Below are 63,819 nucleotides of genomic sequence, written 5' to 3'. Positions count from 1 at the left end.
TTTCCCCCACTCTTTGACTTTTGGCCTGCTTGTACATACAGTGACATAATACAGAAGGAATATGAACATAGAGTATGTGTGAACAAGCAAATAATAACAAGCACATTATGTAGGTATATCTTCCTTCCTCTTCATAACATGCTCTCCACTGATTATATTTTGACTGCTGTGTTTAAAATAAAATAATTTCAGTACAATCAAATGACATTGATTTGTAGTAATGCATGTGTGGCTTTAGGATGATTTAAATGGGTATGTAAAGCTATTCATCAAACATCTGTTCTTGAAGTAACATGCACATCTGGACTGTATAAAAAGTAAGTGGAATAATGATAAATTTAAAAAATGGAAATATTACAAAAAATAATTATTCATGTGTCTTACTTTGGCAGTTGATGGGAGTCTAACAGCCTCTTGTTTTGTAAATCTGCAATTTCTCTGCTTTGTCTCATTCTCCTCTTCGAATTCTCGAAGTGTCGAGCATTTTCCTTGTTCTCTCTGCATGGCCTTTTCTCTGAATGTGTCTGCTTAAGGTCCTGGGTCCTTCGGGGGTCTTTATGAATGCTTTTCCTAAACAAGAACAAAAATATTTAGAGCTTAAACATCTGCTTAAGTGAATTTAAAAGACAATGTTTTGAAAATATTAGGACAGTAGGAATCTCTCTAATGACTGTAAACTAGTGAAGATAAAATAGCTTCATAACATGATCAGTTTAAAGACACCTCAGTGCTGAATGCACTGGTGCAATTTTTGTAAGACATTCTCATTCAAAGCAACATAAAGAAACGTAGAAACTAAAGCCTTATAAAAATTCCTATATATGCTAATGAGAAGAGTCATCCATATCTAGACTGAAACAAATCACAACTTAAACAGGTATCTCCACAAATTATTGCTCCTTTAATTATTAAAAATCATTATTTTTCCATTATCTATAAAGTAACTCCTTTGGAGACACACAGTTTTGTTCCAAGTGTAGATCCTGGATCGGTGATTTAAATTCTATGTTTAAGTGGTGCAGAAGAACAAAGACAAATGGCAGTGAGTTAGAATTGAAATGTGAATGAAAACAATGAGGTGTAAATCTAGGTTTCACCTGAAAAGTTTAGTCTTTAGACCAAAGTGTAAGGAGCTAAGTGTATAAACATAAGTAAAGCTTCTACATTTATTTCACTGGCACAAACTTTAACACCTGATATAAATGTAGGTTTGCGAATAGTGAAGCACAAAGCAATTCAACAGAATTAAAGTGCTCTGCTCCATGTTGAAGGATAGGTTTTGACAGCCCGACTGGAGGTCTTTAGAAATAAGAGAACTCATAGTAGGAAGAGGTTGGGGGGTCACATTTCCACAGCAGCTCATTAGAGCCTTCTTTTTAAGTAAATGCTCAACATTTCAACTCCAGATATGTACAAGTCCAAGTATGTTTTGCCAATCTTGATAGTTTTCTTCATTATCAGGTAGAAATAATCCAAAGTCCCTTCATATTTGTATGTATTTCAGTGATAGAATTTGTTCTTTCATTGTAGAATTTCTTCTACAATAGATCTGACAGCTGCAAGAGGAAAAGTCATATTCTTCATGTGTTTAGACACTTGGGGTTGAGTACTCCAATGATCAGAGAAGCTGAGGGTGGATTACAGCAGTCACACAACATTTGACTTATACAGCAGCCCACATACACTAAAGTGCTCTATTCCACATCAAATTTAGAGGAAGGTTCTTACATTCAGTCTGTGGCTGACAGAGAAGAAAATATTAAAATATTAAATGTATATTACATCACAGTAAATAACTTTACAGGAGGATGACCCCCCCTCTTCAATATGTGTGTAGCATTTCTATTAATGCATATTCATGCAACTTCATGAAATGTTAACACAACTTTATTTCAAAATATGAAAAACTATAAAAACTGAGATACAAGTTCTTAGATAGATGTGTGTGTGTGTGTGTGTAGCTAGTTATTGTTTTCAAATAAAATTGTATCCATTTTTGCAATTTTGTTGAAATTATACCGCATTTTGCCATGAAATTCTTAAAGTGTTATACACAAAGCCAAGAAAAGGGGCTGCTGGGAGATGTATGCGCGAGAACTGTAAATAACGCACAGTACTCGCAGATTATAACGTTTCTAAATGAACTCCATTTAAAATTCCAACAAACTCGAGTCTTACCTTTTAGCAACAGCTGAAGGCTGTGTGTGCGTTCTGTAATTTTCCATCTCTTTAAAACAGAGTGTTGACGCCCCACTCCTGCTTTATTCTCTTGTCAAATTCTTGTAGTTCATGTATAGAGCCTCTTCACATTCAAACTCCCTCCCCTACCCCCCCTTCATCCTCCAGAGGAAGTGTGCCTTCAGAGGGAAAACCGCCCTCGACCAATCCGAGCCACGGATTTTAAAACACTCGGGCGTTTAAGTAAAATCTCTACAGGCTTCTGAAATGGAGCAAGGAAACATGTTCCAGCAGTGCCGCTATGTCTGATTTATTAGAGATTTACAGCTCGTTTTCTGTGGTGGGCAGATGGTGAATAGTTGGTGACAGACTATCCTTTAACACGAAAAAAAGATAATAAATTGAAATTATATCTAATTTTTAAAAAATCGTGTTTATTTTTCCACTACAGACATTTTTTTTTCATATGGCTCTTTTCAGGAAAAACAACTTAATAAACAGTCACACTGGTAATATACCACAGGTATTATATATATATATATATAATATTTTATACACAACTTGGCTAAGAATATGGACCAACATAGATGTAGCTAGTATAAAATATGATTATTTACCATTTCAGAAGACTCTTTGCATTTCCTTAATCCTTTAAAACTTTAGTTGGTTTAGATAATTGGCATGAAGTTTAAATAAAACTATTATACTAATTTAAGATGAAATCATTATCATATAGATTTCAATGTAGATAACTAGGCCAATAATCAACAAATGAGCAATAGTATTTAGGAGGGTGAAACGTAGTCCTTTGCTTGCTTAGGGCCCCAGAATAAGTTACTGCTGTAAAGAACATTGTTGCCAGGAATCAGTGAAGAATTTTACTGTTTTTTTACCCCCTTCTTTCTTCAGGATTGCAGACTGAAGAGGCCTCAGTGGTAACGTACTGTAACCAACAAGAAGGCCATTCTTTTCCCAACGGCCTTCAGGGGAAATACTCTCAGTATTTAAAAACAGTAGTGTCTTTATACAGGTTTTTAGCAATTATTAAATATTTTGACATATGGATATTAGATGATTTAGGAGATACAGATAAGGTGTTTTGTTACAAATACTACTGGATTCTAAGTGAACATATGAGTTCCGTCATGTCTGACAATAATGGTACACTGTGAAAACACAGTAGTAATTAGCTGAACAGAATAATGTCCTGAGCAGCCATTAAAGTTTTTTTCCTTTCCCCACAGTGGGAGGTAAGGCCAAAGAGACAGCACAAAAGAGTGGGTTGGTTCCTGAACAAGGGCATAACGACACAGGATGGTTGCCATTCGTATGCAGGAACATTTATCTTGCCAGTTTCTTGAATTAAATAAGAACACATTTGACCATCACAACAACAGAGCCTTGCAAGGGCAAAGAGTGACACCTTAATCAGTATATTAATTAGTAAATAATGTATATGCAGTGGGTAGCTATGGTTTTGAGAAATATTCAGGGTTGCAATGTCTTTTACAGGGAAAGACATTTTAAAAAATACATTTCTCTGGACAACAGTGCCTGCAGATGGCATAAATGTGAATTGAAGTTTATAAATCTATCTGATATCTGATATTCAAGGACTGAGGACATGTCCTTGAATTGTTTTCATATGTTGCAGCTGTAAGAAATTAATCTGGGCATAGTCATTGGCATGTAGATTCACATGGAAGGTTATTCTGCAGTGTATTTGGCTTTAGGACCACAACAAATACACAGCAAAATCGTTTTTAAATGCTGGAAAAACACACACAGTAAAAATTCTTTGGATAACTGATTTCCAGTAATCAGGATACTAGGTAAACATTCTCTTTAAATCATCCTAATTAATCAGAGCAAAATATTTTTTGGCTACATGAGATGTTTATCTTTATTTCAGCTGTTAATTGCTGTTCTTCCTCATATCCATGGCACCCAAATTAAAAACAAGTTATGACCAGCAGCTACTGTACCCACAACACAAAACAACTGCAGTATGTAGAGCTGGCCCACTTAATGTAAATAAAGCCACCCAGTGCGGTCCTTTCACAGCAGGCGGTGTATAGCAGATTGTGTGACCCCAGTCATTAGGTTTGGGTGATGGGTGTAAATGCGAATGAGCAGGGCTTTATATTCCCTCATTAACATTTTTTCACTTACAATATCTAAGAACATTTTTTAGGGAAAGAAATGTGGATGTACTATGGCATCGTTCCTAAGAACCCCTTTTGTGACATTTATTTCTGACAGTGTACAGACTTCTCTCACTAAAAGCCAACAGGTGAAAATAATTTTGCAAAGTTTGCAAGAGCTGTGCCTCACTCTGCAAGTATGTCATTAGAACCAGATGTATGGGGTACATTATGCATTGTATTTAGAGTTACTGGAGACACATTAGAAAGAATGAACTAGTTTAACACTTTATTGTACATTGCTTTTTCAACTTTCTTGGAATTACAGATCAATAAAAAAAAGATAATTAGGAAATAAAGTTTTAAGTGGGCGCTAGCCTAAGCTAGTGGCTGATGAGAGCTTCTCTGCTTTCCATACTAAACTCTCTGAGCGGTTTAAAGCATAGTGAACTGGTTTTGAACTTTCAGTCTTGCTTGAGGCATTCCTTCACTTAGCAGTTCCCTAGTTGGGGATTCAACATTACAGAACACACAGCTGAACTATATACACAGATCAGCCATAACATTAAACCTATCTTTTTGTTTTTAAACACTATAAACAGTGTCTTTACCTCCTATGACTATAGAGGTGCATTGTACAGTTCTGCAATTACAGAATGTAGTCCATCAGTTGCTCTGCATACTTTGTGACCCTGATGTGGTGGTGTGTTATGCAGTTGGGGCCCTGACAAATGAAGAACAGGGTGAAAGGGGGATTAAAAATGCATTCAGAGTCATAGATGGACAACAGTTTGTAATCATTTTGTTTCAATTAGTAAGAGGAAGCAATAGAAAACAAATGGAGCATTACTCTTAGATCTAGAATACGATTTAAATTTTGACTTGTTAAAACTGGGAGAATTATTAGTTTCTCTTTTATTTATCTACAATTTATTAGTTTTTATGCTCTATTAATTCCAGACTCATAATCACACTGTCCTGTCTGCCGTTCTTTCATACGTGTATTGCATGTTTAAAAGACCTTGTTAAACAACCATTTGTAGTTAAATATTTTCCTGTCAATTGAAAGTCACATTTCTTTGTACGTGTAAGTGGTTATTTTGATAGACATCTTACTTTAACAATATTCAGAGTAGAAATGTAATATGCAAACAAATACTAGAGTTACTTGTGTTAGTCTGAATCTGATCCATAATGTAGCATTCTGCAAGAATATACTTATATTTACTTATTTAATTAAACAGAGACTCAAACACAAGTTCTTTAAGTTCACACTTTAATTTCAGCACAAAGCACTGGCCAGTTTTTTAAGCCAGACCAATGGCAATAAGATATAGGAGGCAGCAAGAAGACACAAACAGATTCACACTATTCATTTAAATAAAAGGATTATCCAGGCCTCATAATGTAGTTTACACCTAGCACTCATCTTTTTACAATCACTTCTTTGAGTTTTATATTGGATAATATGTTATTGTACATATAGCTATTGTGGACACAAAATAACAGTTGCACAATTCCCAGAGATGCACCACAAATATCAATGCATTACAAACCATTGTATAACACTGTAAAATAGAATCATACATCATAATACTCTCAAAATAGGGACTGACTTGCTTCTTAATTTTCCATTAATTTTTCTACATTTAACAAAGGAGTTTTTAAATACTCCATTCAAATTCCCTTTTCAGCATTTTTTAAATAAAGCAACAAGTTTATTCTAGAAATCCTGATATTACTCTTATTACTTTGACACAATTTCTCTAACAGACACATTACACAATACATATTTGAACATATGTACATCTCATTCAAACAAATATATTACTTCTGTGCTACAATTGTGGCTGACAATGAAAAAAGAAAATGAAGATCAATTAACTTGAGCTCTTTTGCATAAATGTAGCTAACTAGTCAGAGTAGCTTGTTTGCAAAAATCACTATTCAAAATGGTTCTGGAGGCAGCGCTGCCTTCAAAGCAGAATTAATGTAATTGGTTACCACCCAACAAACAGGCGGGGATGAACATGATTGGTTAGCACATGCTGGCAGAGATTTTCAAATACCATCCCATAAACTGGTAAAGCACCCTCTGGTCCCCCGTGTTTGCCTGATCTAACGGACAGAAATGACTATGGAAGATATTTTGCTTGAATGAAGGATAGTGTAACTCGCTGCTACTAAGGCAGATTCAGAAGAAGTATTTTGCTGCACATTCGAGTTATGACTGTGTTTGTACCTTCCTCAGAGGCATCATTGTCAGAGGTTTCATTGTACTCTATTCAAACAAATTAAAATACTTTAATGTTTGCAATACTTCTAACAAAATATAAAACAAAACTAAGTCTAATAAGATACATTTATATTGCACAGAGATATTTCTGGCAGTCAACGCAGTATTTGAAAATCTCTGTTCAATATGTGCTAACCAATAACGCTCATCCCCACCTGTTAATAACCAATAACATTAATTCTGCGTTAAAGGCAGCACCCCCCCACCCCAGTATCATTTTGAGCAGTGATTTTGCGTGAGCGCCAGAGTAGCCTAACCCTACATTCAAATTAATATTCAATGAAACTATTTAACCACTGATATCCTGATAATTAGTGCATCAATTAGAACATCTATTAGCATAGGAACTAGTGTGCTAATTCCTTTGGTCTTAAATAAAAGACTAAATCAAAAAAACTTATACAACTGGCTAAAAGGGAGGGAGAATGATAATTTTTCTAATAAATATATTTCTGTAGAATGTTTAGTTTAATCAGTTGAAAATGCTTCTATAATCTACCAGTTTTCATTCATCGTTAGCCACATTAGCACATTTCAGCTATTTTTGCAATATATGATCCCACACCAAGGACAAAAAAATAAAATAAATAAATAAAATTAATACTGTAGTTGAGAATACATTTCTGACCTTAAACATTAAGCACCATAAAATAGCTAAGGTTATTCTTCCATTAGCTGCAGATGGAAGGATATAACAGGAGAGTAGCATGTGTCCTTCAGGTTGTATTGGTAGGTTGACAATATTAACAGGTGTAAATGACAGTTAGATACAGAATACTTCATATTATCTGTTGTGTAAACATAGAAACACTGCACAGCATTTTCAGTACATGTAACACTGCAGGTGACGTGACACAATGAGACAAGTTTAAATTGGGCATTCCACTGAGACACCTTAGCAAACTAAGTAGATTTGAGCACAGACAACAGAACTCCTCAGTTCTCCATATTCCCTGGCAACATCCCTCAGCAAGTCCTCTGGATTAAACCACCCAGCATTTTAAAATACATTTAACAAATTTTAGCAAAGAGCTGCCATATACAGCCAGCTGTGCAGCATCTAGGATCTTCCCACTATTTTTTCAGTCCACACTTCTATATCCTCTCTGTCAGAGGACAGGCAGTAGAGAGAGAGGGAATGGCAGAGAAGGAGAAGAAAAGAGGGACGTGGAGGGTCTAAGACTCAAACGAAGGATGAGGGCTTTCTCCGTGAGAAGGGCTCCCTTTACTCGGTCGGCTGACAAAAAAGAGAAGAAAATATAGAGCGAAAAAGGATACACCAGTGTTGGAAAAAAAGAAAGTATTTCACACTATACTGCCAAAAGTGTGTGGACACCTATCCTAATAGTTGAATTCAGGTGTTTAAGCTATACCCAACTATACTAACAGACTTATACAATCAAGCACAGATGCTTTTTGTTTTCCACAGTCATATCCAATTTAACACAGATAAACTTTAAAATCTTGTTAAAAGCCTTATCAGAACAGTGGAGGCTGTTATATGCTATGTAGGTGTGATCATTGTATCCACAAACTTTTGGAATAAGATATTTTTCATGTTATTTACTTTTACATTTCAAGTATTAAGATAATGTTTGCAAGTCAAAAGGTACATTGCCATTTTTCTTTTCATGTCAAAACATTGTTTCTGTATTATTTGTGTTTTTTAAAATACTTGTTTTTAAAATTTTAAATGTGCCAGCAATCAATTACACTGAATGAAACCTTCTCCATAGCAGGACCAACAGAAAAACAAATATTGTTAAATTGATTTCATTTAAAAGTATAGAAAACATTTCCTTCTCCTATGAACTGATAATTCTGGATGCCTTGTTCAGACAGCAACAATGTTTTTTTTTCTTCAAAATACCTAAACTACCCTAGTGTATATGCTAATGTGTTTACCATGCAATAGCAGTAAAAAACTAAAAGTCATTCCAAATAAATGATGCCAAAAAAACAATGCATAATTTCAGTGAAAGGCCATATTATTGCTCAAATATAAATGACAAACAAATATATCAGTGCAAAATTTCAAGTCGAGTAAACTACACAGGGTAGTTTATTTAAGTCTCTTTTCACGACAAGAGAGGTGCATATAGGGAGAACATAATTTTTTTAAGTTTGTAGCTGTTAGTAATCTTATTTTGGCAATTTCATGATCGAAGCAGTCATACTTTGGGTAAAAAAAAATCAAAAACAAAAAAGTAACAGAAGTGAACTAGAAATGGTTTAGCAATCCTCACATTAAAGAACTCATCAACCATCTGGCAATCACTTCCTTCTTCTAGAGTGATAATAACACAGACACTTAACATGAGGACAGTATATCAGAAGAGAGGTGATAAATGCCAGTGGTTATATGACTTCTATATGAGAACAGAAGTGAAGTAAAACCCAAGAAGCAGCAGTAAGGGAGTGAATTATTTGAATTTTTAATTTGGGATCTTTTGTTTGGTTCAAGCAGCATGCAGATCAGATTTAACAGAGAATGAATGAAAGCAGCAAGGGGCCAGAGGTCAATGAAGGCAAATATATTATATATATATATATATATATATATATATATATATATATATATATATATATATATATATATATATATATATATTACTGAAGTCCACTGAACTGCCAAGCCAAGGCTACTTTGCATATGTGTACATTTGTCGTAGTATAGATTACATAAAATAGGTTGAAATTCTAAAGTACTTTAAATATTGTATTTGTCCATTTGTCATTGTAAAAAAAAAACTTACCACACACAAAATAAAAGAAAAAAAAACACTAAATTTTCTTTTTCAAATATTTGGCTTTGTCCCAGACTCTCCTAAATTTAATAACAGTGTTAAAGTGTTCATCTTCTCAGGTAAGGATTACATCATTCTTGCCCATTCTTGCTACTGCATAGCTCAGTTCCTGTTTATTTACATTAAAATTACACATCCCGTTACACATTGAACATAAGGTTTAATGTCTGGAATTACTGCTGGTCAGTCAAAAAGCCCCTTTCTTTCACCATGTCTGTTGAACCATTCAAATTCAGTCATCTTACAGTGTTCATCCTGGAACATGGAAAAGTGAACCTGCATAAAATGAGTAGGCTAATATGGATCTCAAAAATTGGTGCAATTCTTACCTGCCTGCACTGGCACTGTCATTAGAGCAGTACCATTCTTATTATATAGTACTATTGAAGAAAATATGCATGCAACATATTTTTGCCCTGGGTGTTTATAAGGAGCTTGTGCTGGTAATGAATTAAATGGTTCCACTGCCTGAAATAGGTTTACATATATTGTCCTCTCCTTTATGTGGGATTGTTCAAAGGATAAATGTGCCTTCAAGTGAACATGTGCATCTAAAGAAGTTGCATCCTTGAGGCATGCAACCTGGGATGTGCTTGTGTGTGGTAGAGAGAGATAGATAGATGTAGAGAGAGATAGAAACAGTAGTTATCCTCTGACTGCAGATCCAGTGTTAGTGCTCTGTAATGGAATCTGTGGATCTGGTGGGTCTTGTTGGTGAGGCTGGTGCTCTTCGACTTCAGAGATGATGACAACAACAGACAAATGTAGAAAGACAGAAGGGACAAGACAGACAATCAAGACCAAAACAAACAGCTGGTAATGAACATACAGACACACTCAACACTGAAGATGAACATACTAATTAAACACAGCCATATCAAAAGACTAAATCTTAAAAACTTAAGCTAGAAAATCATGTCTTAATAGACGTTAAGTATCGTACATTAAATTAATAACCCACATACATTTCTGAGGAAAAATATATTGCAATTAATGTGTTACTTGTTAGGATAATTTAGGATGTTATTATACACAGTGAAATATATTCAAGGTTTAAAAACAACAACAACAAAACAGAAGTTTATGCATCTAATAAAATGATCACATCTTCAGTCAGAAACACATTCATAACCACATTTTGACAGATGAGAAAAAGTTTTGTTGATGATCGTAATGGCTTTGATTATTACAGTAATAAACTGAAAGCAGTTTAATTAATTGTCAAATTGTTTAAGTTATACTGTTTATATATATCTCAAAAGGAAACTCCCTACTACAGTACGCCCAAAACAATTCCAGACCATCTTCATTGACAAAATAAAAGAAAATATCCTGAAAAACCTCCACAGCTTAAACAGCTTTAAATAGCAATGGACAGGTAAGTCTGTAAGGGGTGGTTAAAGATGAAACCATGCACAAAATGATGATGGAACACGGGAACAATATGCATCAGACGTACCATTTGCAGACCTCCTCATTGGTCACTGATAGAAATTCTGAAAGAATAACCGGAGTCATTGTGGGAGGGATTTATTAGGACTGAGAGTGGGCAAGGCATGGGCAGAGTGGGTAAGGGCAGAATAATAAATATCAACAGTTTTCCTACTGTTTCTCAATTCAGTTTTCTTTTAGTCAGTCCCAGCATAGTGAACTATAAGAGCATGATCTCACAAATCTGAGGTGGGTATAAACAATATTATGTGACATGAGATGAACATCAAATACAATAAAGCCACAGAGGAGTGAAGCTACAGAGACTGTGTATGAATGATATAAAAGCAGGAAGAACTTTAGGCATATAACCAAACAATGCTAAAAATAGCTCATGGCTGATATGGAGTTAGTGTGGGATATCAAAGAAACTGCATGAACTCTACAGTGCCTATAATATTTTCCACCCCTTTGGATGTTTCCACCTTTGTTGCTTTTAGAAACAGAACTATAGTCAATATAATTTGGCCTTTAAAAAATTTCGCAAAAGTAATGTCAATGTGAAAAAGTTCTTCTACAAAGTAAAGTCTATTAATACTGTTAAAGTGGAAAACACTCAAATGGGTAAATCATTTTATAGCCACTGAACATAGAGGGAAAATACTGAATTATAAGGGAAAAATAGAAAAGAGGGAACGGGAAGGAAAGTGTTATTACCCCTTTTTTTACCAATGTGAAAGAATAGGTTCAGGGCAGGTGAGATCAAAGAGAAAGTGTACGGCGGAAGGTTTGTAGATCATCGCTCTCTTCAACAACAGCATTTTGTACATTTCTGACTTTTAAAACTTCAGCAAATTGCTATGAGCAGTTTATTAGTTTTCAGATCGCATCCTACTTTAATCTTAATAAGCACTAATACTGCACACACAGCACCTACAAAACAAATACACCTGTTACAAAAGTACACTATACACTAAAATACAAATACTTTAAATAAAAAAAAACTGTCGCTGTAAAGACAAGTTTGTATCTCCGTTTTTCATTTTTGGAAATATTTTTTAAAACAGAAGCTGCTGTTTATGTTTATCAGCATTTTATGATGAATGTATCAATAGATTGTCCACAACTGCATGCCAATGAACTCCAAGAATTCCATTCATTTCCAGAGTAAAGTGATTTCATTCTTCTGTAAAGTTGTCATTTTGTCCCCACAGCGACAATGTTGTAGTTCCAACTTGTAGTTGAATATTAACACTGTATGTAAACACAATACCAAACTGTACTTGTGAAACAGATAACTAAAACCCTGTAAACTATTTGACTTGATCATGAGCTTCCCTCTTTGACTTACCTGGGTACACCTGGAGGAGCACGGTTGGGGCGGGAGGGCACTTGGGGTGGGGGTCCGCTAAAGGGGTCTGGAGAGGCTCCAGGCCTGGAAGGGACAGGGGGAGCTCCAGCAGCTGGGGGTCCTGGAGCAGTACGACCACCAGGACGAGGGGGTCCAGGTGGGGCCCGACGCTGAGGAGTGGGGCTGGACATGGGGGACCTGATAACAATTAAGGAAATGCCATCACTTTAATGATGACTTACTTCCTTAAACTTTATAACAGACGTTGGCCTTCTTGCTTAGATTACATGAAGTCATATTTTAATCAACATAACTTTACTAGTGTTAAGAGCATTTTTTGTGCCTGAGTATTAATCCAATAAGGGTTTGCCAGTCTAATATTAAAAGTGGACAGTCAATACAACAAGGAGCTACAATGCCAGAGCTTTGGCATTATTCCTTCATGATATTTAACAGTGTCTTTCTCTACAGCTTTGTACTCGATGTATATATAAAACAAATGCATTTCATAGATAAAGCTGTAAGGCTTTAGTAAATAGCCAACCTGCGTCCAGAGGGTCCTCCCTGCACCTGCAGCCATGAGTCATCCACTGGAGGGGGCATAGCAGTGGACACAGTGGTGGTGCTGATGTCTCCAATGATGTTGAGAGCCTCTTTGAGGGCATGATACATCCGCAACATCTCCTCCCTGTGCTGTGCCTGCTCAGCCGACTCCTCCATCAGAGTATTCTGATCTCCACATGAGTACAGCTGAGCCAACAACTCTGCATGGATGAACTCTTTAGCCTGTCCCACATGGCAGTACAAGGAGGAGAGAGAGTGAGGAAGAATATTTACTGGAAAATCTGTTAAATGATATATATCACAAGGCCAGGTAATGGATAATGGCACTAAAACAAAACCCAAATGAAATGTAACCAAAGTGAAAAGCCACAGAAAGGCACTGAGAGAGAGAGAGAGAGAGAGAGAGAGAACTGCATATGAATGCATTAGGAAAGCGTAACTTATTAACCACTTTAATCTGCACTGGGCTTCACTTCAGTAGAACTCAACAGACTCATTTGGACCTCACAAATAGCTTCACTAGTATAAATATATAAATAAATAAGACAGAAAGAATGCTATACATTAATAAATGAATAAACAAGCCTTCCTGAAGGACCAACAATGGGTAGTTTGCACTGTGATAAATTCTGCAGAAATATAGTAGATTTCCAATCAAACATTAGAAAAACTAAACGGACAGGAAACAAACACTTACATTGTTGATCATGAGGTGCATAATGGTCTTGGGCATGAGATCACGCACAGTCTTGTTGACTATGGCCATGTAGGAATCCACAAGATTCCGGATGGTCTCCACCTGCCTCTCCAGCTGAGGATCCATAGAATGCATGAAGCTGTCTGAGCTACTCTCCTCACTGGCTTCACTCTGCTGCACAACACAGTGAGAAAGAGCAGGAGTGGATGAAATAGATACACAGCCTAAAAACTCCAGGCCATAAAGATAATCTTAAGTACAAAAGTGTACATCCAAACATTTTTTTTAAAAAAGTGCATACTTTTTATTAGAAGAAAACCTTCTAAATGAAATTATATTAATTGTATTTCATTTATATTGTTTACACTACATATAAAAGTTTATTTGGGAACATTTCATACTAAATGTAATAATGGAACAGAAAAATGTATCTGCTTTACTTTAACAAATATCAAGGATTTTGGAAAATATTTCTTTTCCTCTAGAAATTTTTAATATATTAGGGTTGGATATATGAGGTTAGCATTAATTGTCCTAGCATATATCCCCTATGGTTGATTAGCACTGGAATCCAAAATTAGAAGTAAGTTATTTTGATGTCCCTACTTACCTTTTCCTTGTCCTTTCAGTGTGGACAAACGTAAGTAAAGACAGAATACATTGGGAAGAGGAGTTAGTGTAGGTAAAGCTAGTAATAAGTTAACTGTCTAGAACATAAATATAGTCGTAAACAGATTACAAGATGTTACAAGATTAGAAAAATATATAACAACAGGATCAATTAAGGAAGGTGTAGCATACTGTGATGCGTTCTGGATAAACACCAGCACGCAGGAAAGACGCCTTCCAGCTGTCCACCTCATCTTGGGTTTCACAGGCCAGTTCCAACTGCCTGTAGTCCTTATACACATTCCTAAAGTTCACAAGCAAAATGGCACATATACCTCTATCACTGGGTAGTATTACTTGAAGCCAACAAGCTGAGAAAGAGAAGTCTAGCATAACATCCCTAAAGGACTTCTACATTTAATTTTCCTAACTGTCACTAACAACATCACTGGACAGCTCAACATTTCACACTATGCCTCATTATGTAACTTCCTGTCTTGTTAAAAATGCTAATACATTAAGGGTTAATCTGTACTTAAATAGCAGCACTGACCTCTGCTCAGTGTTAAACAGAGCAAAGATGTGCTTGCTGGACATGAAGCTTTTCTCAATGTCCCGGAGCCTCAGGTTATCCACAGGCAGCATGTATTTCTTCTCTTTCTCCTGCAGAGGGAAGTAAAGTAAGACAGCATTGTGGGTGACCAGGCTGAGCTGGAGCTTTTGAGGCTCAGGGCATGTAATTAAGTACAACAGCAGAAATGCTGTTCCAAAGTCAGCGTTGCTTTTTGTATAATAATCTTACATCAGTATTACAAAGGAAATTATACATAGTATTATATATCAGGGGCTATTCTTAAAATGTGAAAAAATGCTGAGTTCTGATTTCCAGTAGCACTACGTGTATTCTTTCAACAACATATTATTATGCCTGGTTATGATTAAAATTGTTGTTACAATCTGAGAAACCAAAGATGGAAAGAATGTGGCTGTTTTTCCCCTATTTAAATACAGACAACTGCCTTGGGAAAGGAGAGAAATGATTTGTAACCGCTGTGATATTTTTCTTTAGAATTCACAGATTTGTTGCTTTTTTTGGCTTTAAATCTATTTGACTACTTAGATATTCTTTAAATTATGTACCTGCATATGGAAAGAAAAAACAGGGATGATTAAATGAAAAACTGAGTAGGAGGGAATGAAAGAAGAGTGTGGGAGAGGCTGATGCTGCCAAACAGTATGAAATATGCATACATCCAATATGTAACCAAGATGCAAAGCAGTCCCAGGAGCCTGGTTAAACAGCAAAAAAAATATGTATGCATAATCAGAAAGGTAAAATCATCATTCATTTGACACTGTGATAGAGTATGATCTGACATTATCCATGAACCACTGAGAGGAACCAAGATTCAGAAGAAAAATCATGATAAAAACACAAAGTGGAACCAGCAATCATCTTCATTTGGTCAACACCAGATAGCAAAACAACACTGTAGTAAAAGTTCTAAATAATTCAGCAAGAAATCAAGTCTAGTGATTTCAGATTAACATCCAAAATAAAAGTTGCCTACCTTAACTTCCACATATATACAATTAATATCAACCAAAAAAAGCAACCAATGACAAATAATTAAAACTCCTGAAGAGTGACGAGAGGGACCATCTCATTTAATGATAAAGGTGCTAGAGCCAAATCAATTACATTGTAAAAGCACAATGGTGATGGCACTGAGTGTGGTTCTGCTGAAAACAGCCCTGGTAAAATGTGTCAGCTGTATCTAGTGAATGACCACACAAAGCCAACAACATCTGCTTACAAACCAGTAAATTAGACCATAGGAGATGTCATCAGAATCTGAGAAGACACACATAATTTTATTTACAATCTCTTGCTGCTCAGACATTTCCCCTGGGAAAAGTTGTCCTGTAACCTCACATTTTAGTAAAGATCTCAGTAAATTCACCAATGTAAAAGCACTGATGTTTATCTGAAAATAAACTAAAGCCAGGAACTCAACAATTTTTCAATAACGACTAAATAAAGTTTCCTGAACCATCAACAACCAACTTTAGAGCACTGAAATTGTCTTCTTAAAAATAAATAATGTAGAGTCTGGTTACAATCTCCCAAAAGAACTGTAGCTCAGCAGATCTCTGAAAAGCAAAAAAAAAAAACCCCCACATATGATTGGAGAAGAGATGGTGCCCACAACACACACAAATCCGCCCAATGAACATATTGTTTGAGCAGTAGTCAGCAAAGCTTTGTGGATTTTTAACATTGGAAGGGGTCGCTGGATGTAAATTTTTAGAACTTCTAAAAAATAACCACCCATTGAAAGGTTATTTAAGATTTCTTCTCTGGCATAGCTTGAAAGAACCCATTGTTTTTAAAGTGTACTATGATACAGTTTTCTGATCATTTTACCACATACACAGATTTCTGTGCAATTTTTCTCTGCAAGTTTTTATTTCAAGTGCAGCATTACAATGGAACTCCAGTTAGATCCCATACCATCCTGTAACTTACCAGCATTTTTCCCTAACACAGTAAGCAGCCAATAATAATAGATTTGTCTCCAGTAATAACAGTCTCTCTGAGAAGATGGCTGGACTCAAGCCTGGTAGAAAATATTGAATCATAAGCACAAAGACTGAGAAAGTGTCTGATTATTCCTCACAGTTTGGCTGAGTATGTACAAGAACTGTGAAAGAAATGATTGTAAAGTGGCTTTAAGTTTTTTGTTTTTTTTTATAGGTAGCTTTGAATTCAATCAGAGTATCCTTCTCATAATGAATCTGGCACTAGTTTCAAGGCCTTTTGCACATTCACTATAGTTTATATTAAATGAATGCTGATAAATCTAGAGTAGGTTATTTTGTAAAAAGCAGCAAAAGCATGATTGTTTTTGAAAGTTTCCCATTGAAAAAAAAAGTCAACCTGCAGTTGTCCTTCCAAAGCCACTTCCCAAAAACACACGAAGGCACACTGCCTGGCTACCACTGGAGGAGTCCCTGAGAGGGGGAAATTGCTGGAGAGAGGAGCACAACACGTGGATTTATAATCATGTCTGTCATTTCTTTCTTTGTTTAACAGTGCAAGCTTTAGGATGTGTTGGAGGATCTTTTTCAGCTATTCTTGGGTGATTAGCTTGCTAGCTTTCAGCAATGTGTGTGGAGCACCAAGAAGGATGCCACACATACGCAATTGAGTACACATATACAGACAGCTGGGTCCGGGCATGTGGGCAGGTTGTGAAGTATAGACAGATAAACGGATGTACAGTCCTGCAGCTGCCACACACAAACACACACACACACACACATATATATATATATATATATATATATATATATATATATATATATATATATATATATATATATATATATATATATATATATATATATATATATATATGCTATCCGGATAGAGAGTATTTCAAAACAGAAAAAACACTACTAAAACCTACTCCAGCTTTAAATAAAAATGTTTTATTTTCTATCATTTTGGTCCAGTATTCCTAAAGGGTAAAAGATACAGAAACACCACAAATATACTGTGACGAGGAAAAGAAAAATGATATATTTACAAAAAAAAATGACATCTCATGTAATTGCTAATCAACAGCTAATAGAAGCACAGCTCAACTTTATACATCTAATGTAAATTAACTTTGATGCAATAAACACTATGGTCTTACATGATTAGTACTTAACACCAAATACACACACATCTTTACAAAGACAGAACTGGTGTTCCGTTCAGTGCAGCAGTACAGTACAAAAATATTACACACGTCTGTTTTTAAATGTATAACTACCACTGCGCTGCTTCTGTGTGCCAAAACCTTAATAAGTCATGTCTTAAGATGATTTAAAAATGATCATAATGTGTTTTTACTATATTGAACCACCCCTACCAACAATGAAGTGAAGAAGGGACTGTGATGACAATGCATAAATTATTCATTTCTGGAGATATTCCAGACCAAATCCTAACTGTAGGTGGTTTGCATTAGGTTACTGCAAAGAGCAAACCCAGACCGCTGTCATAAAATTACTGCCCAAACCAACAAACATTCTCACACGGGGCTACAATAACAGTGGCCCTGGCAATGGCACAAATATGATAAGAGATCCGGTCAAAACATTGACACGGTTTAACCCTTTATTTGGGTGAAAAACATCGTAGCATCTAAAACCAATAATCCACACACATTTGTCGATACCACTCTGAGTGCACAGAATAATACATCTAAATACATTTTACACATAAGTTGTATTTTATTCTTATACTTTATGGTTTTGAACAATGATCTAAAAAAGGCTCTCCTCATATAATTAAAATACAGGAGTACCTCCAGCTCGAGGCTGATGCACTTTAATATTGCCAGCATGCAGAAACACCAGGTTCTCTGGAGGCAGCTTTTAATGAGTTCATCACAAGCATCAGTGATAGCTTAGTTAATATAAGGTTATTTATCTTTCACATGCAGAACTTTCGCCTTGCATCTATCCAGAAAGTAATGAAACACCATCTCTCTTGCTAATCTGCACAGAGGTTTAATATATTGCTTTAATATAATAGACAACATGTATTTAATATTGATATATTGGAGAAAAATAAATATGACGTGGTTTAATTTTTCCATACAACTCTGCATATATCTAATACATATGGGGCATATTATTATTACATGTGGGGGCTTACATTTTTGTGACATATGTATGACCCTGTGTCCTGACATTGTATAAAAACTTGTGTGTGTGTGTTTAAATCCAGTATAAAGAGCTCTTTATGCAGTCTGTGGAGAGGAAGTGAGCTTCAGAGGGAAAGCAGCACGGAGAGAGGTAGAGACCAAAGGCCTGCACATCTGGAGATACTACAACTCAACCTCCATGCCAAGAAACTACAACATTCCTTAAGTTAGTCAGTCTCTCTCTCTCTCTCTCTCTTTCTCTCTCTCTCTCTCTCTCTCTCTCCTCACATAGAGCAGGAGAAAGAAATACACACACAGACCTACATACACACAGACACAGAGACACACACAGAAATCAGTAGAAACATATAAACACTCAGGTTGGTGCTGGCCCTTCTACTGACAGGTCTTCAACATTAGTCTGACCTGCCAAAGAGGCCAATTCACACTTCCTGCTGACCTCTAACCTTGTTCTTCCTGTTTAGTAAAAAAAGAAAAGAAACCTAAACCCTGAAAAGGAAAAAACCCACATGCTCCGCCTCCTACTGCTCTCTTTCCTTCTCCCTTTTTCCATCTCTTGCTGAGGAAAAATCTGCCACGTCGATTCAGTAAAATCTACGCTTGACCTTACTGCGAAGCCTTTTTTAGAGCGATGAGCTGATTCCACCCTTTATAACCTGAAGTACATTCTTCAGAGCCTTCTACAATTTTGCCGAGGGTTTGTGAAAGATTTTTTTACCAAGATTTACCTCTGCGATTGTGTGTTATTTTCTTAGTTATTTGCGGGGTTTTTTTTAACAGCATGAAGACTTTGTGATGATTCGTATTGCTTTATCGGCTGAACAAGGTGAAAAGGCTGGCAGAGGACAAAGACTTTTTTGCCACCCACGTTCTTGCCTTCTCTCAGCACCATCAAACACTGAGACCTCACAGAGGACCCTCCTCTCCTCACCACCCCCTCCCCCCCCTCCCACCACCCCAGACCCACCCATCGCTCCCTCACTTGGACCTCCACCAGAGCCCAGTCACAGAGAGAGAGAGAGAGAAAGAGAGAGAGAGACACAGACTGAGAGAGGGAGGGATGGAGGAAAGGATGGACAAAAGTTTCTGAGAGAAGCAAGAAAACGTCTGATCGCCGTATGCCAAAGCATGGATTCCGCCAACTCTGAGGTATCCTTTATAGTCTTTTCAAGTACTTATGGTTTGCATGTGGGCTTGGAAATGTCTCAAAAAAGAGCCATTGCACTGTGCAGGTTGAGGACATTGTGTAGTAGTGAAAAAGAAGCCTCTCTAATGGTTAAGAGTGTCATATATCTGTAACATGTATTTGTATCATTTATATTTAGGCTTCCTTTTCCTATGCAGGGTATCAGAAATTGTCATAAACATTTCTTTCATCGTGATGTGATTATTTATTTTTTATGAATATGCCAGATTCACAGATTGCAGCTAAGATATGGGAAGGTACTCTATGTACTTTCTGTACAAGCCTTATATGTAAATTGCGTTATCTTTGTATTGTAGGGTCTCAATGTAATCTCATAAATGTAAGAAAAGCGCATAAGCAATAGTATGTGCATATGTTTATTCACTTTTTTAAGTTTCTCTCCACCCCATGTCAATGTACTGTATTATTTCTCAGAGGAGTATAACTTTCAGAGCAGATGGCCCGCCTCCATCCTCCATCCCTGTCGACTTCAGGCCTGGCCCGCTTGCCCAGTGTTCAGACTACCTGTTCAGGAAGTAATGATTGTACAGTAGTCTGCACATTGGTTAGGCTGAACAGGGGAACACATGCTGAAGCCAACAGCAGCAGAAGACCATATACATATAGACCATTAAGATGAACTATGGCTGTGAACTCTCTTTTATCAGTGCTATTTATATATATATATATATATATATATATAGTGCAAAAACACATATGTCGGGGGCAGAAAAAGCTCAAAGGAAACAGGCCGACTTTACGATGTGTTATGAAATTGTACATAAATTAACATAATAAAGATGACAGAATTCTTCAGGAAGGTGTAGTTGGTTGTGTTTTTTTTTTGTCATTTGGTCAAATGGAGTCAACTTTACCTGAATAACGACCCTTAAAAGAAAAGTTTTAAAAAATAACCATTTTTCCAGGGACTTGCATTCTGGATATACTTCATCAATACAATGACTGCCAAAATAAAACACAAGATTGTGCTGATGAGGTGTACAGGCAAATTCAGTACATTTTGTCATGTTTAACACTTAAAATATTTTGGTTGATTCATTAACAAAAATCTTAAAATACTCTAAAAAGTAAATAATTCTGAAATACAATAGATTTGCACTTTACATTTCAATCCAACATATTCCCAGACCGTTTTGTCTTTTTTGATCTGTGAAGACAAAGGCTTTATCCATTTACTCCAACTTTCTGAGAGACTTTAGGAAGTGTTGGGCTTTTCTTCAGAAAGACTTGTGGAAGTGTTGGGCTTGCAGACTCAAAGTCTGGTATGTACGGTAATGAAAACCATATGCCCCCCTCCCTTAGGCCCAGAGCAGCCCGGTCTACCCCAACTTCATGCCTGCTGTCTAGGCCACAGGGTGGGGGCTGGTCATGGAGGTACCGTAGCACACATGCACCTAATCACAGCACTGCAGAGTTGCAATGTTGCACTAAAATCAGTACTAAAAATAGAGCTCCTGCATTCACTTCAATTAATCCACTGAAAATCTCCACACTACAGAGACTGTCCTCACCTACTCGATGCCTTCAGACCAGCTGAACGCTTTCCAGGGAAACAGCGTAATCAAAACAATACATTAGAGCCAATGCATTAATCACAGGGAAAGCGGGCTCTCAGACACATAGCCTAAATACACAGCGCTTGACGGCGTGAGGGCAACTAGAACCGCTCCCTAACCCTGGAGCATGAAAGTAAACAGGAGATGATAAGTGATCTTTGAGACTTCAGTGTATGTTAATAAAGCATGTACACAGCAAAAAAAGAGGTATATTAAAAAGTAATTCATGCAGATTAATCAAGTCTTATTATTTTATTTCTTTTAGCCTATTATTTGGCTTTTGTCAAGACATAGTGCAGGAACCAAGCAAAACAATCTGGAAGTTGGATAAGATTAACTTAACCAGATAAAATCTCTTTAAACAAGAAACAATGTCTAGTTTAAACAGCCTAGTAAATAATATGATACCTGACTATTACTAGAACAATCTCTTAATGAGAAATATTCAGTGTATTGTCTACAAATGAGATGCTTCCCTTCCCGTAATGTCACCTTTGAGAGAGTAGTGGGGAAAGGGACTCACCTCGTCATCTTTGTACCATGACAGAGTCTCAGCGGTCAGCACAAACCAGTACTCTTTTGCTCCTCCCTTCATGATGCCAATGTTATTGATGGTTAGCCAGCCCTTCCTAATCACCTACAAACAAGCACGTCACACAAGATTAGTGCAGCACTGAGTTACAGCTCTTGATTCTGTGACAAAATGTCATGACCTCAGAGGAAACAGTAGAGAAAACCCAGGGTTAACCTAACAAAGTCAGGGCAAAGGTGAAGGGTTAGATGAATTGTTAGACTTAGAGTAATATTGTAACAGAAACCATATATGGCAAAGAATTATTGTATTGTTAAGAATTATTTGTAACAATACACAAAAATGTATTGTTAGACTTAGAGAATTATTGTAAAAGAAACATATGGCACCAAACAATTTTCACAATAAATAACTATTTTAACCAAAGGGACTCCTACTATATATAAGGTGAACCTCAAAAGTGCATTTTAAAATATTGTTTAGTATTTAAATTAATTGGATTAATTTAGCGGGTTCCCACAGCCAGACAACCACATTAACCGTGGTGTGAAATTTTTATTTATTTTATCTGGACATACATTTTTTCAGTGCCAAGACAGCAATAAAAGTAAAATTATACTATGTACTATAAAATTAAGTATAGATGTAAACTTGTATTAGAAGCTGGCCCGTTTGCTCCACTAATGATATTATATATATATATATATATATATATATATATATATATATATATATATATATATATATTGTATTATTGCTTTTATTATAACAATATAACAGCAATCATGTCATTGCTTTAAACCATAGATTTATAGATTAATTAAAATAGACTAATATAGACTAGAATAGAATTATTTTTTTGTCATTGCACAATAGTGTGACAAAATCTAAGGTGCAGTAAATGATGATTATTTTTCAACATTATTATTTCTCTAATAATAACCAATTTATCAATCTCTAATATCTACAATATATGAAAATATATATGTAATGTTTTCACGTATTTTTAACAATTTTGGTTGAGGTTGGGGAGACTGCTTGTTGCTTGTGTTTCAAGTTCACAGGAGCACACAGGGCCACTATTCCAGACTCTAAGGTTTTTTTTGTATGACAATTTACATTATAAGGGTGCTACATTAATGCAGCATAAAAAGAGAGGGCCAAATGCATATCTGGAGGTTAAAATACCCTGGTGTATGTGTTTTTGAATACAATTTATACAGTTAAAACATGGAGATGCTATTTAAAGGAATATTAGGCAGCTTATCAGCCTTGTTTAAATGCCCTTGCAAATACTCCGGTCCATTAGCAATCACAAACACACACACAAACAAACATACAGGGCATACAGACAACACTCTGTGCATTCTTACCATTATCTCATCCTGTAGTGCCATTGCCATAGCAACAGTGGAAAAGCAAAGGAGAGAGTTTAAGAAAGGTAATTAGATAAGCTTCAACACAGTAGAGAGAGAGAGAGAGAGAGAGAGAGAGAGAGAGAGAGAGGAAAAAAGAAAGCAACAAACACTAATACTGCCAGAGGAAAAATAAAGCACTAGATCTCTCCATTCAAACTTTACTAATCAGTCTTTAAGAGCTTAGTTCTGTACTCTTAGTGGAACAGTTTAAAACTCTGAAACTGTATAGTGACATTATCATTAGCATGTCAAACAAACATGACATTTGAACTTTATCATGCCCATGAGTCAGTGAGTAATGGTAGTTGATGCAGAATAATGCTCACATTAGCTAAATTTTTGACATAAACCTTTGCCAGCTGTTTAACCAAATGTATGTGTCTGCAGAGTTTGTTTAGTGTGGGCTTATCACTGAGGCCTACCTGGTTTCCTGCAGCCTTCTTCTTACTCATCTGACTGCTTCTCTGCTGGGCACTGAGGAACAGATAACAACAGTTCAGATGTTCAGAACATCATATACTCACAATACCAAACCTCAGCCAAGGGTCATATACTATTCACCCATAGTGTATTTTGCCATTGACATAACGTAGTCCTGCACATCCAAGAGCAAAGCATGATACTGAAATGTTCTGTAGTTTCAATTCAAATTATTTGGGTCCATTTGTCATGAAAGTTTGTCACACAGACATTATTTTGGTATGACATCATAATATAATCTAGATGCAGGCTTAATCCTAAAAGATTATGGTCTTACTTGGCAAACCCAATGAAATCCTCATGGTTGGTGTTCATGTAGGCCAGTTCAATGTCAATGAGAAGCATCACCTATTCCACAAATAACAAAATAAGAAATTGTCATAACGTATTTATTTTTCTTGCATCATAAGTACTATATAATGTATTTAATAAGCAGTTATGTACTGGCCCATGTAAAGAGATTGTCCATCCTTTTAAAATCCAGTTCTATAAACAGTTAGATATGCATTAGGTATAATTTGGGTAGATTAAAAGCAGATAAGATTCTACCTGGTCCTTGGTACGACTCTCCCTGTCACGGATGTGCTGTGTGACAATCCTCTCCATCTCCTCCCTCAGCATTGGGTATTGAGCCAGCTGTATTCACAAACACAGATACTTGCTCTGTGAACTAAGTATCAGCAGATATGTGACTATCCTTTTTGGGGCTAAGTAACTATCCTTTTTAGGATAAAATGTAAAAAATATTATCAATTATAGTTTATTTATTCTCAAACATTTTGTTGGCAAAGTTATAAAACAGCTCACAGGGAAAGGTATATAATAAAGCTTTACAAAAGCAGATTTACCTTCTTAGTGCACTGCCTGACTGTATTCACCAGCTCAGTGATCACCAAGTCCACACACTTCTGACATGGTTCTTTAATCTTACCAATCTGTCTCTTTACAATTGTCTCAAAGGCCATGTCTGGGGTAAAGAGACCAGTCCTGAGTAACACGATAGAGAGAGAGAGTGGGAGAGAGAGAGAGAGAGAGAGACTTAGTTAAATTACTGAGCTATTATAATAGTGTCTGTGTTGCTCTCTTCACTACTACAACAACTAACTATAGAACTTAAATTAATTTGTGTGTGAGAGGGACGACCCACCTGATACCATGGATGTTCTTAATAGCGTAGCTGATCTCCTTCCGCAACTCTTTCTCATCAAATTCCATCTACACAATCAAAAGCCACAAATAAACAATGCCATTTTAAACCCCTTATTTTAATTTTTAGTACACAGCTTAAATATGTTTCTCTGTGCTGCACTACAGCAAAAATTAGACACCAACCTAGATTACAATTAATTCTCATTAATTTATCTCCAAGGGCTATTATAATTGGTTTGGTTTCAGGCGATATACTGAAGATATTAGAAATAAGACAATGCACTTGCATAAAGAAAGGTGAAATTAGAAGAAAATCAGTAAGGAATATAGGATTTTCTCGAGCTGAAATTCAAATCATTATTTAAAAATGTACAGATATCTGGACTCATAACAAACACATTTAAATAGGCAAGACCACTCAAACTGCTCCAATCACATATACAGCACTAAAAGCTTTGAGAAACAGGAGAAATGTGAAATCCCCTGAAAAGGGGTTTCCATCTATTCTTACACTCTGAGAAGACATTATGAATCTGAACATTATGGGTCTGAAAGTATGTGTAGCAGCAGAAAGTATGTGTGTAGGGCGGGGGTGTGGTTAATTAATTTAAGGATGAATCATTTGCAGACAACTGTACATCATATGTAAAGAGGATCACCTTGACCAGCTCAAAGGGGAAGCGCTCATGGAAGATGCGGTTGATTCTGGCTCCTCCTGACAGTTCATACGTGTCAATCTGATCCCCAGAGCCCTCAATACACTTCTCAAAGTCCACAGCAAACTGCTGAACCATCCTATAAGGGGGAAAAGCAGCAATTGTCAGGAATGTGTGCATATGTGCGCTGACCTTAGCCATGTTTGTATTGAAAATGAAAGATAAAAAAATGTATGTCTGAGATGTGTTAGAATACAAACACTTACTTATGTAAAAATAAGGATGTAAAGTTAATGTTAAAAATAAGTGTTAAAGGGCTTCTTTTGTACAATGCCTGAGCAGACCCACCTTTAAATAGTTGATTCCAGTATTATTTAGCCTGCCATTTCTCTAGCAATTCGGAAATATTAAAAAGTAAATAGTTTAAAAAATGCACAGTGCACATTTTTGTTACTAATATGCTTCCCTTTATAGCAACAATCAGTCATTTTCTCCAGTGATACTCCCATAGCATTATACTAACACCGAGTGGCCTGAATGAATCATAGATTCAAGAGTAAAAATATAAACATGGCTGCCACTATGAGGGGACACACACTCTATGGGGTATAAACTAGTTAATTCAGGGACTTGCAAAGCTGTTTAAATCTTGATGTAAGTGGCAGTGTAAAAAATAATTATTTAATCACTTTCATAAATATTGTTTGCTACTTACTGGTTGTAAAGCTCCTTTAAATTACCACTCTATGTTCTGTGTCTGGGCTCCATATTTAAAAACAAATGCACACATTTATTACACATGTACTTTCAAGTGCTGCTTGAAATGGTGAAGCCGAGACACAGAGATCAGACTCACTGTAGCAGGGCTTTGGTCTTGCGAGACGGATCATCCGGCCGGAAGTGTTTGTACTCTTCCACCTCCTTTTCAATGGACAGCAGCTGGCTCTGCAGCTTGTTCCTCAGCCCTGGCAGTGTGTCTCGAATGTGGTTGGTCAGTTGCTATAAGCAGAGAAAAATCAACTTATCAGTTCAATGAGTGTATTAAACAAGTAAATCTAATTGTATACTTATCAAACTGTAGTATATATCAGATAACCATTTATCATAGATAATCATTCATTTATGAAGTACTTTATGGTGAGTAGATGTTTTTGTACCTGATTGAGGGCTTTCTGCAGGTAAGGTGTTCCCATGCGTTCAGCCAGGTGACGGTAGGCTGGGTGAGTGAGGAAAAACTTCCTCTCAGCTGCCATGGCAGCAGTGATGTCCTTTTTGCCATCAATATCCTTCTGACTACGGTTTACTACTCCAATGTAGCCTATAGGGGGCAGAAAATATCAGAGTGAACTGCTGATGAAAATAATATGGTATAGGAATATGTCTTACAGCAGGGGGTTTAAAATCAGGGGCCAGCCTAGAAGTAGCATTTGCATTTACTGACTGACTGACTCCTAAGGTTGAAATGCACATAGGAAGTTATTTCACCATCTGTTGTAAGTTCAGCCATATTTCACATAGTGATTTTCCACCAACAAGGGAACGGTTCCAGTTCGTGAACTAAATTTGGAAACATTCTGCACGTTCCCACCGGCAAACCAATAGGTTCTTTGGTGTGAATCATGGCTTCGTCCGTGGGTGTATCGCAATTCAGTAACTCAAGAAAGAGCTCAGAGCCTCAAATACAGCGTTATCTCCCAGTGGAGGTTGATGGTGTCATATAGCATTTCATATAAATAAATAATAGGACATAAAACAGGAACACACTCTGTTTTTGTGTGTTTCTGGTGCTGGGTTTGACTCTGCATTAGATAAGATGCTCAATTTTTCACAAGCTCAGCAGGCCGGCTTGGAACTCAGCAACATTTACACATGTATTATATCTCACAGAGAGAGGAGGACTGCTGAATTTGTCTTACTTCATGTGAGTGTGTGTCTTTGTCTGAAATATTGTAAAGGGAAGTGGTTTGGAGACATTTTGTGGCATTAGTGTCTTTATAAACTCCATATAGCTGTGCACAGACACATTAAATTCACATACTTTACTCTAACAAGTTAAATTTAATAAATATTAATTGTTATTCTTAAAATCAACAAAATGCTCTTGGTATTCTTTGGTGGTAGATCATCTAATATTTCTTTCTGAATAAAATGAACAAGAAAATCACTGATGCCATTGTTATATATTATGAAAAAAAATCTGTGCTCCTTTTTTCATTTCTGAATTTATTAGTCCTGCCGTCTATATTCTCTGTACAGCACAATCACAAAATAAAAACCACATGTAAACAAAGACATTGATATGAAGCTTCTCCAGACCTTCCAATGACAAGGATATTTATTTTGGGCTTTCCTGTTTATGAAATGCCAGAAACACCTCTGTGACAATGGCTATATTGCTAATGGCGGTCTGGCTTTATTCTTGTTTTAAAATAGTTACAATAAGCCCAGAAAAAATCTGAATTTCTGTGCTTCCTGCCTGAATGGCCTGTCCCGTTAAAATCTCCACTGGACTATATAGTAATATAATAATGTCATTATAGATGAATGAAGAAGTACAAACTGCAGTGACCCCACGACTCCCAGGTACAAGTTCTGAGAATAACCCAGTAATACATTATTGGGCAATTAAGACTCAGAGAACATCACTGAGGGTTATATCACCTGGGAAACCATTTCCATTAAAGAATGGACTTGTTCTCTGAGAGCAACAAGTGAACTAAGTGCACCTAAAGTGGCGATCTAAAATAAATTGCCTACTCAAAGATGACGCACAGAAAAAATATTTATAGTAACCAGACTGGACAGAGTGAACAGAATGTGTTCTTGTGACTGAGTTTTACCTCTGCGCAAAGGAAGAAGTTTATTTTCCAAGATATCACGAGCGTCTGTGCCCTCATCCATAAGGTCTAATTTTGTGATGACACCAATCGTTCTTAGACCTGCCCAGAAGATATAAAGACATTTGTAGGTAATGTTATTTATATTCACACCTTCAAAAATAAAAAATGAGCAAAAATATACAAAAAATATCAGCATCACTAATACATCGCCTCTGATCATAGTTCTCTTTTTCTTTTTCTTTTTTTTTTTGTTTACATACAACTTCAATCAATTTTATCAATTAAAAGAATAGAGCAATATAAATTCTCAAATATTTGACAAAAAATTGTGTTCCAAAGTTCCATGCTATAAGATTATTACTATAAAGTTACCATGTTTAACAACATGTGGCAACATGTGGTTATACTCACAAGAATCTAATTGTGAGAATATTTCATTATTGACTTGTTGCAAACACATGTCCCAGAAAGCCAGAGAACTTGCGTTTTTCTGAGTTTCTGTCTATTTATGGCTCGAGGAGGACAGATTCATATCCATGCTGCATCTTTCATGAAGGATGAAAATAACTGTCTTTGATTTCACTCAACTCTACCCCAGAAAAATCCAGAGTGCTTGCATTTATTTCCTGTAGATGTCCATTAAATCTGGCTGTTTAAAGGCAAGTGGCAACCTAATGCCAGATGTCTCCAATAATGTACATCAAAACACACTGATATAAACTTGAGCTCTGGTCTAAGTTTAGCTCACACCTTGAGGGTCCACTTCCTTGGCGATCTTGAGGGCGTCAGAATTGGCGAGATCAGAGTTGGCAGGCGAGACAGCCAGCAGCAAGCAGTTATCCTTGGTAACAAACTGCATGAGCATGTCCTTGATCTGGAACTCGATATCAGTCGGTTGGTCTCCCACTGGCACTTTGGTCATTCCAGGCAAGTCCACCAGAGTTAGATTCAGGACTGGATGGGAAGGAATGACATTTATTAGCAGCTATTGATTGTATAGAGGTTGTAGATCTTGGAGTTAGTACTGTTCTGGATCTGGTTTTGGCATTGAGACAATGTCAAAAGGAATTGCATTGTATTTCAAAGGGAAAGACAGATCAATCCAGTTTCATCTTGTAGTAAAACTATCCTGAAATCCTGAACACACACTCATTAACTGACTCACTCACAGTGTGTGACTACTACAAAGAGCCCTTCCCACTCTGGACTTGAGATGTTCTCATGCCCAGAGTTCTGAAGGGTTCTCATAATAAGACTCATTGCATTAACCTGCACATGATCGTTAGCTTTAAAAAAGTATCTCCCTAACATCAGTACTCTGCAAGATTTTGTTAGCTCAGCTTCAATTAGAGCAAGGTTTTTTCTCTTATTTATGGTGTTTTTTTCCTATTGTCTTGCTTTTTATCTTCTGATTTTTGGATCTTGTTTTCTTAGATTCTTGAACTTTGTGAATGCCTTTTTGGACTTTTGCCCTTTTTCCAACCTTTTGACTTTCTAAATGAACAGTGATTTTGCTTGGCACTTTGCTCAGCAAGAATCTGTTTCTGGGTCTAAACTAGTCTGGTTATCAAAGGGCATGCTGTAACGTGTACCTTCTCCTGTTATGTAGCCTAGTAGCTACCTATTAAACAGTTTTCTTATTGAGCAGTTTAATATTTCTGCATTATTAAATTGTTCTAAAGCATCATCCACAGTGATGTAATGTGAAATTAATCATTATAGTAAAAGCAACAGAATCAAATGACTAAATCACTAATAGCTCAAGAGCTTTAAAATTTAAATATCAAATCTGTACTATATCAACTACAAATGCTCAAAATATCAATATGTTTCTGTAAAAAAGAAAAGTGGCAGTGTGCTTTTTCTTAAAGATATTTGTGGTTTCTCTGCAGCAAAACAATGGCAAACTCATGGAGCTGTTTCATGGCTCTGTTGATGTGTGCGTGGGCGTGCTCACTGCTGGGGAGATTAGCGCTAAATTAGCAAAGCTGCACCTTGTATGCTTCAGAGAGCTCCCTGTCAGACTCAGTTGTGTGCAGTGGCATAGCTAAGAGATTTATTTAAAAACAAATAAAAGGGGCCCAGACACAAAAATTACCTTCAGTGAGTCAAAATGTTCACCGTAATTTGCTTGTTTACCTGCTATTGTTACATGTTTAATGTCGGCTAATAAAAAGTACATTACTTTAGCCACAAGGACTCAAAATACACGTTTTTATCCCAAGCAGGAGTATCTCACACTTTTAAGCACTCAAGATACATGTACGTGTGGGTGGGAATAACTTCCCCTTGGCTAGTAAAACCTTCCTAAAAGCATCATCACATAAAAACTAATGAAGCCTACACAACAGCCATTTTCCCTTCCTCATGCTGTTGTGTCACAGAATGTGTTCTGGACAAAGTGGAATCAATCACACATGCTTCTTAGAATATAATTATTATTATACAGGTATCAGATCATTTCAAGAAACCGTTTTTATTATCTGGGATTTTCATCGTGCACACTTGCTGATTGCTTAATGTATAATACATTCGCAAATTAACATTTCTGTGGCCCCCAGAAAAATGAAAAATGTTGTTTATTTGATGAAATCCTCTACACACTTCTTCCATTTTAATATTAATTTTCAATTATTGCCCATTTTCTGCATTTGACATAAAATGTGTGGCAAGTTTTATTTTATTTTTTTCCACTGCAAGTTAAACTGCATATAAATAGAAAGTGTGTGTTAGATTTAGCAGAAAATTACATTTTCACACCCATAAATGATGGTTTTAAGCAAAGTGAGTGGCACACCATGGACCTCCTTCCATGCCATTGGCCTGCAACTGGTCCATGTGCATTGCTGGAAGTTAAACCACTGGTTATGAGTGCGTGTCAGTTTCATCAAGCCTTACCATGAGGGGAATATACTCTTAGGTTAATGGGGACTGGAGAGATGCCCTTGTTCTGACCAGTGATGCGGTCAGTCTCTGCTTCAATCTCCTGACGCACCTCATCAAAATCTGTGAACTTCTTCCCTTTGCAGTGGAGGAACTCAGCATACTCTACAAATCAGTCAAGATTTCATACATAAAATTTTATGGAACCAGTGGTAAAGGTTTGTAATGTGATAAACAACATAAATCAAGACAAACTGCTGTTAGAGTAGACAGGAGTGCTATAAAGAGGAAGTGCTATATATTCTCTAGCTTCTTTAAACACATTTTAAAGCCTCTTCATGCATGTTTAACTGTACGTATTATCCACAACTGACCACAGCTCTCACTAGAGATAATGGCGGTTTTATTATGTTTTTACCTGTGGGGCAGTTGATGAGTTGCAACACAAGGGGGCGACGAGTGACAATGCCAGATCCTCGGGGCAGGAAATCCCTTAAAGTGGACAGGACAGGGGTTTGATTCTAATCCTTAACATGGTAATCAGTCCAGTAGTTATTACTATTTATGGCATAGAGTTCATTAGATTCAGGAAAAGCTGTAAATATTCTAAAGGTTATGCAATAATACAAACACTTGCTGGTAATAGCATTCCATATGGTGCATTTAGGATGCTTTGCACAATTTGGGCAACAAATCTTTGTGTTGTGTTAAACATCTTCAGCATATTAAAAGATTACTCCAGCATTTTCTGCCTCCCCGTGGTGTACATTGAGAATAAAAATAAAGTGTTGAGTCAGAAGACAATAATATTAGAAACCAATGAACAGCACCTGAAGTACCTACACACTGGGATCTTTATAAAGAATGCTCTATGTATCAGAAGCATCAGATTTACAGTTGCATTGCATGTCCATATATTTACATTTTTCATTAGGATGAACATAGAAACTGTAGAATCAATAGGTTGTAAATGCTGCCAAGAAAGGACTTATTCATATTAACAGCAGTTTGATAAAGCATAAGACTATGTTACAGCTCATTTTTTTCTGTCTGGGTAGAAGAATGGCTTTCTCCAGTGATGTGTGAGTTTGTAACTGTTAATGAACATCTAGTTGGAAAGGAACCTCCAAACTGGGTCCAGTGAGTTTATGTATTTGTGTACTTGTGTGTGTGGGTGGTGTGTGGTTGATAGAGATGGCATGCAAATCACATCAAAATATGTGGTGTATTGTTGTTATACATCCTGGGCACGGCATACGCAGCACTGCAGATAAACATGCTACAGTGTGACAACTTTGTCTAATTAAACACACTCACTGAATCACTCTCTCTTCATTCTATCTCTTTCTTCCTCTCACCCCCCTCTCTCTCTTATGCAAACACACACACACATACACACAAACACACACACACACACACACACAAACACACACACACACACACACACACACACAAACACACACACACACACACACACACACACACACAGACACACAACACAAACCCACCCACACACATTTTCACAGCAAAGCTCTTCAGCTCTTCTATCTGTAGCAGTCATTCAAATGCTTTGATGTCTTTCAGTGTTAAGTCCATAATGCAATTTCACATTTTTTAATCCACTATTATAAAGTACTTCACTTTCTTCACTTACTTGATAAATTACTACATCTTCCAATATGGCTAACTGTATCACAATCCTATTGTTTTCAGAAAAAAATCTGAATATCTAGCCATTATCTTCACAAATGATAGGCCTGCAACAGACAGAAATAATAGCTGAGCTCCCTAAATTCATTACAATGAATATACATTTTGAATGAAGAGCAGCTATCATGCAGTTATTTATGTTCAAATATAAATATATATTTATTAATCTGGTGGCATCCTCAGCCCTTTTCCCTTTTTGAAAATGAACAACAGCCCCCATTTTTCTGCCAATCAAAGGGCCTGATTGTAGCACAAGAGAATGTGGCAGCAGGAGCATAGAGCTGTGGTCACTCTGAACCTGAGAGGATACAATGGAGAGCCAGAAAAAAGAGAAGAGAGAGCAGTGACCACAACCACATTACAGCAAAGACTCTGGCGTCTGGGCTCTTTCTGGATGGCACAGAGCTGTCCAAAGCTGCACAAAGATGTCTGTGTTGTGTAGAGTGCAGGAGGAGGGACTAGAAGCTGGTAGCTGGTATGACCATATGCTTTTTGGGGGACTGTGTGTGTTTATTTGGGGGTGGGGGTGGCATGGGGTGGGGGGGGGGGTCTGTGCTTGCCTTATAATGCCCACTCTGTGTGCATAAAATGAAATGTTTTGCAGTCCCTAAGTGAAACCAAAAACATATTAGTTATTAATAACAGGGCCACATCTAATTAGGAAACATCTGGAGCCAGTGCAGATGATGGCATTGTGTCTCCCAGATCTGATTCTTTCCATGACAAATAAATAGAGAACTGTCCTTGGTCCTGAAACCACAAAAGACCAGCTGTACTCTGTGGTCTTGTTTAAGTGGTCTAAAGAAAATCCATCCATCCATTATCTGTAACCGCTTATCCAATTTAGGGTCGCGGGGGGTCCAGAGCCTACCTGGAATCATCGGGTGCAAGGCGGGAATACACCCTGGAGGGGACGCCAGTCCTTCACAGGGCAACACACACACACACATTCACTCACACACTCACACCTACAAACACTTTCGAGTCGCCAATCCACCTGCAACGTGTGTTTTTGGACTGTGGGAGGAAACCGGAGCACCCGGAGGAAACCTCTAAAGAAAATATGCCTAAAAAATAAGAAATTTAATTTTAGATGAGCATCTACTAATGTAGACAGGGCTAATTATGCTCTGTTTATAAAGAAACAGGCAGGGCTTCAGTGCTCTTGAAATACTATTATACTGTGTAAAATGTACCTTAATGTCAGTAAACACGACAATCTTTTTGTTCTGTTAAAATAAACCTGTAAATTCTTGTAAACAATATGCTTTTTAAACTCAGAGAACACATGGACCCCGTTAATTAGTTCTTAACATTAATGGGTTAAGAAGATCAAGTCTATAAGATATATAGGCCCTATATTATATTGACATGGTGACACATGATTGCACTAACGCTTATATATCCAGCCCAACCCCCCACACCTCATCTTTTTCTCACTCTCTCCTCCTCCTCCTTTTCCACTTCACCCCCACTGCCTCAACCCCCTCACCCTCATCCCTTCCTCATTTGCGCAGGCTACGTGCTGCACTGACGGATCCAGCAGAATGACAATCACAGTGGTGTCAAACCACGCCTTCATACAGTCAGATGCCTAAAAGGTCAAACATGCCAAAGAAACAATGATATTGGTCAAAGCAGTGGAGCCATGATGCTCAGACCCAATGATGTCGAGCTACGCCCAGTGTGATCTCCAACCAAGCACCAACCAGGAGATCCATCCATCCTCCTGGCTCATTTCCATCTCAGATCATACTGAACCTGCTCTATAACCAGTCTTCCGGAGAATTTGAACACACCTATGACCATGTTAACTATTACTGGTGTTATACACTCTACAGCACCCTGACAGCTCACAGCCCAGTCCTGTTCAACTGTTAATGATTGGTTAGTAGATCCAGCTGTCATCAGGAGACTACTATTCATGCATTTCACGCTGGATTAAGCCCCCAATAGGCTTCTTTATTAATGCGCATGTGTCGGTAGCCAACATTTACAGTGGTTATAGCACCGCTTATATCAGTGCTAACAGGCAAGGACCTAAAATACAGAGTGAATAGCTATGAATTTAACGACGTACCTTGCATGAAAACCAACTGAAGGATATTCCCAAACAATCCACACTATATGCACAAAAGGTTCTGTGTTGTACTGCAAAGCGTTTCTTTAATCATTTGCAACGAAAGTGAAACCCTGTTTTGACGCGATATAAACCCATTTTGAACAGATTCGTAAAATAAAAAGGCGCTCAGTTCTGTTCACTACAAATGAAAAGGCCCTTTTTAAATAAAGGTGTTTCAGGTAAATCTGTGAGCTGGTTGCCTCTTTAAAGCCTTGAATATTCACGCAACCACGCTCCTGGTATTCACTTACTTCCCAACGAAGTTCTCCAGAACCGAGCTTTTCCCTGCGCTCTGACCCCCGACCACTGCAATCTGGGGAAGGTCCAGATTTGCATTTTGTCCGATGGCAGAGAAGGCATCCTGCAGCTTGTTCACCAGAGGAATCAGATCCTCCATTCCCCGATTGCCCATCTTCACAGGGGAATTGTCTTCAGTTTAACAACGAATAGGGGGGAAAAGCCTTTACAAAGGTCCTCCTGGCAGGCCCTGCTCAGCGCTGACCACAGCAGCCTGTTTTTCACCTTTACAGAGGACCATAAGTGCAGCAGGATCCCTCTGTGCCTCTGTTCTTTGCAGCCGTGGCTCTGGGCTCTGAAAGCTCACCGTCTCCTCCGTTAGTGTGAGGCCGGTATCCAGCACTTCTTACTATTTACCTCTAGGGGCGCAGCTATTAAACATTGAACGCTGTGGAATTCTGGGCGATGTAGTTTATTTCCTGTTTTTGCGCTGCAAATGGAGACACGAGGTTAAAGAATACAAAATGTATTTTTTTTAATCCTGCAGAACTGAGTATTTCATAACATCACATTTTTGTAAATTAATATAGGAGACTCTCTGGGGGATTTAATACCATTATAGCATATCATACTATATATATATATATATATATATATATATATATATATATAAGAAAGGGATATCGAGTAAACCAGTAAACAATTAGCCGTTGATTCAACGTTGAAATAACGTAATGACTGCCGTCTAATCAACGCTCTCTTAAGGTTGAAAGTTGAAAAGACGTCCAAACAGAGACATTGAAAAGACGACTATTAGACGTATTTTGGACGTCCATTGACGTTATTAATTGGTCCCGAAATAAATTACTTGTATAAAACGCGTTTTGGACGTCCACTGACGTTTAAAATATGTCCTTGACGGACAGACTACTTTTAGAACTATTTTGAACGTCCAGGGACGTTCCTTGTTTACTGGGTATGTTTTGAAAATGCATTCATAGCATAACAATTGTGTAAAACAATTTTTATCTTAAAGCTATAATTATTAAATCCATAAATGTCATAAAGCTGTACAATGCAAGGACAAAATAAAGAGTAAAGAAACACTTCTCATTAAAATTCTACATAAACCCCTGAAGATTTATTTTATTGATTGTTTAAATTCGTTCCTCAATATGTAGACACACATAGAAATGCTAAGTTAATGGCCTCCTACAGCTTTAAATGCAGTGTGGTGCAGTGGAGTACTACATCCCGGCCACACGGAGGCGCACTTATCTATTCACCGCGGAGGTGTAGCAGCTCTGAATGAAGAGGAGGTTCACTGTAAAAACTGATGGGCAGCGGTGTGTGAAACACTGAGCTGTGAGTAAATAACATTCGTTGTCATTGACTTCAGCGTCTTTTTCTGGAGGTTAATTTCTCGAGTCAAGAGAAATTTAGTCCGTTTTATTCCTAATTATCGTAGCTTGCTCGGCATGACGGTCTCTCTCACTTGGTATTGTTTATGTATCCAGTTTGACTTTTTAAGAGCTTAACCATGCCTCTAAACTTTGTAGTATCCAATCACAGGTCGAAGTTATTTACTGGCTAAATCTACTTGGTCAAGTCAAATGAACTATTTTTAAAGCAGTGGTTCTTACTCCTGGTCCCGGTGGGCCTCTGATCTGTACATTTGGATATTCCTCTGCTGCCAACACAGCTGATACAACTAATGATCAAATTAACAACCGTTTCTGAAGCTGAAGTGAAGGTGATGGACCGAGGAGAAAACTACAACATGCAGGATAAAGGCCCACAAAGTCCCGGACTGAGAACCAGTGGATTAAGGAGATATTCCGCGGAATTTCTTTCGACAGTTCTGCATAATTTAATCATTGAACAGTTTTCAAAGCCATTCAAAGTGGTACAATATAATGATTAATTCTGGGGACACACAGGGATATCTAGAGGTGGTGGGAAACGAGCTGTTAGCTGATGTGCACCTGATATCCACAAAGATCTGTATGAAATCTTTCTTGGTGTCTTTCACTATTGTGTCCAGGCTGGTGTTTCTGAGTGTCAGGAGCGGAGGGATAAACAATGCTTCAAACAAAGCAAAGGCATCAGCAGCACTTATATATCTATCCACAAATACAGCAGTTTCCCAGGGCACCATTACTTTCTCGAGTGCCATCCACACGTTCACCAGTAGCTCCTCTTTTGTCGCTGCCTAACCAGCCCCCGCGTGTTCATTCTGATCATCATATACATCCAGGGGCAAGGTGAGACCCAATTATCCTTATCCATTTATTTTTGTTACTGTGTCTTTAAATCAGATATATGTAAGTGACCTCTTTTACAAATGGCTGCGTAATGATGCTCTTTATTTAAAAATGAGTCATTCCAGACTCATACTTTTCTTAAAATTTCAGAGTGATGAGGCAGTAGGTCTGCATAGTGTGTTGGCTCCATTGGCTGTTCTTACTAAAAAGGAATTCAGAAGGAGTGGTTTATTGTTTTCCATTTATTTTCATAAACAAAGGTTTGAGTGCATTTAGCTGATTTTCTAAGAAATAAGTTAAAAGGGCAGCAGACTAAGGGCACAGTGTCCCTGTGACTTAGCTTTGGGATCTTTGACCAATGTAGTGTAAATGGATTATTGTGTAATATACAGTTGGTTGTGTTATTTACACAAGCTGAACAAATGAAAAAGGTTTGTGGGAAAATGCAGTTTTTGGGTTTAACTGCTGAATGATATGTTAACTTAATTTTAGCTAGAACATTTCCGGTAAAATCATTCATTTATTCATTCATTATCTGTAACCGCTTATCCAGTTCAGGGTCGCGGTGGGTCCAGAGCCTACCTGGAATCATTGGGCGCAAGGCGGGAATACACCCTGGAGGGGGCGGCAGTCCTTCACAGTGCAACACACACACACACTCACACACTGTTTTTGGACTGTGGGAAGAAACCGGAGCACCCGGAGGAAACCCACGTGGACACCGGGAGAACACACCAACTCCTCACAGACAGTCACTCGGAGCGGGAATCAAACCCACAACCTCCAGGTCCCTGGAGCTGTGTGATAGCGACAACTACCTGCTGCGCCACGGTGCCGCCCTTCCTTTAAAATCATTCATTCATTTAATTTTGTCAACTGTAACCTCAGTCTTTCTGACTTTTATATGTTTACTAACAGAATGGCAAACAGACCTCCTGTGGGCCACCCACCCCTTACAACTCATGGAGTCAGACCAGCTCCAGGATACCAGAGTCTTCTCGGCCCCAAGCCTATGATGCAGCAGCCAGTGGTCATGCACCAAATGCCAGGTACAAAATGGTATTTGTTTGTGTTTTATTTTGGTTTTAAATGCCGTCACTAAATAGGTTTTTTGATTTATTAAATTCTGCTTTTTAAAGCAGTATTTTCTCTACAAATGAAGCTATCTCTTAAGATCTCAACCTCTGCTTATTATTTTGGACACCTACATTTTGTGTATGTGTGTGTATATATAATTTTTTTTATTTTATTTTTTTAAATTAACATGTTCTTATAAATTGATGTCAGTTTTTCTGCAATAAAATCATATGTAATTGAATAGTGTTAACAAACTTTTGAATACTTGTAATAATAATCATAATTGTAATTATTAATATTATTATCATCATTGTTGTTGTTGCTGATGGTGTTGTCTTAAAAGGAATGCCAGGTGGTCCAAGGAAGCAGATTCCACCACCATTTGTACAAACAGGAATCAGACAGTCAATTCTAGGGCCAGCACCGTTTGGTACACCATTGAGGAGCACACACATGGGTTTTGTACCTGGACATCAGTTCCACTCGTATGGACATTATATGAATAAGGTGACTGTCTTTGGCCTTCACTGACTTGGCTTTAGGCTCTAATAAACATTAATATAAATATTGTTTTTAATTATTTATATAACTAGTTACACTTTTTTTTCTCTCTTTTCTGAAGACTTGCTTCTTTAAATGTGCACTATCCGATATTTTGCCAACAGAGACTGCACCAAAAAACATATACAGTCATCCAGCGATGCCCTTTCCTTCAGCTTGCCCTCTTTCCTGCCTTAACCACACCTCCTGTCTGAACTTTGCTGTCTTAGTTGCTAAGTGCAAAAGCTGAAAAGGTCATTTACTTACTAAAGCTGAGCTCATAACATTCTCAACCAATTCATAATATCCTTAACAGCTAAGGTTATCATGCCCATTCACTCAAGACAACATGCACTCTCAGTACGCCAGATTCCACACAACAGTAAACGAAGCAGTAAATTTCCCAACAAAGGCAGGTAGAGAATAGTATTTTCCATTATACTATCACACCACATCAGCAGGGAGAGGAGTCACTGACCCCAGAGAGCGCTTCTAGGAGAACAACCATGAGTTCCGAGTCCAGTTGGAGACTGTCAGCAGAACTTGGTGTTCTTCATATCAGAAAAGTCAGTCCAGTGTTGGTCTTGTCTCACTCTGTTTTAGTGGCTGTATTTGCAGACGAGTGTGTTTTTTCTCAACCGAGGAACATGAGTTGTTGTGTTGTCCTGAATGTTTGCTAGGGGATTTTGACATCTTGCTCAGAGAAAGCTTTTGTGAGCAGTGCCAGTCTCGTTTGATAGAGCAAAACAAACGAGGAGGGTTTCCAGAGGCTTTGGCTTTAAGCCAGGCCTTAAGAACAGCTACTGGCTTCTTTGTCTGCTGGACACCTTAACTCCACTGCACCTTCACGCTGAAATGAGTCGTTTCATGCTATATAAACGGGTACAATCTCAGATAGTGCACGTTTTAAAAGAGGTGTTATAATGAAGACTTAGGATACGTGATTTAAAGACTTCTTTTAATTTTTGTCATTAAGAGGGGTTCTCTGTACAGTCCTCAGAGGAAGAGAGAAAATGGACATACACCAACAGGCAAAAATAATGGACAGATGAACAAAACCAAAACACCACAAATGGGTGAGTTTATTTTGTCTGTATTAAGGTGGCACCCCTTTTAACCGACTTTTTTAAGCTGAATTTTTTTGTAAAGATCTGTTTATCCTGTCTTGATTTAATGTAGAAAAGAAACCAGAAATGTCCATTGTAGATGGCCAGGCTTCATCTCCTAATCAGAGGGAACCTCCTGTGAAAAAGCAGAGGAATCAGAGGTCTTAAATTCTAAACTTTCTCTCTAATACTGACTCTGATTTTCCACAGACGTTTCAGGGCATTTGAACCAATCCCAAGTGGCTATGCAAAGGTACAACAAAGGGCTGTTCATTAGTTATAACCTTTACAGTTTTGGCAAACAGCAGGGCAGTGCACTTTTAAATGGAAGTGGGTTTCCATCCACCAAGTTTTGTGAATTTTGAGAATGCACTTAAAAACCTGAATGGAAAAAGCTCTAAATTTGTAAAACATCCAAATGCCCAACACTGAGGGTGTGTGTGGTGACATGGACATTTCAGCTGTCATTAGGGGGACAATTGCTTGTCTGGGCTGGCGTCTATGAACTGCGTCACACCCAAAATTAGATTGCACTTGGCGATAAAATGATTCTAATCAAAGCAAAAACCTTTCAGATTTCCACATCTCACTTGTTTTAGTGCCACCCCTGATCACGGGAGCATTTGTCAGTGTTTATTTTTCACATAATAGTGGATGGAACTGAAATAATTTTTGGGATTTCTTGTTCTGTTGAAATTTCTTTATTGCACATAACATTGTGATGGAGACCTAGATATATTTAAATAATTGTATGTTTCAGTATATCTTAACTCACACATTCTTATTTGCACAGATCTGATGGAGAGTCAGAAAGTGGAGATGCAGAACAGAAGTCTGCAGATACAGATTCATCTGTGAATATAGAACAAGAAGGTTAGCACTGTCAAGTATCAGTTAGTCCATTTTGATGTCTGTTATATCTGTGATGTTCAAATCTTGGTCTTGTTGTTCACACTTGGTGAATTGTGCACATTTAAAGAGCATAAGATAAGTCTGCTGTGGTCTTATGAATTTGTATTGCAGACTCAACTATAGGTCTAGTATTCTTAGACTGACAAATTTTACAGACTTCATCATTGCTGGTTTCCATTCCCATCGCTGTAAAGAAATTTAAGATTTTAAATTTCTGTATATTTAATGTTTCTCGTTAAAAAAAAAAATTGATATGAATGAATTTGTTGGCCCATTTGAAGCATGCTTAGAGGATGCAGTTTAATTAAGGGGTTATTTTTACACTGAAAATCTTGTCTGCCTGCTTATATATTTGTGCACGTTTGCCATGTTCTTTCTACAGAGGAAGAAAATCATTCTACAGATCCTGAAGACGATGTGGAACAGGAAAGGACAGCAGAGGTATAGCTGATAAGTAGACTTCATGTACACCATTCTGCTGACTACTATCATTTATTGTCTGTTAACCATGTGTATATATAGTACTGTGCGGCAGTCTTTGGCACCTAAAATAATTATATATATTTAAACTAATGCCTTCTTAGTAAGCGTAGTTCTTGTATAAAGTTATATATAATCACAACCAATACAAAAAAATAATAATACAAAACCAAATAAATATACGATAATTTTTTTTCTCTATATAAAGTAGTAGGTGTCAGTGAGTTTGAAGAACAATGTTTTATTCAGATTCTCCTTGATTGCATGAATTTGATAAATCAGCAGCACACATTATTTACCATTATTAACTGGTAAAACTAGGTATTGGATGATAACCTCAAACAACAAGGAGAGATTTGGAAAATATTAAACAAACACATTCACACAGAGTATCACACTCACTGGAATAATGCTATTTGTTTTTATTCTAATGTTGAATGTTATGTTTGTTTGTTTTTTAGCAAATAAGCATTTACTGCTCAGATAAATAGCTTTTAAATCTCAATCTCTGGTGCCTAAAACATTTGCATAGGACTGTACATTGAACAACCACTGGATTAGTAACATGTACCTTGTGTCTGTCACCATTTTATCAGCACCACTGACCGTAGAGGAGCACTTTGTAGTTCTACAATTACAGAATGTAGTCCACCTGTTTCTCTGCATACTTTCTTATCCCAGCTTCACCCTGCTCTCCCATGGTCAGGACCCCAAAAATGGCAGCACTTATGTGCTTGATCCACCTGTACCAGAGCAACACACACTAACACCACCACAGAAATGTCCCTGCAGCTCTTGGAATAATCCACCACTGGGGGTCTGGGGGGGTTCTGAACATTGAAGACCAGGGTGAAATGGGGATAAGAATGTGTAAGTGCATAATATTGTTTATGTTGATTATTTTCAAAAGCAAGGGAAAAACTTGAAACTTTCTTTTCAAGTCAATGTAGCAGGAGTTTAAGTAAGTTTTAACAAAGTAATTGGCTTTGTAAAATAAAAAAGAGAAATATATACATCTTCTGTACCATGATTCAATCTGTAAGTCTACAAATCCCATAGATGTAAATATTATGCATAGCATTTACTTTACCCTTACATCTATGTCAAATGCATTGTGACCAACAGGTGCAGGGTGTAGGAACATCTCTAAAAGTGACCATTCAGCGCAGCAGTGATAGCCGTGCCTTCAGCACCGGACTGGAAGAAATAGCAGCTACCGCAAGTCATGCCCTGGAAAAGGAGATGTGTGAGGCTACAAACAAATTCTGCTGCAAAATCTGCAATGTCACATGCCCTGACCAACAGGTAGGAATTGTTGATAAAGTTCTTTTCTACTTTATTCTCTATTTGCTCTGTTATGTTCAGTTTGAGATGAGGCCCTAAGCTTGATAGTGAGTTGAATGGAACAAACTTTCATTGTGTTTTATATGATGTAAATGAATGTTATATGCTGTATGCAAACTTGATGAATTGGAGGCTTTGTTTCCTGTAGGAATTTCAGACTCATATGATCAGCCTAGATCATCAGCAGAAGATGATGGAGATTCAGCATCTAAGTAACACTTGTTTGGCCACATTGCTGCCCCAAATACAGCAATCTCTACAAGGAGCACATTTGTAAGGAATGCTTTCACATTATTAAAATTTGTCAGAACCAAGCAACCAGCCTAGAACACTCTTGCCAGATTTAGATGTCATTTACTAAATAATGTACCTCGCTAATGTTAGATTTAAATTTCATTGCTGGGTTACAGCTTGCTTCCCACTTTTAATGGGTTCTTACCCTGTTTCCCCAGGTTTCTTCCCTCACCTTATTGATGTATACTGCCTATTCAAATGTTCATATCACTTTGAATATGAAGTTAACTGCGGTGTTGCATTGTTTGTTACAGGGAGACAAAGCAAGGTCTACAGCGCTGGTGCACCACCTGCCAGTGTCACTTTACTGATGACATTATTGAACACAGAAGAACTAAGATGCACAAGGTGGGACCCAAGATATTTCAGTTCATAAAATATATGTATGGTTAATGCTTTACTTTGTGAATGTACCCATAAGTTGCCTAAATCTGTAACTGCTTAACAGCCACACACAATCTTTGCCTCATTCTTTGCCATTCTGGTCATAGATGGCCAAGGTCTCCTCACGCCCATATTGCACAGTGTGTGAACGTCATTTCAGAACGCCGCGCAAATTTGTGGAGCACATGAAATCCCCAGAACATAAGGAACGGGTTGAGGAGGTGTGTATGTGAGCTAGAAAGATGTTTCTATACTTGTTTCCAAAACAGTTTTAATGTTATGTCTTGTGAAGCAAGTAATTCTATGAGATTGTTTATGAAATAGTTGTCTATCCTTGCTGTAGCTAAGAGTAGAAAAAGGACCTGAGATTATGGAGGAACTCATTACCGTGGATGCCATTGGCTGCTTTGAGGGAGAGGACGATTATGAGGAAGAAGGAAATGAAGATGAGGAAGATGGAGTCACTCAACCGGTTGGTGTCCTTCATATTGTTAGCATTCCTTCAGTAATGGTCCTTGTCTATCTAATGTGTAATCCTTAACAGGTTTCTGTGGAAGAGATGAATGACGATAAAGAGTATAATCCAGACACCCAGTACGGTAAGCACTGAATTTGAAAAACATAATTTATAAAGCTACAACACAGTACACCTGCATTTAACCCTAATGCTTAGTACACACACCTGACTGAATTGAAAATTATGATTTGCAGGCACAAGTTTTGTAGTACCCGTTGCAGGCTTCCTCTGTAAACTCTGCCACAAGTTCTACCACTTTGAGTCCAGTGCTCGGGAAACACACTGCAAGTCCTTAATGCACTACCAAAACTTACAGGTGACAAACTTATGTTGTTTAAAGGTCCATACCATAATTTCTACTGACATTCTACTTGATTTTAATTTATTTATTTATTTTAATAAATATAGTCAGAAAAAATAGTTTGAAAATGAATTAATTAAGCCGAACGCCCAGTGAGTCCAGGTAGGCTCCTGACCCACCGCAACCCTGAACTGGATAAGCTGTTATAGACAATGAATGTATGATTTCATGGTAAATGTCTGTCCCTTTTTTTTTAATTAGTAGGCTGAATTAATTAATATATGCGCAAGTTTAACTCTTAAGTTAACAATAGTTAAGTTTAAACCTACATGTAGTATGTACTAGTGATGTACGATATATTGGTGGCCAATAATTTATTACCCGATTATGTGGATAAATTATATGCATAATTTGCATTTTGTATATTGTTTGCAGAAATACAAAGGCATGCTGGACCTGCCTCAAAAGGATGCAGACAGCCTATTTAACACTTCAGGTGATTCTCAGAATTCAGAAAACAGCTGTGGGGAAGACACAGGGGACAAATGTAAGGAAGAAAAATCCAAAAGCCCTTCAGATAGCATTAAATGCCCAGCTCATGTCAAACAATAATAACAGTGCAGTTCCATTGCCTGTGTCCTTTAGGCACTAAACCTGACTGTGGTTAATATCATCAGTCAACCTCTAGTTATGGCTTAAAATGTATTTAATAAGTTATTATGTAGTTTTTTTTTTTTTTAACTGTATATTGTTTGTAAATAATTTTATGAAATGCTCTTTGTGCGGCTTCATTAAGACTATAATTTCTTTAAACACATAACTTTTTAATACTGGATGAATGCATATGCACTAAAAATGTGAAAAGCTATTTCTGGAGCTTGAAATTGATTACTATGTCAATGTACAGCAAAGTCACTGTAGGTAATTGAAAAGTGTTTATTTCGTTTTGGTCCATGTCACTCTAGGAATCTGAGCCAATCTAGTACGTATTTACAGAGTTCAGTTGTTCTGAATTTATTCAAGTTAAATGTTAAATAATAAGACAGTGTTAAATGATATTGGTTTTATATATTTGGGTTATGAACAAGACTTCACCTGTTAAACAAAAATTCACTTCTTGGTTTCTAAACACTTGATTGTTGATGGTGTATGATTTGGGACAATGTCCCTCTTAAAGGTGAACATGGATATAATTTTCTTCAGTCTGAGCAGTGAAGAAATAAAGCAGATTTCCCCCTGGCACTTCAGGTTTGTTTTCTGTTTTGTGGTAAAACTTATGAAGTGAATTCTTCCCTAAGGTCGTATTTGTTGTGCCTTAAAGGGGACATCTGTGATTTTGTGGAAACACTGTTCTCTGGTTTATTTTCAGAAGCTCAGCGTTTTTTAAGGTGGAACGATATGTTTGAGGGGAAAAGATAGACTTGTTTGTATGTGGCTGAAGATTAACATGTCTAAAAGTTTTTATTCACTGTTTGAATTTCCACAGAAACTAACTTGTAACTTGTTTTGAAGTACTTCTATGCCGTTAGCACTCTCCTACATTTAGAGTTCACATTGAAGTTAATATTACCCACCTATGGTGGTGGATATAGAGCAATACCTTCATCTCAGTTCATGCTTTCATACTCAGCGGTTGGCAGTCTCTTCATCCTCCAAAATGCATTTTTTTTCTGCCATGAGCAGAGTGAGAGAACTTTAGCATGTCGGACCGAGACACTTTGGTATTTTACCCACTTAAAGACACTGGGGCCTTGTAAACACATTAGACTGGTTATAAGCATGCAAACTCACTGGAGAGCTAGCAGATGATGAGAAACTATATTTTTTTTTAAAGTGAGATTTAATTATTAATATTGTGAATGTCGCCTTTTAAATTGAGCTTTAGGCCTTTAGACCCAATAAAAGGAAATGGCTAAAGTGCTATAGGCTGAAATATGTGCTAATTTTGTAGCATCATGAAATTGTTTAATTTAAAATTGCCTGGTTTTACTGCATATTTGCCATATAGGGAATTAATGGTGCATTATTGATTTTAATGTAGTAATTTGAACACTAGTCTTTGTATTTAAAAAATGGAAGAGGGAATCATTGACATGAGACATATTGAGCAAGTGAGCACAGGTGCCCATTCATCAGTTGAATGCACTAAATTTAACCCCAAAACAGGAATTGGGAGCAAAATGTGAAATAGGAGTGAAAATAGACCCTTCCTGCACAAATGTGCTTATGTGAATTTATTAGTAAAATTATTTTATCATAAGCCCCTTCATTTTTTTTCTCACTGGTAACTTCAAAGTTGTGGTGTTTCTATTATAGAATGCTTAGCATGAGAGGAATAACTGCTCAGCCATGGAGCTGACTGATTCTGTTATGAAATTGCTGTGTTCCACACTCTCAGAATGGGTGGCTACAGACAGGGTTTCTTATGGCATAGACATAAGGAATCAGTCTGTCATCTAGTGGTGTGGGGCTTTTGAGCTAGAGGTGAGCATAGGAGGAGCAACAGGAGATAAAGGTGTGGACTAATTGCACATCCATAGAGCAGTGCATACTAACTTAGTTACATCTTAGGTATTAGGGGGTTATCTTCATAATATGGTATTTGGATAAATAGAGAAGATTTTGGAGGTTAAATGGCTGATGCAATGGGGACATTAACAGTATTATTTTTTCATTCATTTTTTTTAATCAGCTTTATAACGTTCAAGGTCGTAGTGAGCCTGAGGGAATAACAGAACCTAAGTGGAATCACAGAACGCAAGGCAGGAACACCCTGCACAGGGCACAAGTTGATCACAGAGCATCACACACACTCATTTATTCCCTCCTGTGGGAAGTTTAACACAGGCAATCCACCTTTCCTACATGTGTTTTTGGGGACTGTGGGAAGAATGTGAAGCACCTGGAAGAAACCCATGGAGATACTGGGAGAACACACTGCTCAGATACATTGAGTGACCCTAGGTGGTGGTGGTGTGTTAGGCACTCTGTTGCCCACTGTGCTTCCCACAGTATATTTATTATCCAAAAATACAAAGTTATGTCAATATAATTAGAATATGCAACTGAATACATTTATTCTTTTTAGTCCTGCTGACAAAATTGCTCTAGATTTCTTCCATAAATTTTATCATTTATTTTTAGACCAAAAAACATCATAAAGGATCCAGCTTTGCATTTAATACAGTGCAACGTCATCCGCAAAAAATGTTTTAACATTTAAAGCCAAACAGTTTGTTCACTGATTAAGACACCCGGTAAATCGGAAAGTGGTAACTACTACTTTCCCTTTCCCAGCTGCTGCAGCAGTACACGTGGCATGCAGTTCCATGTGTGTCCTGTGGGGGGCTGAATACAGCGGGGAAAATTATGGGGCGGCGATGGTCTTCAGGCTCTCAGACTTCGACTCGACATCGCGTTTAGAAAACCTGTAACACACCTGAGGGAAACACTAACTGATACTCTACACACCGGTTCACCAAAAGTCTGGAAAATAACCTACCTTAAAGAAAGGGATATTTACCTCTCCGTGCGATGGTTCAGAACAGTTTGATGAGCAATGCGGAGGACGTGGCGGATCAGGTGAGTGAGGCCGAGAAAATCACTGACATACAGCGATTTATTGCTGTCTTTTTGGCATTTTAGCCACTTTCGTTGACGTGTTTTTACATGCACATTTAGTCCTGTGTGTCTTATGTTAAATGAGGTGAATAGTGCCCAATTATACGCCAGTTTCTTCTTTGAATTATCCGCTCCACCTTAAAAGCTGCAGCAATACCAGTAGAAACAGTTTGATGAGCTACGACGCGCCAGAAAGTTTTAAGGTGGAACGGAGCATTGACACAAGAACAACTCCGGTTCGTTTTAAGAAAAGATTTCAGTGATCACTTGTTAATTTTTGGCTTATGGAGTTTAGAAACGATGAGAACTAAAAATCTACTGTAGAAAAACAGTTTACGTTAAATCTAGCCTTATTAACAATTCACCTATTTGAACAGACAGTTAAGGCACTGTTAACGTTACAGTAAAACACATTTTACACTATAACGGCATTACAGGAAAGCTCTTTCCTCTTTAACTTTAGCGACCGACTTTATGAGGCAACATTTTGATATGGGGCTTAACATCAATAAAAACATTGTGTTTTAAGGGAATTTCACTCTGAATAGACATTCGCATGATTTTAACTGTGTGTATTTAACTCTGTCCGTTAAATAAACACCTGCATTAGCCTCGGACATTTAAGTTCAGAGTTGACCCGTTCACCTTGTGGGGCTTGTGTTCTTACATCAATTGGGATCACATCGAATCCAAGTTTTATCCCTGAATTATCGGCATCCAGCCATTAATTCAAACAATATTCAAGTTTCCTTTGTAACAGATTACAAAAACAGGCCTAATCTCACAAACAAAACACAATTGACCTCCATGTTTTTTTATTTGTGCCTGTTACATTTGAATTCGCAGGTAGGCATCATTTTATCAAGTGTCTAAAGCTTTTGCACAGTGCTGTATGTCAGATTATATTAGCTGTAAGTGCAACTCCAAATGACAAGGTGAACGAAAGAATTATGTACTTGATTATTGTGGTTTGACCATCGCCTCAGCCTTGGAGTTGTTGTAAAGGACAAAGTGTTATGCTTTTTAAGCTTCACAGCTCAGTGAAGGTCTGTAGCTGTGATTCATGTCAGAGATCCAGAAGATAGCATTTTCCTTCACTGTATGCATCACAGGCTTCATTAAATGGGAATAATGCTTCCCTATTGCCATGTAACAGATGTCCCACGGCACAAATTTTCATTAGCTGCCAAGCAACAAAACAAATAACTCTCGTATACTGCTGACCACTAGAAGCCTACTGTCTGAGTCCCACACTGCCCAGAACGTCTCTTCCCATTCATATGGGCTACTTTGTTACTTGTTGATTGCTGATTGGCTGCTTAGACTTTTCAGTGCTGACGTGGATTATGTAGGGGGCGTGGTCAAAAGAGACCAGATGCAGTGTGTCATTGGAGAGCGCTTTCACAACAAGGTGTGGACCACAATTTGATAATGAAGGCACACTGCTGCAAATAACAGTACTTCCACTTTTGAGACACGAGAAACCGTGCAGGCTTACAGTATCTTATTTCACAAACCTGGCTCATGGATTTTACCTCATCCTGTAAGATATATTTAATTCCAGTGTTTAATTAGGAAATATATGGCCAATTTGTATTCTTAGCTTTCATCTTCAGCATGACAATGACTTCAGTTTCTTCTTTCAGAGAGGCATGTTGCATCCTGGCTGGTTTTCTTTACAGTAAATTTGATCTTATTCAAGTATGACGGGTGTCAGGTAGTTTTTCTGTCACTAAACCACAGACCTTCATTGTTCTGATTCTTCCTTATATATCAGTATATCACCCCCTGCGTTAAAGAGGAGCAGATCAAATTCTGAAGTACAGGCAGATTTATTTTTCATGTTTGTCTTATATAGATAAATAAATTATATATTTCTAAAACTCAGCCACCCTGAAAGCGGCAATGATGATGATGATGATGATGATATGTTTGTAAATCTAAAGTTGAATGAAGTTGATTTGCATTTTAATGATATTATTCAACAAGTCGTAATGTGGTCGGCACGGTGGCGCAACAGGTAGTGTTGCAGTCACACAGCTCCAGGGGCCTGGGGGTTGTGGGTTCGATTCCTGCTCCGGGTGACTGTCTGTGAGGAGTGTGTGTGTGTGTGTGTGTGTGTGTGTGTGTGTGTGTGTGTGTGTGTGTGTGTGTGTGTGTGTGTGTGTGTGTCTGTGTTGCCCTGTGAAGGACTGGCGCCCCCTCCAGGGTGTATTCCCACCTTGCGCCCAATGATTCCAGGTAGGCTCTGGACCCACCGTGACCCTGAACTGGATAAGTGGCTACAGATAATGAATGAATGAACTTGTTTTTTTCTTCTACTCATTGTGTGGGTACTTTTTCATCTAAGATCTTGTATCACATTAAACATTATCATCTTGAGTCAGCTGATAAGTTTTTGTTAGAATGCTACAACAGTGATTTCTGTAGCTCAATATATATCCACCATGTGCTTAATTCCTTGTCAGTTCAGTGAATTCATCGGTGGATGAAACTGCTCAATAAAGCCTTGCTCACCCTACATGATTTTTAGCCTGATTTAACCCTGATTTTGACCTTCTGTAATTTTTTCCAGTTTGAATTAGTTACCTGGTCTGGAGGTGAATGTGAAGCGGTTGTCACATGGATAATCTAGTGTGGTGAATGCAGCACTGGATCAATCCAAATCATTCAGAGCAAGCCCCCAACTGGGCGATTGTCCTTTGATATTTTCAAACAAGTTTGAGTTTTATGACTAAAACCGAGAGCAACTTGTGTAGTGTGAGATGACCTGCAGCACAGTTCATGAGTGGATGTGAATCAGCCAATAGCAGCCTAGTTAAAAATACAGTGTGGGCACAAAATGACTGTTTAATGTTATAAACCAACAAACAAGCTTAACATGGGATTTAGGGTGTCAGAGATTTTTTTCATGTGTGCATCATAGGAGACCTGATGTTAAGTTGAAAATCCTGTAATGTGCAGCAGGTTCATTGCTCAAATCTGGGCTAGAAGCCAAAATTAAACACTCTCTTGGCCATATATTGCCTAAGAAATGTGTCTATATATGGATTATTCTTTTTTTGGCAATGGTGATTTAAGCTCAGTTTATCCACAGTTGCAGCATAGAGATGATTATCTGTACTGCAAAAACGCTTGTCTTAAATTTATTCTTGCTCCCTGTTTGTTAATTACTAGCCACATGTGTAGACATGTCATTGTAGCTTCATTTACAGTTTGGAATCTGATGTCTACTAAAGAGCAAAAATATGTACAGTATTTTTCATGTGTAATGTGTTGTTTGTAATATAATTATTTCTTTCTGAAAATGTATTATCACAAATGCCAATTGACTGAACACATTCCACTAACCTGTTAAATGCATACATTAGCCTGTTATAAGTATATTTCAGCAAGGATTGTGAATCATCTTTCTGAGATAAATTTCCTTCTCTACTGATGCAGAGTACAGATATGTGAATCTGGTTTTTCTCTGTGTTATATGCTTTAGTTTCTGCGAGTGACAAAGCAGTACCTGCCGCATGTGGCGCGACTGTGTCTTATCAGCACTTTCCTGGAAGATGGTATCAGAATGTGGTTCCAGTGGAATGAGCAGAAAGAATACATCGAGAGCTCATGGGGATGTGGCTTCTTCATTGCTTCAGTCTTCGTCTTAATAAACTTACTGGGGCAGCTAAGTAAGAGCAAGCTATTGCACATTTTACAAAGACTGGACAATATCTCATAATGCCAAATATTTGAATATGTTCTTTAAAAGTGTTACTGAGCAGTTAAAACTGGAGTAGGTGATTTGTTTTTAAGTAATAAGTCATTTGAGCCCTATTCTTAAGCCACTCCTCTAAAATACGCCAACATGCACACAGCTTGATAAATCCCTTTGAGAGGTGTGCAGTGCCTCACCTTCAAACATTATTTACTTACTTCATGTCGCATTCACATTTAGGAAAACACCCATCAACAACATCAATCTTTACTCTAGTGTGCTCTCTGGATTTATCCAGACTATTTTTATGTTGGGTGCCTTTACTACTTCCACCATTCTTTTCTTTGCAGTGCATGTTCATGGAGGGCAAGGAGATCTAGTAGTTAGTTAAGAGCTTCGGTTGTTTAGTTCAGTCTTAATAAAATTATCGGACTGAATTTTTACAGTCCTTTGGTCTGTATAGTAAAGGGATCATTTTATTTATGTCGTCAGATTGCTGTAAGGATGTAAAGAGCATTTCATGAAATAAAATAAAAATCTTTAAAGAAAAATCACATATCCAGCTTTAAAACTAGGGTTTGAGGCTTCTTAAAATGTCTTAACTTGTCTAGCATTACAATATTTAAATTAAAAGCCTTAATTAATTAATTTCCTTGACGTTTGAACTTTTAATTGTGTTGAAATTTAAATGCAATTAGGGAATGTGCAGGAGAAACTACAGCTCTGCTGTCAGATTAATTCACAGCGTATTATTTCTTTCTGTAAACAGTAAAAGATGTTTCTATTATGCAACAATTAGGATTTTAATGAATACATTTTTTTTAATAAAAATTCTTAAAAACTCATCTAATTTACAGGTGGTTGCATACTCATTCTCAGCAGGAATTTCGTACAGTATGCCTGCTTTGGTTTATTTGGAATCATTGGCCTTCAGGTATAATTTTTTACATGTATTTTATTTTATATATATATATATAAATATTGCATTTTTCATTCTGCATTTTTTGTACATTTAGAAAAGATGCTGGAAAGGGGTGACTTGTGAGATAATATTAGTCATTTGATATTAATGACTATCAGTACCTGTAGAACGTAATTACGTTCTTTGTAATGATGATGCTGACTCATGATTGCTCAGCAGTACTTAGTTGCCTTTTTTGTGAAAGTAAAGCATCTGGTACTTTTCAAAACCCTGCATTTAATATTTAAAATCATACAGTTAAAACCTTCTTAACCTCACAAGATAAACTACCACACATAACTTTGAAAATGAGGTCTTGCTGCTGCAAAGCATTAGCAAGGATTTACCACTAGAGGTCGATAGGAACCAAGCCTTACCTCATTTTACCTTATTTCCCCTGCTTTCATCTAAGATTAGTTATGGCTTTTTTTTCATTGGTTCTTTAAGCACATTACACTGACTAATGGCCACTAAGAAGGCTTTAACTCCAAAATTGATTATGTTCATTATCTTTTCCAGACTATTGCCTATAGCATTTTATGGGACCCAAAGTTTTTGATGAGGTGAGTTTAACCATTGGGATACTTGTAATGGACCCTTATATTGGATATTTAAAATACTAGCAGTATTAGTTCACCCATGCACACACCTTTTCTGTTGAAATAGTTTCGTAAATAGCTCTACTCTTGTGAAATACAAGGTCAGCTACTGTGCTCTGATTGGATGCTTCACACTGGGTCAAAAATGCACACTCACATTACATTAATGCTAACATAAGTCAGAATATCAGTATACGTTTATAACAACCTATTCCTGTCTTATCTTTCTCCCTGTATAAGGAACCTGGCGCTGGGTGGTGGTCTGCTGCTGCTGCTGGCTGAGTCTCGTTCTGAGGGAAGGAGCATGTTTGCTGGGGTGCCCACAGTTAGAGAGAGCTCTCCTAAGCAGTACATGCAGCTGGGAGGTCGCGTGCTGCTGGTGCTCATGTTCATGACGTTGCTCCACTTTGATGCCAACTTTCTCTCTGTGAGCCCTAACCCCCTTTTCACACACACAATGGTTTGATCATAATGCATGAAGTAGGCAATAATAGCTGCTTTATGCATGTTAAACTATTAATATGGCATAGTGCAGTGTTAATACATGCTGTTTTGCTTTTTGAATGACTCACAATGATACCCAAACTACTTAGCAGTCCCATTTTCACTTCATTTATTGAACATTAATTTTTGACTCATATGTCTAATCATCCTCAGAAATATCTTCTTTAGCTATTTTAGATGAGAAAAGCATCTGCAAAAATAATGACTTTGGGTAGATTATGTTTCCCTTCAAAGAAACACCTGCGTTCACATAATGTCACAGATACCTTACAGAACAGCCTTTACAGATACATGGCTGTAACTTGGTTTTTAAAGATTGGAAAGGTGCAGTAAGTCATAAATGAACAAGTGGCCAGATAGAAACACTGATTGCTCGATTGTTAGTGAGAGATTAATAGATAGATTGATGGATAGAGAGATTCTTGGTTTTGACACAAAAAATAATTTTGTATATTAAATGTATTTCATTGTCATTTTGGCAGGAAACTAAATGAAAGAGTGACATTTTATTTCGATCCAGACACAAAAATACAAAGTTGAAATAGTTACCATTCCTAGAGTAATACCTACACTTTACCACTAGAGGCCACATTAATTCAAGTAAATGCTCATTCCATAGGCGATATTTTAACCTCAGTTGCCCATACCCTATATCATATATTAATTTTAAGTATATTTTTTCTGATGAGTGTTCTGACCTGACTGTGTTGTTTTTTCTTTATTTTTTCAGATTTTACAGAACCTAGTGGGCACCGCTTTGATCGTCTTGGTGGCCATTGGTTTCAAGACCAAGCTGGCTGCCCTCACTCTGGTTGTCTGGCTTTTTATAATCAACGTTTCATTTAATGCCTTCTGGACCATTCCAGCCTACAAGCCCATGCACGACTTCCTCAAATATGACTTCTTCCAGACCACATCTGTAATCGGAGGTCTGCTGCTTGTAGTAGCACTTGGACCAGGTGGGGTCTCTATGGACGAGAAGAAGAAGGAGTGGTGAGACCAGGCATGTCTCAAATGGCTCTCTTGCTCACTCTATAGTGTGTGCTCAGAAGTATGTTTTGGTTTAATAATCACTCAAAGCAAGTGCACTATATAGGGGGTGATGAGCAGTTTGAAATGTGGCCTCTAGTGAGGGACCCCAGGAACCAATAATATGACCCATTCTCTACTTCTGCAGCCCAAGCACTGTCTTCACTTTTCTCTGGTTTTAGAGTGTCTTCTCAGTTAAGTTTATTTTTATGGGCACTTTTAATAAGCATTTTTTTTTCTTTTCATATTTATTAGTACAAAGTCTGGCCAAAACCTGTTACTCATGCATATTACATTCATAGAAATGATCTGAAACTATTTCCTGGCTAATCTCAGACTGTCCCACCCACCCCACCTCATTCCTGTCACCTGTTTTTGTGTGATTATTTATGTTGGTGCCAATTGTAATCCACTGACCAAAGAAACATGTAATTTCCTACTTTTTATTTTATAATTGAAATACTGGCTGCATTGATGATTTTTTTTTTAAAGTGGTATAATCAGAATTACTGATTCTAATTTGTTGAACATTTTTAGTATGGGTCATTGTGATTGGTAAGTTTATGGTCGCTCAGATGTTCAAGGCCATATTGCATTGCTGTGCTGGCATTTCTAACACACTGGTTGACTTCTGTAGGGCTACTTCGGTATGATGCCTGTGCTAATTACAGTTCAGGTATATTAGATATAAGAACTGAGGGATCAGTATGTGGTTGGAACCTAATGTATGTTTTCTCTTATTAAAAGAATTATATAAATGGAACATCCTTAAAGGCCTTTTAGAAGTTTTTTATTTTTTTTCCCACATTTCATTACAGTATGAATATATTGACGGCTTATGTCGGTATATGGCATTATTAATTGTGTATACTGTCTGTCGTCAGGTCACTTTAACGTTTACAAGTAGCAGAAGTATAGAAGTATTTTTCAAAAACAAGCAGAGCAGGATGTTTGATGAATGAAACCCTGTTATTTGTCACTCAGTGTTTTTCCTCTTTGTACAAAAAAGAAAAAGTGTGGAAAAAAACTTGTTTTTCTAAGTGTCTTAAATATGTTTCAACAATTATAAAGGGAAAAATAAAAAAGAAAAATTAATTTGTTTCAATGAAAAATTTCTTTACAGTGTGTGTATGTATGTACATATACACTTAGGAGAGCTTAGAATCAGCACATGTACTGTGACTATCATTCATAACTACTAAAAGAATATCTAATTTATTACTTACAGTTCAGTGTAGCCAAGCAGAGGCCTCTGTGTTGCCTTAACAAGCAAAACTACCCTTGCCCAACATGGAATGTTGACGCTTTGTCTGTCTTATTTTTTCATCATTATTTCATGTACAATTATGAATACTTAAAGAAGACTGGACTGAGTATTCAGAAACTGTACATTGTTGAGACAGTTTAACATATTTTACAAAATAAGGGTAGGTCGGACATTAAAGTTGGTAATGAGATGAGGTTAAAAGGTGTGAGGCGTTTTCGACATAGGAGTCTGTAACAAAATATAATGACAATATAACAACTGTAATCTTGTTAGCTGTTACCTATTAACTTTTAGAACATTGAGTACAAATTAGCTAAATATCTGGTTCAAAGACTTTTAGTGTGGGGTCTGAGCGGCATGTTTCTAAAATGGCGGGAATTTATTAACAAGTCGGAATTTCCTCCCCAGACTTCGCCCTCTTCGCTGTTTTGTGGTTTCAGTAAATCGGAGACGGTATCTTTCTTCTCAGCTCTCACTTTTGTGCATCTACTGGTAAGGAAGGTTGGACAGGGTCATTTTTTTCTGCTTCTCCTTTACTGTTTTGCTTGAGTGGTTCACTATATAGTAAACTCCAAAACACAACATAATGTTTCTCTTTTTTCCCCTCAGACAGTAGAAACTTGTTGCCCACTAGCAACAAATTAAGCGCTTTCAATCTTTTAACAGCAGGTGGCGTCCGTATTTGATTGGACATGTTGGTTAAACCCTACTCTGGTGTTAGGCCAGTTTATTACCAGCCATATTACAATGTTAAAACTACACAGTAAACTATGCAAGAACCAGTTATCAACAGACAGATGTTTGCTATAAAACATACATTTTTGTACCTTTATCTAGGTTGAAAGCACTTTGAATTGCTTCTGTATGAAAGGTGCTCTATAAATAAACTTGCTTGCCTTGCCTTGAAAAGAGTAATCACTTTTATTTAACACAGTTTGAAAGTGTATTTTTCAGAATAGTAATAGTTGCATTTTAATAACAAACCGTGTTATCAGGTGTTATATTTTAATTAAGGAAATTTAAACTAACTTGATCTTGTGAACAGGCTAAGAATGGATTAAGCCAGTCAGAACCAGCTGAATCATGTGTAATCTCACACCAAACAAGATTAACTCTATGTGAAAATATGTGTTCAAGCCTCTGACCAGAAAAAAGTGCTGTTCTTTGCCAAAATAACAAGCCTGCAGAAAAAGAAAATCACAATTACAATTAAGTCTGTGAGGAGTTTGGTGTGTTCTCCCCATGTCCGTGTGGGTTTCCTCCGGGTGCTCCGGTTTTCTCCCACAGTCCAAAAACACACGTTGGTAAGTGGATTGGCGACTCAAAAGTGTCCGTAGGTGTGAGAGTGTGTGTTGCCCTGTGAAGGACTGGCGCCCCCTCCAGGGTGTATTCCCTTGCACTCAATGATTCCAGGAAGGCTCTGGGCCCACCGTGACCCTGAACTGGATAAGGGTTACAGATAATGAATGACTGTTCAGTTTAGGAATTATAAGTGTTTGTAAATTATTGTTGTTTATTAGTTTACACTGAGCTTATGTGAAATTTATTATTAAAGGAAATTTCACAGATTTCTTAAAATGTCCAAACTGTTCAGTTTTTGCGATGTATTCAAAGTTATTCAAAGGGTAGTGGAGTTAAATAATGGTTTACTGCTGTGAATTGACATCAGACTGCATTCCTAACCATTTCATTTAGCCCATTTATATACCAATTATTATTAAATTACCATTTATATCTCTCTGCTCACAGCAGATTAATTGCATCTGAAGGTTTTTGACAACAAAAGACCTCCAAACTTTAAATTGCATGAATGTCTTTTTTTTTTCCCCCTCAAACACACCATTCCATCTTAATAGCTTCTGAACATAAACAAATGAGAGAACAACATTTCCCCACAATCCTATAAATTGTCTTTAATCTCTATTACAAAAGAAGAAACTCATACACCAGTTCTGTGCAGAAATGCTGCTGAATATTCTGAGCCCAGGCTGAGCTAAAGTGGTGTTAAAAACAGTGGAAATGTGTGCTGTGGTCAGATGTTTTGGCTTTTTTGTTTCAGGATAAATGGATAGCAAGTTCTCTGTGCCAAAGATAAAAAGGGACCATCCAGATGGCTGACAGTGAAAGGTGCAAGAGTTATTTGGGTGCAGAAGTATCCAAAGCATTTGACATGCTTGTGTGTAGGTATGAGTGATGTATATGTATATATTGGGGTTTTAAAAGAGACATGTGCTGCCATGAAGGAAAAGTCTTTACCAGGGAAGTCAATGGTTGTTTCAGTGAGACAATGCCAAACATCATTCTGATGTGCTACAAAAATTCTCCTTTTAGACACAGTTTGAGCTTGACTGGCCTGTCTCCAGTTCTGATCGGCCCACTGCCCACTGATCTGTGGCACATCATGAAATAAAGGGTCACAAAAGGAAATACATTGTAATATATAAATGAAAAAATAAATAAAACAGTAAAATGCTTAAATGCAATAGGAGTTGTACTGTACAAATTGTTAAACATTGTGTTTATAAACTGCTAAATTGTATAGTTACTACTAAAAAAACATAACCTTTTTTTCAGAGTAAAAAAGAACTTAATGCATATCAAGGAAATGCATCTCAATTTATCTGCACTTTGCTGTATGCCTTTCAGAAGAGATGCTGTTTGTCAACAAATAAGACATGATCCCATTTGCTCATCAGAACAGAGATAGGAAACTAAAGAAGTTCAGTCACAGGTCAGTGTGGATCGCTGTCACTCCTTTTGTTTTTACTGTATGCATACTTTAATAGACCACTACACATATCTCATTCCTTCTCTTCTCTCTTCTTCTCTTCTCTTCTCTTCCTCATCGCCAAGAGAAATGTCTTGTTTAATAAAGACGTTCAGAAGAGTGTCTATAGAGACCTTCATTGTTTAACTTTGATTGAAGGAGTTGATGAGAGGTTGGTATTTCCAGAGATGCATGGGAACGTATGAAGATCAATGCAGCGATTTATGAGACTTGAGTTGAAGCCACACTCTGTGTTGGTCTTTTCTGGGTCGAGATTTAGTGGCAAAAGATGGTAGCAAGGTCAGCCTTCGAGCCTCATCAAAAAGTTGTTTCTTCAGGGAGAGCCAGGGACACACAGACACATTATTTGTCATCAGAAACGGCCCTGGTAATTTCCAATTTCATGGGAGGCAGCGGGGAGGTGGGGTTGGGCTACCGCAGCTGGGGCTGTGTGTGTCCACTGCCGGAGAGGCCTTTGTCCGAGGACTGTGCCGCAGGCCTCTCCAAGTTGGTGGGGGGGGGGGGGGTGTTTGGGGGGGGTCCTCCTCCTGGCACTCTGACACTCGAGTGTCAGCAATGACCGTAAGCTGCAGAATTGTGGGCATTCATGAGGGACGCTCCTCACTGGGGTTGACAGCTGAGTTGACCAAAGTTCAGAAAGGCGAGTTGTGCTGAGATTCGTTGGTGTCATGCTTGTTCTGCCCTTTGATGTCTCTTCAGGGCAAATATGGGCCTTTTCTCACACTCTTTTTACAAGTGTCACTCATTGCATTGGAATCTTGGGTTAAACAGTTGTGTCTTGACGTCTTGGGCAGTGTGAAATCACTGGTGCTGCGAACAAATTTGCTCTAAATTTTATCTACTGGGTTTGAGCACCTCTCTGTCTTTGGTCTGGCTCTTTGCTGATTGCAGCTTCCATTGTGATGTATCTGCAAGAACTGTGGGTGGCTTTTGTACTTACTAGTGCAGAAGATCTGTTGGGTTAATGTTTATGCTCACTTAGTCAGGTCTTAATGATAGAGATGGAATCATTAATGATAGAGTTGGAACAGATACTTGGTATTCAGCCAATACCAACAAAAAATGCTGGATAGGATTTTAAAGAGAGTATGAATGAATCTGAGCCAGTGCTGTAAGAAATCTTGTACACCCCCTGCCACGAATGCCTTGTTTGTGAAGATTGAAACCATCTAGAAAAGCAAATATTGCTGCTCTCTCTTTTCTTTTCTGTTGGATTCATTGCCCTTACATTATATTTTCTAGGACTCTATTCATCTTTCCTCTCTACTCCCATTCCGCTCCATTCTCCACACACTATATTGCAACTACACATCTCTCTCTGTCTGAAAAAACAAATTAATTATGTGGCTAAACTTAATGTATTAGAGAAACAAAATAAATATTTCAAATAAGAAGTTTGAAATGAAACAAATTATCTTGAAATTAACAAAATAATTTTACATTTTGCAAAAAAAATACTGAGTAAAAAATGAATTTGAGCCAGTGCTGTAAGAAATCTTGCCTAATATAGTGCATTCATCATAGTGTGATGTCATTTTTTAGTTGTGTTTTGCCTGTGGGGAGTGGCTAGATTTAGAAGATTATCTTAATGGATGTAGCTCATTCCAAAGCATAGCAGTTTAGCCAAATATATTCATTCATTCATTCATTCATTATCTCTAAGCACTTATCCAGTTCATGGTCGCGGTGGGTCCAGACCCAGGGCCTACCTGGAATCATTGGGCACAAGGCAAGAATACACCCTGGAGGGGGCGCCTTCACAGGGCAACACACACACACACACTTTTGAGTCGCCAATCCACCTACAAACGTGTGTTTTTGGACGGTGGGAGGAAACCAGAGCACCCGGAGGAAACCCATGCGGACACGGTGAGAACACACCAACTCCTCACAGACAGTCACCCTGAGCGGGAATTGAACCCACAACCTCCAGGTCCCTGGAGCTATGTGACTGCTGAAACATACATATTATGTAGAGCATAAAAGATGGTTGTATACATTCAGAACTTTTTAGAAACTACTGGTTTGAAAAGTTTAAACTATGTCAATGTTAAGAAAAAGCTTTGCTCTTAGTTAGAGCCTGCATATTAATTTCACACTTAACAAATAATTTATAATAGTTATTAAGTGTTAATGCTTAGGACACAGTGGTGCGGCAGGTAGTGTCGCAGTCACAGCTCGAGGGACCCGGAGGTTGTGGGTACCAGTCCCGCTCCGGGTGACTGTCTATGAGGAGTTTGGTGTGTTCTCCCTGTGTCCGCATGGGTTTGCTCCAGTTTCCTCCCACGGTCCAAAAGCATCTTGGTTGGTGGATTGGTTGGTGGATTGCCAACTCAAAAAAAAAGTGTCCATAGGTGTGAGTGTGCAAGTGAATGTATGAGTGTGTGTCACCCTGTGAAGGACTGGCACCCCCTTCAGGGTGTGTTCCTGTCTTATTCACAGGGATTCCGAGTAGGCTCCAACCCACCGCGACCCTGAACTGGGTAAGCAGTTACGTAAAAGGAATGAATGAACGTTAATGTTTATTGCCAGGAAATATGCGTACATTTTCAGGGTTGATAAAAATCTTTTTATGTCTAACTTCAGTTCAGCCTCTGGCTGTTTTAACAGATACTCCTCCTTGAATATGTGCACACACAGGTTCCAGGTCAGTAGATATGAAGTACCATTGAGTGCTGAGACCTTCAGGGCATCTCTTAGCATCACACTGTGGAGGTAGACCACACCCTTCTTACTCAAGCAAAATGAAAAGTAACATTGGCTCTTAATGTCAGTGTTGGATAAACACAAAAGCCTCTTTGATCAGGGCAAGAGTGACTTGTTGCTGTTGTTGGCAAGGAGAGGAAAGAGAGGAACAGGGCGTAAGGGGGCAAAGAATAGGCCAAGCAATGGAAGGAGGAAGTGAGGTGAACCTATCTGCGATTTTCTATTGTCTACCAGGGATTTTGACTGACAAGACACTAAGAGACCTCAGCCCGAGGGAGATGTACACTCAATTACCCAATCCTCAGATTACTCCACAGGTCAGGTGTTCCTTCAAGGCCATTTTATATCAGTCAAATCAAAGGAGGGCGAGAATAGTGTATTTTTGGATAAACATGACTTATAATTGAGACTGTCACTATTTGAAAGTTATCATTTTGCATGACTTCTCCTGAAAAGTACAGCTGCTCCAGACTTGCCTGTATATCTGCTCTCTCTATATCCACCCCCCCTCCCACCTCTCTCTCTCTCTCTCTCTCTCTCTCTCTCTACCACTTTCTTTTCTCTGGACTCTCAGGGACTCAATTGAAGGGCAATGAGGCAGCTAATGCGCAGAAAGATAGAAATTTACTTGCTTTAAGTTCATGCTGCAGGCCTCGCTCAAAGAGAGCATTCAGTGGCCCGCTGCTCCACAATATGAGCCGATTGAATAAAGCAGGTTCCTAGTGGCTACATGATGCTTTAGTTCACAGCCCATTTGCCTCCAAAACACTGCTTTCTCTCTCTCTCTCTCTCTCTCTCTCTCTCTCTCTCTCTCTCTCTCTCTCTCTCTCTCTCTCTTGTTTTTACAGATTCATATTTTTATATTTCTCTCTCTTTCACAATGGCATCTCAGAATCCTCCACCTGAGGAGGTCGAAATGAAATGCATTGATACAGGCACACAAAAACTATTTCTCTCCCGAGTATTTAAAGGGTTCTGGCAGGGTGGATCGGGGAGGACTCTGGTATCTGCAAATATTTTTGAAGTCTAGGCCTCCACTTTTGAAATGATTGACAATAGACAACAGCATTGAATTTACAGATATTGCATGTACCATCAAGTACTAATTCAGTCGAGATATTCCAACAGATGTGGTGGCATATTTTTTATATATTTTTTCAATAGCTGCAAGGCCCATTCATCAGTAAAACTCACGCACTTGTATTCAAATGCCTTTCATTCTTTTGTGTCCAACTGACAAAAAAAAAACCCTCAATGTTGGTGCCAGGGACAAGAATCTTGAGGTAGACGGCAGGTAATGCCTTCCGAGTGAAGGCTTTTTTCCTTTTAACGCTCAGCCTCACACTAACTACAGTTGGGAAGGCCAACAATCGAAGTTCATTCACTCTCCACTCCACTCCAATGCCCGGCCAACAATTGCTTTTATCAGAGACACAATCACATGTTTTCTTCCATTGACTGTTACACTTTTCTCATCAGATCAGGTATATGTGACCTCACAAACAAAGTGGTACAAAGAAGCATTTGACCCCAATAGAGTGTCTCTGCCTCTGCCTGGCTGCCACCTATCTCTCCTCCCCTGCTCAATCTCACACGCTCTCGGTCCCTCTGTCTCTGTCACTATCTCACTCTCTCCCTCTCCCTCTCTCTCTCTCTTATACCCCCTGCCACGAATGCCTCGTTTGTGAAGAATGAAACCATCTAGAAAAGCAAATATTGCTGCTCTCTCTTTTCTTTTCTTGTTGGATTCAGTGCCCTTCCATTATATTTTCCAGGACTCTATTTCTCTCTCCCCTCTATTCCCTTTCCACTCCATTCCCCACACACTGTA

At 37.8% G+C, this 63,819-nt stretch overlaps 3 protein-coding genes across 7 annotated transcripts; 2 read left to right on the top strand and 1 right to left on the bottom strand.

Annotated features, from left to right (window-relative positions):
- Positions 1–5,597: 5,597 nt before the first annotated feature.
- Positions 5,598–35,952, bottom strand: LOC136676644 (dynamin-1-like). Of its 2 annotated transcripts, none has more exons than XM_066653770.1 (21): positions 35,606–35,952; positions 31,941–32,014; positions 31,538–31,687; positions 29,390–29,593; positions 28,640–28,738; positions 26,957–27,117; positions 26,656–26,798; positions 25,803–25,938; positions 25,142–25,209; positions 24,843–24,981; positions 24,544–24,630; positions 24,272–24,342; positions 23,937–23,988; positions 23,470–23,481; positions 22,088–22,201; positions 14,631–14,740; positions 14,270–14,381; positions 13,469–13,642; positions 12,752–12,993; positions 12,208–12,405; positions 5,598–7,855 (listed from the first exon to the last, which is right to left on the bottom strand). In XM_066653770.1, exons 1-21 carry the CDS (start codon positions 35,764–35,766, stop codon positions 7,795–7,797), a joined length of 2,568 nt encoding a protein of 855 aa, XP_066509867.1. In that variant the 5' UTR covers positions 35,767–35,952; the 3' UTR covers positions 5,598–7,794. The 2 variants fall into 2 exon arrangements, with proteins under 2 accessions (XP_066509867.1, XP_066509868.1); XM_066653771.1 differs by lacking the exon at positions 5,598–7,855 and adding an exon at positions 9,434–10,159.
- An 873-nt stretch (positions 35,953–36,825) lies between these two features.
- On the top strand, positions 36,826–46,563 carry LOC136676928 (cip1-interacting zinc finger protein-like). 4 transcript variants are annotated; one of them, XM_066654233.1, is made up of 16 exons: positions 36,826–36,956; positions 37,636–37,855; positions 38,774–38,904; positions 39,276–39,439; positions 40,449–40,548; positions 40,789–40,831; positions 41,372–41,451; positions 41,873–41,931; positions 43,096–43,275; positions 43,463–43,587; positions 43,863–43,956; positions 44,100–44,213; positions 44,336–44,464; positions 44,537–44,591; positions 44,704–44,825; positions 45,246–46,563. In XM_066654233.1, the coding sequence occupies exons 2-16, from the start codon at positions 37,674–37,676 to the stop codon at positions 45,420–45,422; spliced, it is 1,755 nt and encodes a 584-aa protein (XP_066510330.1). In that variant the 5' UTR covers positions 36,826–36,956; positions 37,636–37,673; the 3' UTR covers positions 45,423–46,563. The 4 variants fall into 4 exon arrangements, with proteins under 4 accessions (XP_066510330.1, XP_066510327.1, XP_066510329.1 ...); XM_066654230.1 differs by lacking the exon at positions 40,789–40,831 and adding an exon at positions 40,652–40,739; XM_066654232.1 differs by lacking the exons at positions 36,826–36,956; positions 40,789–40,831 and adding exons at positions 36,991–37,089; positions 40,652–40,739.
- Positions 46,564–48,115: 1,552 nt separating this feature from the next.
- LOC136676705 (surfeit locus protein 4-like) lies at positions 48,116–56,332 on the top strand. The gene is made up of 6 exons (XM_066653890.1): positions 48,116–48,392; positions 51,922–52,108; positions 52,992–53,068; positions 53,615–53,658; positions 53,935–54,121; positions 54,929–56,332. The coding sequence occupies exons 1-6, from the start codon at positions 48,345–48,347 to the stop codon at positions 55,193–55,195; spliced, it is 810 nt and encodes a 269-aa protein (XP_066509987.1). The 5' UTR covers positions 48,116–48,344; the 3' UTR covers positions 55,196–56,332.
- Positions 56,333–63,819: the final 7,487 nt, after the last annotated feature.

This window comes from Hoplias malabaricus, chromosome X2 (assembly GCF_029633855.1).
Source record: "Hoplias malabaricus isolate fHopMal1 chromosome X2, fHopMal1.hap1, whole genome shotgun sequence".
NCBI classification, from domain to species: Eukaryota; Metazoa; Chordata; class Actinopteri; order Characiformes; family Erythrinidae; genus Hoplias; species Hoplias malabaricus.
The sequence above is the reverse complement of the archived record's forward strand: the minus strand, read 5'-3'. Positions and strand labels throughout refer to the sequence as shown.

Excerpts from the sequence above, each read along its gene's own strand:
- LOC136676644 (XM_066653771.1), bottom strand. The coding sequence starts at position 35,766 with ATGGGCAATCGGGGAATGGAGGATCTGATTCCTCTGGTGAACAAGCTG. Across the intron at positions 25,210-25,802 it reads TCCCCTTTGAGCTGGTCAAG|ATGGAATTTGATGAGAAAGA; the intron begins GTGATCCTCTTT and ends TTGATTGTGTAG. Across the intron at positions 24,343-24,543 it reads AGAGTCGTACCAAGGACCAG|GTGATGCTTCTCATTGACAT; the intron begins GTAGAATCTTAT and ends TTTGTGGAATAG.
- LOC136676928 (XM_066654230.1), top strand. The coding sequence starts at position 37,674 with ATGCTTCAAACAAAGCAAAGGCATCAGCAGCACTTATATATCTATCCA. Across the intron at positions 43,957-44,099 it reads GAAGAACTAAGATGCACAAG|ATGGCCAAGGTCTCCTCACG; the intron begins GTGGGACCCAAG and ends TTCTGGTCATAG. Across the intron at positions 44,826-45,245 it reads TGCACTACCAAAACTTACAG|AAATACAAAGGCATGCTGGA; the intron begins GTGACAAACTTA and ends TATTGTTTGCAG.
- LOC136676705 (XM_066653890.1), top strand. The coding sequence starts at position 48,345 with ATGGTTCAGAACAGTTTGATGAGCAATGCGGAGGACGTGGCGGATCAG. Across the intron at positions 53,069-53,614 it reads TTGGAATCATTGGCCTTCAG|ACTATTGCCTATAGCATTTT; the intron begins GTATAATTTTTT and ends TATCTTTTCCAG. Across the intron at positions 53,659-53,934 it reads GACCCAAAGTTTTTGATGAG|GAACCTGGCGCTGGGTGGTG; the intron begins GTGAGTTTAACC and ends TCCCTGTATAAG.